The following is a 71,641-nucleotide window of genomic DNA, read 5'->3' on the forward strand; positions in this document are numbered from 1 at the left end:
TAAAAATAACAAATGAGCACAGTTTCTAAGCATGGATGAGAAAACTATTGTGGAGACATTCCTAACAAGGCTGTTTCTGTTTTTCCTAAGAATTAAATTATGATGTATATAATAAAAGGTCCAGTGTATTACGGTTCTAATCGTTGCCAAGCAACATGGGTTCTGTTATATTTTCTGGTTCTGGTCCCTTACTGACCTGTATTTCCTTTGGTGGAGAATATGCATTTACCTTAAAAATTAAAAAACAAAACAAAAACCTACTTATTTTGAGAAAGCCAAATGAATAACTATATTAGATTAACCAATCCTCAGTGATTAGAAATAGAAGAGCTTTATCGATCAAGGGCATACCAGAGGCACTTAATATAGAGTCATCCAAAATTTTGCAGAGGAAGTCCATGGATATGGATTCACAGCACACACCTGGGAAGATACGTATCTCTGAAGGGTCCTTCCTTTCAAGGGCAAAGGCTGTTGAGAATGTAGATTACCCTCACCACCGTGATCTCTTAAGGAAACTGAACATGCCTTTTGTGAAAGGAGTTGAGGACAGACATGACTATGGCAGAATTGAGAAGAAATGCAACCCTGCTTTTCTTAAATTTCACCCTTACCCCCCTTCAGCACTGCCCGACTATCACTTGCACTATCCTTATCCCCCGCCCTATGGACCGGATTATCCGTTATTCCCCCTTCGGGATGATGTACCTTTAGGTGACTCCTGTTCAGGGTTTTTGAGTCCTGGTGGTGATGCCGACTTAAAGCCTGGCCTTGGCAGAGCCATTCCAAGCCTGGTGGATTTCAGTGATGTGAAACCTCAGCATCGAGTTCCCAGGCCAGACACGGGATTTCAGACGACATTAAAAAGGAAGAACCTTTTATTCGAAGAACTAAAACAGGACAGGAGATGGAATTCGAGGGCAGTACCAGACGTTTCCATCAGAGCAAGACTTGGAGGTAAATAAAGTGACAGGGGCTTTGTAATTTTTAAACATTCAAAGGAGGGAGAAGAGCATGGATATAAGATTCAGTATTTAGCAGTTAATTTAACATAAAATTGTAAAGAACCGAATAAGGAATCCTTTCACTTAAATTACAGATTGTAAACAAAAAGTAGTGAGAATGATAAGCCTTTTGTAAACCTATTTGTAAAAAAAAAAAAATAGTTGGTTTGCAAAAAGTGCATTCATTAGTATAAGTGGCAACACAATGTCTATATCAGATAATTTATTCTAAAGGTACAGATAATCTAATTTTGCCTCAATGAAATTTATGTTTAACTCCAATCATTGCATATCATGCCTCCATATCTTTCTCCCTTGAAAAAATAAATCTGCTGATGATTATCAAAGAGTTAGGTTATGGGGGCTGAAATAAAACAGGAAAAGAGTTGAAAGTAAATTGGGGAGTCTAGTAAGAACAGGAGCTGAAGATAGACAACCCCTGCATGAGTAACTCCACCACAGCCCTGGAGGCAGGATTGAAGACCACAAACTGATACATGCCCCCGCATGATTCCTACCTAAGACCTCCCAGAGTGTCCCAGGTGTGCCAGAAGTGATGAGCAGCACTTCCAAAGGAAAGCTGCAGGCAGCTGTTTGGAAATGTGTCTGGCAGGTGGGGAGTGAAGAGAGATTAACAGGTTTGAGCATATGAAAAGGAAAAGGCCAAAGGCTATCGCAAGAGATGCTCCAGAGCTGTAGCCTTACAGCCTGAGGGGGCTCCACCCACTTCACCACTCCTTTTCAGCCCCAGCCACAGACCAGAGACCTAGGGAGGCTTTGTGTGGAGGAACCTTATGTCACCATTTTTTTTGAAGCATTGGTTCTAGCTGCTCCTCCATAAAGAGAGGCCGCAGGCACTTGGAACCAGGAAGAGAGTGAGAAAAAGGCAAAGGTAATGGAAACAAAAAACCCCACGAGACAGTGGTCCCTAACCCCACACTCCAGATACCCACTTTTGAACTAGAAAGAGCAATTTTGTGAGAGATAAGCATAAGGTAAGAGTTACGCTTTTAATGTGCTCTCTCAGTTATGGCCTCAGCAGGTGGGCTTGGGGAAATTTCTTAGTTTGGAAGTTATGTAAATAATAAAAACGTTGAACAACTTATTTTAAGAAGTAATTCTTCTACAGTCCATTGGAAATACCATCTAGACAATAGGTGTAACTGAGAAGCAAATGCATTGCACATTGAGGGACCCATTGATGGGCTCAGGTCATGGTCACAGACAATGTATTTTTCACTGATTCCAAACTTATGTGATTTTCTAATCTGTCAAGAAAGGAGCTTGAGTTTAATCTTTTGCTGATGTTGCAATATATAATGATAGTCACTGTCAAGAACACGTATTTAAAGGAATTGAAACCTTACTGATTGTAGTTCTGTTTTAGACAAGTATGCCACTTTGCTTGTAAGCAGAAAATTCCAGCCATTTTGTTTTCCATAGTGACTGCTCCAATAGTGCGCAATTATAGTTACTTGCATTCAAGAAATAGACCCCAGAGGTCCCGTTGTGATGCAGCAGAAACAAATCCGACTAGTATCCATGAGGACGTGGGTTGGATCCCACGTTGCTGTGGCTGTGGTGTAGGCTGGCAGCTACAGCTCCAATTCGACCCCTAGCCTGGGAACTTCCATACGCTGCTGGTGTGGGCCAAAAAAAAAATATATATATATATATATATAGACCCCATTTGGCCATGGTGTATCATCCTTTCAAGTGTGTGTTAAATTCTGTTTTCTAGTATTTTGAGGATTTTTGTATCAGTATTCATTAGGATGTTCATCTGTAACTTGTAGTGTCTCTGGTATCAGGGTAAGATTGGCCTTAGGGAATGAGTTTGGAAATGTTCACGTTTTTTTGGAAGAGCTTGAAGAGGATTGGTGTTAACTCTTTTCTAAATATTTTGTAGAATTGACCTGTGAAGCCATCTAATCCCAGGCTTTTCTTTGTTGGGAGGTTTAGTTACTGATTCAGTGTCCTTATTAGTTATAGGTTTGTTTATATTTTCTCTTTCTTCATAATTCAATCTTGGAGGTTATGTGTTTTTAGGAACTTGTCCATTTCATGTAGGTTATAGAATTATTTGGTCCACAACTGTCCATAATACTTTCTTCTAATCTTTTTATTTTGTAAAATTGTTGGTTGGAAAAACCTCAGGGCAAAATCTAAAACTGGCACCTGTATTCAGAGGGCAGGGAGAGACTGAAGAAAGAGGCAGACACTCCACATTGGTAGGTGGCAGGTTGAATAAACAACGGAAGTTACTTATGATGCTTGTCTTGGATGGCCACAGGATGAGTAGATCTCCATACCGGCCTGCCACCATCTTAAAAGTTTACCTAGAGGACCTAACAGGGTTCAGTCACGTATCCTGCCCAGATAGAATCAACAATACATTACTCTCTCAAGGCTGTGTCCTTGAGACAGCTCCTACTGTGGAAATTGTGGGCTGAACATACATTCCAAAAAGAGCAGAGGGGGTGAGGAGCCTCTGATTTCCTGAGTTCAGCTCATGGACATCCTCTCAGTGACCTCCTCCAACAAAAATCAGTTGTAATGTCTCCTCTTTCGTTTGTGATTTAGCTATTAGAGCCTTCTTTCTTCTTCTCTGATTCAGCATGGCTAAATGTTTGTCAATTTATTGATCTCTGTAAGAACCAACTGTTGCTTTCATTGATTTTCCCTATTTTTCTGTTCTCTATTTTGTGTATCTCTGGACTGATCTTAATTATTTTCTTTTTTCTGCTGGCTTTGGGTTTAGTTTGTTCTTTTTCAAAATCCTTAAGGTGTAAATTTAGGTTATTGATTTGAGATCTTCTTTAATGTAAACCCTTATGTATATAAGTTTTGCTCTTAGCACTACTTTTGCTAAACCCCTAAATTTATGTTTTTGTTTTCATTTGTCTCAAGATGATTTCTAATTTCCCATGTTATTTATTCTTTGACCTATTGGTTAGAAGTATGCTGTTTAATTTTCCAATATTGATTTTTAGTTTTATTCCATTTTTATCAATTTCTACTTTCATTCTGTTGTGATCAGAAAAAGTATTTTGTCTTTTCAGTCCTTTTAAATTTGCTAAGACTTGCTTTGTGGTCTACAATATAGTCTATTCTAGAGAATGTTCCATGTGCACCTGAGAAAAACGTGTATTCTGCTTGGGTATTCCATTGGTAGGAGGGTTCTGTATATGTCTGTTCAGTGAAATTGTTCAAGTCCTCTATTTCCTTACTGATCTTTGTCTGGTCGTTCTATCCATTATTGAAAGTAGAGTACTAAAATTTCCAACTATTATTGTAGGGCTCTTTCTCTCTTCAATTCTGTCAGTATCTGTATTATATATTTTGAATTTCAGATGTTTGGTTCATATAAATAAAATAGAGAATAGAAAAACAACTAAAAAATAAACTAAACCTAAAGTTCGTTCTTTGAAAATAGCAACATAATTGACCTCCCTTTTTATAGATTGAGGAAAAAAAAAACTGAGGAGAGATTTCTAACAAAGGGTGTTTTAGATATTAAAAAAAGACTCTATCTATAATCATTAGAGGAGAGATAACACATGAATTTATAAAAAATACATCAAATAGTCCTTGAATCTTTTTTTTTTTTGCCTTTTCTAAGGCCACTCCCACAGCATATGGAGGTTCCCAGTCTAGGGGTCTAATTGGAGCTGTAGCCACCAGCCTATGCCAAAGCCACAGCAACACAGGATCCGAGCTGTGTCTGCAACCTACACCACAGCTCACGGCAACACTGGATTCTTAACCCACTGAGCAAGACCAGGGATCAAACCCGCAACCTCATGGTTCCTAGTTGGATTCATTAACCACCAAGCCACAACGGGAACTACAGTCCTTGAATCTTTTGTTTAGTTTTTAGTTCTTTAAAAGCACCATATTTTAGAAATGCTTTATAATAAAAATAATAGGGTCTATGGGAAAATAGTGTTTATAGTAGACCTCTCCAAATTAACACAATTTGATGAATTACACATAAAACCCATTCATGGTAAAAATATGATCACAGTTTTAAACATGTTAAATCTCTAATAAATGAGGAAATGCTACAGTGCTTTCCTTGACCAAAGACTTGATATTTGTTTGGTGGCATGAAACTGCTAAGGTGAGAGTATGAGTTATGAAAGAGAGGTGTGTAATAGCTATTCCCTAAAGTGGCTTTTGGCAGTTCACCCCTTCCTTAATATGCCTGCTCCTTCTCCTATGGTGAACTGAGGTCCGTTTCCTTCTCACTTTGACTGTGGGCTTAAACACAGGAGTGGCTCTGGCAGGTAAGCTATTAGCAAATATGATGCCACTGGAGGCATAGAAATTACTGGCACTTTGGGGTTAGTACTTTTGAGATTATTCCCCTGGAGTTTCAGTCCCTGTTTTCTGAGAGACCCAACCTAGGCCCATAGGAAAAAAATAAATAACAAGGCATTAGGTCATTAAGTCCAGCTAAGCTCCCACATAAGTCAACACCAGCTTGCACCACATGAGTGAGGGGTCATTTTGGACCTTTCTAGCTATCCGAGCTTTGCCATAGGACATAGGGCACTTCATAATACCAGGAGATGATGAGCAGTTGTTTTAAAATACTAGTTTGGGGTTGTGTATTTTGCACCAGTAGATATGGAAACAAGTTTAAAAAAAAAAAAAGAAAAAAAAAAGGACATCATCATACTTAGATGACATATACCTGAGATATTGGTTGTAATTCATTGCCCTGACACTTTCTTCTACTGTAGCTTAAAATCAAGACTTTAGTTTTCTTGTTTTTCTAATTTTTTTTTTCCTAAGCAGCTGCTAGCATGGCTTCAAATCAGTGGGTAGCACAAAGTGCCATATTGCTGCTATTGGCATGAGAGTCTTCTGGAGGGTTTTATTTGGCCAACTAAGTCATAGACATAATTATCCTTCTTAGAATCGAAATGATCATGGAATTCACAGCCACCTCTCTCACTCTGCTTTGGCCTCTCATCTCAGCCTCTGTAACAAACTCCCACCAACCTAGCAGATTTAAACAAAACCCATTTCTTACAAATTTGTGAGTCAGAAGCCTGGACAGGCTTAACTGGGTTTTCTACTCAAGATCCAACAATGTTCTTTGTTCATATCCTCTTTGTTCATCTCTGGAGGATCTGGGGAAAAAAATCTGCTTTTAAGTTCATTCAGATTGTGCGGAATTCAGTTCCTCACATCTGAGGCACTGTCTCCTTGCTCTCTGGCAGCCAGGGGCACAGACTGCTCCTAGTCTTTCCACATGCCCTGCTCCATCTTCAGTCGGTAAGGCGGTGTCAAGGCCTTCTCACACTCTCCTGTTTCTAACTCCCTTCACGGTCCACCGAGGTCCACCGGTTTCCACCCCTCACGTGCCACTTCCCTTTGCAGAGTCTGTCCTGATGTCTGAGTCAACTGTGGACTGACTCGTCATCAACGTTATGAAAATGATGTTACTATATTACTACTATAGATACTAATAATGTTACAACTACTAATCAGTAATAAATGTAAACCACATGCCAGAAATTTGTCAGTTTCTTTAAATACATCAATTGTGGTTTTCACAGCTCTTGACAGTGATCATTAAGGGGGTCAAATAATTCATGAAGTCACACTGGTGCCTGAGCCAGAAAGGATGTCCACTGTTAAGCCAAGATGTGCTGTAGTCTGTTAGGCAGCTCCACCAGCTGGGGTGGCGGCGGGGGGGAGCTCATGGTGACCCTGTGCTCCTGTGTATCTTAGACCCCTCAGGCAATTCACTTTACTTATGTTTAAACATCTCCCAAACTGCAACACTGTGGTTACTTCTTTGAGTTGGATTAACTCGTGAGCCAAATCTAAAAGTAGATGACCAAGTCGGAAGCCCCCATGGGGTAGGAAGCAGATCTCTATGTGCAAGCTTTGTCTTCACCCACATTAATCCCCTGTCCAAACCAGAGTAATTTGCAGAAGTTACCAATCTCTATGATTAAAGCTTTCCAAGGGCAGTCTCTCTGGGTTAGGTTGTTCCTGCCTCATTGTTCATCCTCCCTGGCCACCCTCTCATGGTGGAGCCATACCCGCCATCAGTAATTTCTTATCAACGTTGGCGTTGCTCTCACAGGGTGGGCCGACCATTGCCCATACTGTTCCCTTGCCTGGAATGACTCTTCTTCCACCTCCCTTTGTTATCTGAGCCCTACTCAGTTGTCAAGATGAGAGCTGGCCTTACATCCAGGAGGATGTCGCTGGCTCCCTACAGTCTGGCTGGATTACATGTCCCGCCTGCACTCCCACCACACTCAGAGCTCAACTATTATTATAGTCCCCACGTTGTGTCGAAGATCTGCTTCCACATACGTCTTTCCAATTGTTCACCAGCACCGCAAAACCAGAAAACCTGTCTTCCATCTTTACATATTCATCTGCCCACATTTGCGCTAAGGCAGCTTTTATGTTTGCTAGCCTCCTGTATCATCGGGTGAATTATTTACCTAGTAATTAACACCTTTGTGTCTCCACTATCCCCATCATGTCTGCACCATAGACAGATTCATGGTACCCAAGAGATCTCTTCCAACAATAATAAATAACAATTCTACACTACTGTAATTACTCTAACACGTAAATCCAGAGCTGTTCTGTTTGCACTACTGAGAAAAGCTGTTAGATACCCCACTGAAAAGTAACACCCCACAGTTTAGTTTTCTAATGGGCAATGTTTCTGGTGGTAGAAGAAGTTTCTGTGGCATTTGGTACGTATATTGTTTGTACCCAAAGCACATACATTTTTGCGTTTAGGTTGGACAAGCCCAGTGAAAGTTACTCCTTTACGAACTCATCATGAAGAACATTCAACACATCACCCGTATACATTTGACGAGGAAGCAACAAGTACAGTAAGACTCTCTTGCTTGGTAGTGTTCTATAATATTTGTCATCAATTTATTTCATTGTCTGTGGATTTGATATTTTGTGCCCCGTCAAGAATAGTTACCATGTATAAAGTACTTCTTATGTGCCAGGCACTGTGCAAAGTTTACAGTCATTGTATATTACGCATTATCTTGTACCATCCAAACAAAAACCTCATGGAACAGGGGTGAGTGCTAGATGATTAGTGCCCAACCCAGACCCCCTCTACTGGCAAGCGCACCCTCCCCTGTAGCAGTGACTAATGGCCACTAAATGCCTGGAAGCTACCAGCTGGACATTGCCCCCTCCCACACTGACCCCTCAGACTTTGGCCAATGGTGGGCATCCTTGAAGAAACAGAATAAAGCAAGTCTTCAGCTGACACCACATTCTCATTAGCTTTTTTTCCTTGTCCCATCCTACTCTTCACCCCAAGCACCCCCACCATGTATTAAATGATGAAAAACTGTGTTTCAGCCTTTGCTTCTGGACACGATAGTGTTGTTAGCCCCTATTATGTGAGAAAGCTGAGGTCCAGTGATGTTAAGTAACTGACTTTTGACCACAAGGGTAGTAAATATAAGATCAAACTTTAAACCTAGATATCTTTCTGAATCATTATCCTATGTGGATTTTGTAGGCTCTAAACCCTTGGTATTTGGATTACTTGAAGACTCTTCAAGGGATACCTAGATTCGGCAAGGTTAAAGAAGAAAACAGCTCTATTTAGATACATTTTACACACCATCAAATTTACCCGTTTGAAGTAAATTTTGAATTGAAACAAATCAGTGTTTGTTTTTGTTTTTTCAGGGTATTCACAGAATTGTATACCCATTACCAAAATCTAATTTTAGAAAATGTTTATCACCCCAAAAAGAAACCCCAAGCCTATTAGCAGTAGAGATATGGATACTTTCAAGGAATCAATTTCCATTTCTGTAACTTATATGTACTTCCTAAAGCTGATCTGCTTGATAATTTGTCTGTAGTTAAGAGACTCGGACTGATTTCTTCTTTTCTCTCTTTTCCCACCTCTCCCTTTGCCAATGGCTTTTGTAATCTTACCACAAAGAGGAAGGGAGCATACCTCCCACAAATCGTCGATTGCACTAGGGCCGTGGAACAGAAAGGTCATTCAAAACAAATGTCACCAGGGCCTCCTTTACTCAAGATGCCGTTTGCCCAGGCCAGGGCCTCACGGCTTTCCTTGTTTATGTATTTTTCTCGATAAGAAAATCACGGCATTGGAATGCGGGAGATTTGGCCTGTTTTGAGCTCTTCTAAATTTTGGATAAAATACAGAATTCAGTTACAAGGGAAAAGAAAATCTGAATTTATTGGGTTCACTTACTCCATCTCCAGATTCTTCTAAGAATCCATTGCTCCTCAGCAGTGTCTTGTGAGAGCACATGAAAGGGACCATTGTAAGAAATGGAAGGCATTTATGTCTTTTTTTTCCATCTAAGGCTGTAAATTTAGGGAAAGGCTACATGCTTTCCTTAGCTATCTATTTTAATAGAGTTAGAACTCTGAAGTTGGTGCTTGTCATGCAAAAGCATATAAGCATACTTATTTATATTTTTAAAAAGCTTAGGCTTTTATGACAAAGTAAATCTTAATATTTTACTACCAGTAGTAGAAGGTAACTAAGTTACAGGGGACAACACTGCCAATGGAAAAACAACTGCATTAATATTTTTTTTTAACATCACAAAGCTAATAGGAAGAGTTCCTGTTGTGGCTGAGTGGGTGAAGAACCCAAGGTTGTCTTTGTGAGGATGCGGATTGATCCCTGGCCTCGCTCAGTGGGCGAAAGATCCGATACTGCTGGCAAGCTGCAGTGCGCATCGCAGATGTGGCTTGGGTCTCGTGTTACTGTGATTATGGTGCAGGTCTCAGGTGCAGCTCCAATTCTACCCCTAGTCTGGGAACTTACATATGCCACAGGTGCGGCCATAAAAAGAAAAAAAAATCTAACAAGGTGGAGATGAATTGCTGGGCCAATGAGGATAGGAACTCTAAAATTTAAGCCAGCACTTAGGTCACTTTGGCCTCAGAGGAAGGGGAAATAAACTTTGACTGAACACTTCCTAGTCTCACCAGAATAAAATATCCAAAATTGGAATTGGTCTTTGAAAACCACCCACTACTTTGGGCTAAATTCCTGAAGGCCTTCTCCCAAGAAGTAAGGGTCAATTGATAGTACAAACGCCTTGAACAGACTGCAGCTGGCTTCACAATAAATGGGAGAACTTCCAGTCTTGAACTGGTGCTCCAGTGATCCCAGATTACTATCCTTCCCAGGATCCAGAAGGAGACAAACAAAACTTCTTTGGAGGAAGATAATGTATTAATTGCCAAGTCTCAAATTATTTTTGTCAAAAACTTTTAAGATATCATGTTTAACACACCATCAGCAGTAACCAAACACATAAAGAGAAAGGACACTGTGAATGAGAATGAACAGAAATGAGAGAAAACAAAAAGAGAAACAAATTGTTTCTAGACAGTAGACATATGCATAGAGTATTCAAAAAGGAAAAAAAAAAGATGAGCTCATAATTTTTGTCAATAAGCTATAAATTATAAAATGTGAAATTAGAAAATTGGGGAAAATGTAGTAACAGAACTGAAAAAGAAAATAAGCCAAGAACACGGTAGATGGATGGATTAGCAGAGTAGACACAGTTAGAGTTGGAAAACTCTAGATAATAGAGAGGAAACCACTCCAGATGACACACAAATTTCAAAAAAAAATGGAAAATAGAGAAGTGAGAGTAAGAAACATAGAAGATACAGTGGAAAAGAAGAACATATGTTTACTTGGAATCCCAGATGTGTAGCAGAATAGGATGGAAACAACATGAAGACACAATTATTATACCCACTGCTTTGGTTCTGGGGTTTCCTGAGGCATCCCCCTCACATTTTCTTCTGTACATTAAGGATTAGTTATGGTTACACGCAAGTAATGCAGACATAGCAGAAATAGCAGCAGCTGTCAGTGTCGGCCCAGCACCAACAAAAATGAAAAGGAATACAAAAATACAATACCTTTTAAAATTGCACCCAGAAAAATCAAGTACCTGGGAATACACCTGACCAAGGAGGTAAAAGACTTATATGCCAAGAACTATAAAACGCTAATCAAGGAAATTAAAGAGGATTCAAAGAAATGGAAAGATATTCCATGCTCCTGCATTGGAAAAATTAATATTGTAAAAATGGCCACACTACCCAAAGCAATCTACAGATTCATTGCAATCCCTATCAAATTACCCATGACATTTTTCACAGAACTAGAATAAACAATCCAAACATTTATATGGAACCACAGAAGACCCAGAATTGCCAAAGCAATTCTGAGGAACAAAAACCAAGCAGGAAGCATAACTCTCCCAGACTTCAGGCAATGTTACAAAGCCACAGTCATCAAGACAGTGCGGTACTGATACCAAAACAGACATACAGACCAATGGAACAGACTAGAGAACCAGAAATAAACCCTGACACCTAGGGTCAATTAATCTTTGACAAGGGAGGCAAGAATATAAAATGGGAAAAAGACAGTGTTTTCAGCAAGTATTTCTGGGAAACCTGGACAGCTGCATGCAAATCAACGAAACTAGAACACACCCTCGTGCCATGCACAAAAATAAACTCAAAATGGCTTAAAGACTTAAATATAAGACAAGACACCATCAAATTCCTGGAAGAGAACATAGGCAAAACATTCTCTGACATCAACCCTACAAATGTTTTCTCAGGTCAGTCTCCCAAAGCAACGGAAAGAAAAGCAAAAATAAACCAGTGGACCTAATCAAGCTGACAAGCTTTTCCACAGCAAAGGAAACCATAAAACAAAAAGACAACTTACAGAATGGGAGAAAACAGTTTCAAATGAACCAACTGACAAGGGCTTAATTTCTAAAATACACAAACAACTTCAACAACTCAACAGCAAAAAAGTCACAACTCAATCGAAAAATGAGCAAAAGACCTGACTAGACATTTCTCCAAAGAAGTTATACAGATGGCCAAAAAGCACATGAAAAAATGCTCAACATCACTGATTATTAGAGAAATGCAAATCAAAACTACATGAGGTACCACCTCACACCAGTCAGAATGGCCATTATTAATAAGTCCACAAATAACCAACACTGGAGGGGGTATGGAGAAAAGGGAACCCTCCTGCACTGTTGGTGGGAATGTAAGCTGGTACAACTACTATGGAAAACAGTATGGAGGTACCTCAAAAAACTAAATATAGAACTACCATATGACCCAGCAGTCCCACTCTTGGGCATATATCTGGACAAAACTTTCCTTAAAAAAGACACATGCACCTGTATGTTCATTTCAGCACTATGCACAGTAGCCAAGACATGGAAACAACCTGAATTTCTATTGGCAGATGAATGGTATATATACACAATGGAATACTACTCAGCCATTACAAGATCAAAATAATGTCATTTGCAGCAACATGGATGGAACTAAAGACTCTCATACTAGGGAAGTGTGTCAGAAAGAGAAAGACAAATACCCTATGATATCATTTATATCTGGAATCTAATATATGGCACAAATGAACCTTTCCACGGAAAAGAAAATCATGGACATGGGGAACAGACTTGTGGTTGCCAAGGGGGAGGGGGAGGAAGTGGGATGGATTTGGAGCTTGGCGTTCATAGATGCAGACTATTGCCTTTGGAATGGATTAGCAAAGAGACCCTGCTGTATAGCACAGGGAACTATATCTAGTCACTTATGATGGAGCCAGATGTGAGAAAAAAGAACGTCTATGTGTATGTGTGACTGGGTCTACCTTGCTGTACAGTAGGAAAATGACGGAACACTATAAACCAGCAACAATAGAAAAAAAAAGTCCTTTTAAAAAATAGCTGACCTAGTAGACATACATAAATAAATCTTTCTGCAAGGGTCATTTATAAAAATTACCATGTGCTATGCCATAAACAAGTCTAAATTTCTTTAAATGCTTTAAATTATACAGTCTATATTTTAGATGCAAAACAATTATGACAGAGCAAATCACTCTAGAAAATCATATATTTGGAAAGATAATGAATATATTATGAATGAGTTATGGGCCAAAGACATCATAAAGGAACCTAGGAAATATCTTGAACAATAATAAAATAATATACAACACACAGAATGTAGCCAATATTTTATAACAATAAATGGAATATGACTTTTAAAATTATAAATCACTATAGTGTTCACCTGTAACATATAATATTGTACATCAATTATATTTCAATTAAAAATATTGTAGCAACATGTGTAAGAATGTGACTATAATAATACCTGGAGGAAAATATATAATCTTAGCATATTTTAACAGAAAAATAATACTGAAAATTTAAGAACTAAGCAGGCCTCCACCTCAAAAAGTAAGAAAAAAAACACATTTTTTAAGTTGAAGGGAAAATATAATAAAGATAAAATAAAAAATTAAGGAAATAAAAAATACATATATACTTTTTTCATTTTTGGCCACCCTGTGGCTTATGTAGCTCCCAGGTCAGGGATCAAGAACAGTGCAGAACAAGATAAATGATGGTATACAGAAACTTTATCATCAACATAATCAGAGGATAGAAATTCTGAACTTCAAATTACTGCAAGTTAAAAAGAAAAGACACAAAATCCTAACAAGTCATGTCTCAAGCTCTCAACAAAAATCCTTCTTTGGTAAATGAAGACACTCTTGGAGAAATTACATGGTAGGCAGAAGTCAGCCTAAAATTGGTAAAAAACAACAAAAAACAACACTAATAAGTAGACTAAATTAAGACTTAAATACACAATCTAAGTTTGCAAAGGAATTGGAAGGACAGGTGATTTGGGATGGCCGTCTCGGAAAGGAATTGATTGTGTACGAGAAAATCAAAATAAGCACAGTGACCTTTTAGAGGCTGGCTAGTAATGGGAAAAAAGAAGAAAATTTACGATCCCGAAAGTCAAAAAGAGTTAATTAGTTGGAGATTATACATCTCCTCCAGTAACAGTGAATTAAGGTAAGAAAAAAAAATCTTTATTAAAGAAACTGTACTTTGATACCACTGAACTACAAAGATTGCAAACCATCCAAAATTCACAAAAGGAGTTCAGGAAAACTGACTATCCATTCACAGAAACTCTAATAAAACCAAAAACCAAGAAACTCTAATAAAACCAAAAACCAAGAATCAGAATACTTTAGTGAAGAAAATCCCTCCCTAAATCAACTATAATACTGAAAATTATAATACTCTGAAGTAAATTATTTATTTTCGAACAAGCATTTGAGAATATGAAAAACTGCCTTCATACAGAAATTTAGAAATTAACTACAATAAAATTGTAGGTGAAATGAATGAAATAAAATTCATTCATAAATTAATACCTAATTATATCATGACCAAGGAAAAGGAAGTTAAGATAAAAATTTACTGAGGGACATAGAAGAAAGCAGGAAAACACGCAAGGAAATAAAAAGATGTTGAAGAATTAGTTAAAAATAACTAAGTGAAAATGATTGAAAAGGAAGATAGGCAAAGAAAAAACAATATATGTATAATTGGGGTCCCTGAACAAGAATTAAGCAATTAATGGAAAAAGAATGAAAAGACTACATTAAACCAGGAGTTCTCAGCCTTGGTACAGTTGACGTTTGGGGCTGAATAGTTCTTTGCTGTGGGGGCATTTGTGCAATGAAGGATTGTTATCAGCATTCCTTGCTTCTCCCCGTTAAATGCCAGTAGCAGCCTTCTTGGGGAATGAAAATCCCTTCTCAAAAAGGTAGAAAATGGACAGCAAAGTAACCCCCCCCAAAAAAAAAGTATGAGAGAAAATATAGCAGAAGAAATGAATGCATTCGTGGAGGTAACACCTGCTCAACTTACTGAAGCGCTGAGATCTCTAAGAGCAGGAAAATAACATGACTTCTATCATGAGACCAGCTTACTGCCTGGAGACAGTTTCTCAATCACAGTCCAGGGAAGGGAGTCCATACAAGGCTTTAAGCTCTTACAGACTTGAGGACCCAGAGATTGAAGTTCTGGGTGTGGAATCTGCAGAATAGGATTGCAGAGAGGAGGGAGCTACAGAGAGCTGCCTCTGGAGACATGGGGGAGGGAGTGCACAGGCCTTAGAGGGCTGATCTGTGCATCCCTCGGAGGAAACCGCCAAAGCTGAGGAAAGACCAGCTCTTGCAGAGCTCACATGGGCAGGGGAAACTCACGTCCCTACAAAAGAGAAGGAAGAAACTTTGCAGGATGTAGTGTATTAGACAGACTCTCTGGAAGGCTATCACCTTTGTAGCCGGGCTTACTTAGCCCTCTCCTACCGGCTCCGCTGGACTCTGATGAGCAGAGGTCATAAGCAAAAACCCTCAGAAGCATGCAACCGATTTCAATGACTCAACATTGTGCTGGTTACAGAAACCAACTTGAAGTATAAAACCTGTCCTGGCAACCAACAAATGAAAATCTAAAACAGACACTCAATAAAAAAACATTTTTATGCAAAGAAGAAAAATATTCCTCACAGCCAGGAGAAAAAGTATGTCAATAATACCAGACACAGTCATGAAGGAACAAGCAGACAGGAACGTGTTCAGGCAGCTGTTACAGATGTGGTCCATACATCTGGATGCCAGAGGGGACCATCCCCATGACAAAGTGGAAGATGGATGCCAGAAACAAGACTCAAAAGGACTTCTAGAGAAAGGTACAGTGTCTAAAATGAAAGGTACACAGGTACTTTAGAAGCAGATTAGACACTGCAGGATAAAAGATAAGTGAAATTAAAGACACAGAAGTAGAAACTGTCCAAAAGGAAATACAGGAAGGAAATTAATAAAGCCTCCATCAGCTGTGGGACAATATCAAGCCATCTAACACACGTGTAGTTGAAGTCCCGGGACAAAAGGAAGATGGGAAAAAATATTTGGGGAAATAATAGCCAAAACTATTCCCAAGTGATGACAATTATAAATCTCCAGTCCTGAGAAATTCAGCACATGCCAAGCTGAATACTAAATAAAACTATGCACAGTAATCACATTGCTGAAAAACAGTAATAAAGAGGAAAACCTCAACATAGAGAGAAAAAGAGAACATTACGTATAGAGGCGCCTGTAAGAATGGCAGCAGGCTTCTTATCAGAATCTGTGCCAGAAGGAAATGGAGACACATTTTACATTTAAAAAAAAAAAAAAAACTAAGAATACTTTAACCAGTAGTAACAATTTTCAAAAACAAAGGCAAAACACACAGGGACATTTTCAGAAAAACAAAGCTGAGACAATGCATTGCTAGCAGATGTAATGGAAGTTTGTTAGAAGAAAATAAAGGGTGTGGAAATTCGAATCTCCACAATGAAAGGGAGGTGAGGTCAACAGAAAGGGTAAATATGTGGGTAAAAATAAAATACCATTTTATTTTTAAGTTATTTAAAATATTCTTCTAAAGAAACAATAACAGGTATTTAAGGGTTATAGCATAAGTAGAAGTAAACTGTATAGCAGCAGCACAGGGAGTGTCAGGAGGAAAATGAGGCTATGCTGTTGTAATTTTTACAATGTTTATGAACTGGTATAATGTTCTACTGTAAACTCTAGAATTAAAGATGCATATTGTAAATCCTAGAGTGACAATGATAGAAGAAAAGAAAGAAGGGAGGGAGGGAGGAAAGGAGGAAGGAAGAGCGGGGAGGGAGGGGAGGAGGAAGAGAGAAAAAATTCAATAAGCCAATAGACATAAATAAAATCAAGTTGTAAAAAGGAAAAAATGCCTCAACTAATCCAAAAGAAAGTAATTCAAAAAGAATAAAGAGCAGATGAAGCAAACAGTAAATAAAGCTAGATTTAAGCCAAACTGTGTTAATTGTTATATTGAATCTAACTATATATAATTAAAAGTCAGAAATTGTTACCTTGGATAAAATATCGGTACCCAATTATATTCTGACTGCAAGAAAACCATGTAACCTAGAAATAGATAAAATTTAAGATGGGACAACGTATACTCCACAAAAAGTAGTTTAAGAAAACAGAAGGAGCAGTAGTGATACCAAACAAAGGAGATATCAGAACAAGAAGGTTTAACAGAGATAGGTCATGAGGGTAAAGGAGGTCGTTTTATAAAATGTACCTGCACCTAATGCCAACTCACACGCGAAGCAAAAACTGATGAAACTGACGTCGGAGCCACAGTTATTCTCAGAGATTTAAGTATTCCATTCTTGGTAATTGAGAGAAAGATAGACAAGAAAAAAGTGAAGATAAAGAAGATTTGGGGATTGCCATATATGTACATTGTGGTCTGTGGAATTACTGGCCTACAGGGACCTGCTGCATAGCATGGGGAGCTCTACCCAACATTCTGTGCTCATCTATGTGCAAAAAGAATCTGAAAGAGAATGTGTGTGTGTGTGTATATATATGCACAGACACATCTGTATCACTTGGTTGTGCAGCAGAAATTATCACAACATTGTATCACTTGGTTGTATAGCAGAAATCATCACAACATTGTAAATCAATCGTACTTCAATAAAAGTGTAAAAATAAAAAAGAAGGTATAATAACATTACTGACTAACCTGACCTACTTGGTCTAATGCATAAAACGATAGCAGAATAGGAATTCTTTTCAATTCACACAGAGGGTTCGCCAGGGTAAATTATCTTCTGGGACATAAATAAATTAAAATAATAGAAATTATACCGAGAGTATGCTCTGATCAAAACTGAATTAAACTAGAAATTAGTAATGATAGGTATCAGGTAGAGACCGAGGATAAATGCACGTGTTTAGGATCTAGCAATATAGCACATGCTTAATACATTGTGATACATTTGAGTCTATTCCAGAAATGTAAGATTTGCTTAACTTTAGGAAATCAGTGAACATAATTGTGTCAAAGCAGACAAGTCATGTACTCATCATGACATTGGCAAAAAAAAATTGATGGAAAGAATTGAAAGTTATCCTCAATTCACATCAGATATATATGAAAAGGTAAATCAGAGTTAATAATGAACAACGAAATAGTTGTAACCTTTGTAACCTGCGTGAAGCAATAACGTCTTCCTTTACCTCATCCACACCCTGGCGTTCCTAGCTCTCGCCCAATCAAAGAAGCATAAAAATAGTATCGAATTTGAAAGAATTACACAAAACTATTATTCTTTTTTTTAAAAAAAAATAGTATAGTCAGTTTACAGTGTTCTGTCAATTTCTGCTGTACAGCAAAGTAACCCAGTGATAAATAAATATATATATATGTATAATTCTTTTTGTCATATTATTCTCCGTCATGTTCCATCACAAGCGACTAGACATAGTTCCCTGTGCTATGCAGCCGGACCTCATTTCTTATCCACTCCACATGAAATAGTTTGCATCTATTCATCCCAGTCCATCCCACTCCCTCCCCCTGTCCCTTGGCAACCACAAGTCTCTTCTCTATGTCAGTGAGTTTGTTTCTACTCTATAGATAGATTCATTTGGGCCATATTTTAGATCCCACATGTAAGGATATCATGTGGTATTTGTCTTTCTTTCTGGCTTACTTCACTTGGTATGAGAGTCTCTAGTTCCATCCATGTTGGCTCAAATGGCGTTATTTTGTTCTTTTATGGCTGAGTAGTATTCCATTGTGTGTATATACCACATCTTCTTAATCCATTTATCTGTCGATGGACATTTAGGTCGTTTCCATATTTTGGCTACTGTGAATAGTGTTGCAGTGAACGTAGGGGTGCACGTATATTTCGGGATGAAAATTTTGTCCAGGTATAGGCCCAGGAGTGGGGTTGCTGGGTCATATGGTGGTTCTATGTATAGTTGTCTAAGGTACTTCCATACTGTTTTCCATGGTGATTGTACCAAGTTACATTCCCACCAACAGTGCAGGAGGGTTCCCTTTCTCCACACCCTCTCCAGCATTTGTTATCTGTGGACTTGCTAATGATGGCCATTCTGACGGGTGTGAGGTGGTACCTCACTGCAGTTTTGATTTGGACTTCTCTAATAATTAATGATGTTGAGCATTTTTCCATATGCCTGTTGGCCATCCGTATGTCTTCTTTGGAGAAATGTCTATTTAGGTCTTCTGCCCATTTTTCATTTGAGTTGTTTGCTTTTTTGCTGTTGAATTGTATGAGCTGTTTGTATATTTTGAAGATTCAGCCCTATCGGTTTCATCATTTGCAACTATTTTCTCCCATTCTGTAGGTTGTCTTTTTTGTTTGTTTGTTTGTTTCCTTTGCTGTGCAAAAGCTTGTCAGTTTGGTTAAGTCCCACTGTTTTTATTTCTAATGCCTTGGGAGACTGATCTAAGAAGATATTTGTATGGCTGACGCCAGAGGATCTTCTTTTGAGGACAAAAGAATCCTGTCACCAGAATACGAAAAAAAATTACAACAAAAATTCCAATCTAACATATCCATAAACAGACCAAAAAAGTCTTTAGCAACAGTTTACTAACTTGAATTTGACAATAGATAAAAAAGATAATGGGAGTTCCCATCGTGTGCAGCAGAAACGAATCTGACTAGTATCCATGAGGACGCAGGTTTGATCCCTGGCCTCACTCAGTGGGTTAAGGATCTGGCTTTGCTGTGGCCGTGGTCCAGGCCAGCAGCTACAGCGACAGTTCAGCCCCTAGGCCTGGGAACGTCCATGTGCCTCGGGTGTAGCCCTGAAAAGACAAAGAAAAAAAAGATAATGAATCATGAGTAAGTGGGGATATTCCAGGATTGCACAATTGGTTTGCATTCAACACCAATGACTATAATTTACTATATATGTCCTCTAACCACCACAGGGTTAAATTAAAAATAAATAATAGCTGTAACATGTCTAGGAAAACATCAAATATTTTTAAATTAAACACTACAAATCTAAATAACCCATGAATCAAAGAGAAAATCACAGGAGAAATCAGAAAATACTTTAAACTGAATGATGAAAATAAAACAACAAATTTGGTATAAAGGAGTTAAACCTCTACTAGGAAGGAAAAGGTCGTCTTTTGTGTGTTTATTAGGAAACAAGAAAGGTCTAAAATTAATTACATAAATTTCAATCTTAAGAAACTAAAAACAAGCCAAAAATAAGAGAGGGGAAGATTAAAAAGATGAGTAAATAATATCTAATTATTAAATTTTAATTTAATCACTAAGAGACTATATACACAGAATGTAAATTTCCAAGGCAATAGAGGGAAATAGGAAACCATTTAAATCTGTTTCATCCAAGAGGTGCTTTGAAAGAAGAAAAAAAGCTGAAAGGGAAAAAATAAAGCATGGCAAATAGAAAACATTACAGTTCTCATTTATATCTGCTCTTTTAAACTTCTTATTTACCCTTTCTAGGATGATGGAGACACACTCGTGCAACCGAACAAGAAATACAGTGCAAAAGACTCATTTTACAAGTCCTCCACGCAAAAGTAAGCATTTTTCCCAATAGAACTTAATTTTACTATATATTTCTTTTATCTTTAATAATATGTCCCCTTCATGCTCAGAATATCCTGAATCCTGTGAGGAATTCAAAGAGCACAGCACACACATCAGAGCTCAGCACACACATCAGAACACAGCACACACATCAGGACGACTCTTTACCTTGATTGAGAAAACAAACAGCTAAAGGAAGAAGACCTATATTTAACAGAAAAGTAAAACCAAAACAGAAAGGAAATGATCAGAGGAGGAGGAGAAGAGGATACAGCATCATAGGGGGGCAGAGAAGCTTTTTACTCAGTCGAAAACCATACAGAGTGTCTGTTATGTGTCCATGTCCCAGACTGTGAGATTTACCGGAGAATAAAAGGCCCCCTTTCGGAGTTCCCATCTTGGCTCAGTGGTTAATGAATCCAATTAGGAACCATGAGGTTGCAGGTTTGATCCCTGGCCGTGCTCAGTGGGTTCAGGATCAGGCGTTACTGTGAGCTGTGGTGTAGGTCGCAGATGTGGCTCGGATCCCGCGTTGCTGTGGCTGTGGTGTAAGCTGGCAGCTACAGCTCCCATTCGACCCTAGCCTGGGAACCTCTACGAAGCAGCTCACTGGGCACCCATGTGGATGTGTCAAGTAGGCAGCGGGGCCTGTGGATCTGCAGCTTTGGAGGGGCCAGGCTGCAGGAGGAAGAGGGGTGCTGTGGCTTACCGGCAGGTGCGTCAAGCCGCAGCTCTGCATGAGCCAAAGGAGAAGAGCAGCGAGAGGGGCAGCGGGCCTGAAAGCGGAGGCAGTACAGGGGGTGGTGCTGGAGGGATGGGAGGTGGGTGCCTGCAAGGGAGACCCACAGGAAGCAGCCAATAGGGGAGGAGAAAAATGAAGAGATCTGGTGCCCAGGTGGGGGTAGGAGGATGGACTGTTTACATCTGTGAATGGAGCGGGTGAGACGAGGCCCAGAATGGAGGTTGGCACTGAGCAGTGGTTTTGGAAGTGGTGGCGAGTGGAGAGGGAGGTGGACAGGAAGTGGCCGCAGTGAGACTTGCAGGTAACAGGGTGCGCGTGTGGCAAAGCCCTCCCCTTCTGCCCAGGAGCCCCGTCCTCTCGTGCTGAAGGAACGTGGCAGACACACCTCACACTTGAGCCTTAGGTCACCAAATCCAGTTTTATAAAAGGCATCTGTGAATAAATATTATCCCTGAGGCTTATAAGGACATAAGAAATATGTGATAGGGAGTTGGAGTTCAGAATCTTAGAACAATTTGAGAAAGATTGCCAACAGCACTAAGACATCAGCTGTTTGCATTCCGGATATATTTTGCTAAGGATTTTTTTGTCTGTTCACAGGTATATTAGGCTGTAATTTTCATTATAATATCTTCTTCATATATTTTGATGACAGGATTCTTTTGTCCTCAAATATATTTTTGGGGTAAGATGATGTTTCTTCCTTAAATTTTACTTTGGCATCCTTCAATAATTTTGACTTTCAATTTTCTCATCTCATCTTAAACATGAGGAATTATTACTAAAAGACCTTGAAATTCCTGCCACATTTTTTTTGTTGTTGTTGTTCATTCTCTATTGTATTCTTATCTGGGTTTTTTATCAGGAAAAAAACATTCCAGTGGTCATCTTAGAAACAGTTAATGTTTTGGTTGAATTCATGATACTTTATTCACAATAGAGCAGTTTTTTACAAAACCACGTATCAAATTATATGACTTAGTAGTCTATTTTTTTTTAATTTTGTAAGTTTTCTTAAGGAAGAATCTTTGTAACTGCTATGGAAAAAATCCATAAAATATTCATGAAATATGAGAGGCTCAGACAGGGATGTGTCTGTCAAGCTTTGATTTTCCTAAGGCAATATTCCTCAGATATTATTCAGAAAAGTGCACCGTTAAAGTCTTCACTAAAATTGAAAATGTTTTATTAGATCTTGCTTTCCTTGAGGATAAAGTAACCTCAGAGTGAGGGAATTCAAACAGTGTTCACGACAGTGAAAATAATGGGACCTGTGACTGTGCCTTTTAACTTTATCAGTACATCAGTAAATAATTTTGAGGCAATAAGGATTGCTGGTACTTATCTGTTTGCAAACAGACTTTGGCTAACAGTGGAGTTATTTGGAAGGATGTGGCTTGATTGGAAGGTTAGCTCTGACCCTGCGTTTGGCCGGGACAGGAGCAGGGTCCTGGCCCCCAGGCGGCAGGACCACAGACCTTCGGTCCTCTGACCTGTGAGAGCACAGGCACTGATTCGTTCAGAATCAAATTAGAGTCTGTTTCACTGAATCTGTCACATACGTCTGTCAAAAAGAATGACTTTCAAAACTCTGGGCAAAGGAGGACACCTGAAGGTTCAAGTCCTTACAAAGAGAATGATTGTATTTACGGAGGTGGCTGGAGCCCTTGGCCGGGGTGAACTCCTGATGCTCACGATTTGGCGGCTCTGCTGTGGAACAGCGGGAGCGCTGCTGATGCTTCAGAGGCAGAGCTTCGAGACCTGAATTCTTGCTTCTTTAAAGGCACTTCCATTTTATTTATTTATTTTGTCTTTTGGTCTTTTTAGGGCCGCACCTGCAGCATATGGAGGTTCCCGGGTTAGGGGTCTAATCGGAGCTACAGCTGCCTGCCTACACCACAGCCACCACAACGCAGGATCCGAGCTGCATCTGCGACCTACACCACAGCTCAAGGCAACGCTGGATTCTTGGGATTCTTGACCTGCCGAGTGAGGCCACGGACCGAACCCACAACCTCATGGTTCCTCGTGGGATTTATTTCTGCTGCGCCACGACAGGAACTCCTAACACCTGAGTTCTAACTTCCACCATCAGTGACCGACTGACCTTAAGCAGACAAACTCAACTTTCTACGCTGTAGTTTATTTCTTGGTAAACGAGTGGTCTTCCTGTTGCTGAAACTCCGCCTCTGTACATGGGCACTGAGTTGAACCACAGAGACAGAGTTTTGGGCGAAGTAGAAAAGAAGAGCTTGGCCGCTTTGCCAGGCAAAGGGGGCCGCAGCAGACTGGTGCCCTCAAAACTGTGCCCTGCCCTGGAGCAGGTACTGAGGAGACGCACGTGTCCAAGGGGCAGGGCGTGACCGGCTCACGGACATTCTTCTGATTGGCTGCTGATGAGGTAATTGAGAGTCGGCATCATAAACCTTCTGCTTCCAGTCCGTCTGGGCTCTGCTTGCTGGTGGGCAGCAGAGCTGCTTCCACCTGCTAGGGGTTTCAGTCGCTGCAAAACAGCTCAAAACCCATGGCCCAGAGTGTTATCTGTAGTCCTTGGAGAAGACCTGAAGAGCCTTGCTGTTGTTTAATGGCTAAAGTGTTGGCTTTTGTCTTGTTTGACTGTCTTCCTTTCTCTCTGCATTTTCTTACTTTTCTGATTAAATTTATTCTAAAGTTTTTCGGTTCCCGTGGCAGCTCAGCGGAAACGAATCTGACTAGTATCCATGAGGACGCAGGTTTGATCCCTGGCCTCACTCAGCGGGTTAAAGATCCAGCATTTCTGTGAGCTGTGGTGTAGGTCGCAGATTCGGCTGGGATCCCCAGTTGTGTGGCTGTGGCGTAGGGCAGCAGCTACAGCTCCGGTTTTACCCCTAGCCTGGGAACCTCCATGTGCTGCAGATGCAGCCCTAAGAAAAAAAGAAAAAAGACAAAAAATGAAACAAAGTTTTATTTTACAGACAAAAAGCAGGGCAGAGAGCATGGGTGGGGGTCTGTATTGGGAAGGCTTCATAGGGTCCTGCTTAGTCAAATAATTTGCCACAGAGTTCACATAATTTTTTTTGGAGGGGGGCAGTGTAAGATAAGTGCATACATTGCAGTGTAGCAGATTTTACCATAAATATGGCAGCTTTAAATCACGCCTGTTTATTGCCTCACATGTGCATAAGACGGAAGTGCAGGCCTGTCCCTGCTGAGTTCAGTGCTCGGAGTTTCTCAGGCTGGAATCGAGATGCCAGCCATGCTGAGTCCCCACCCCCCAGCATCAGCACCCTGTGGGCAGCACTCAGCTCAGTGCAGCTGTGGGATCACGGGACGTGTTTAAGGAGAGCTGAAGAGTGTCGGCTGCCTTTTTGCCTCTTTTTAGGAATCATCTCTTTAGACTCGATGATCATCCATTTAGGATAATCTGCCTTCTGAGTAACTCAGATTCAACCGATTAGGGACCTTAATTACTTGTGCACAATCTCTTTTGCCAGATCAAGTTGCCATATAAACTATCCTGAGAGTGCTCTGGTACCGTATCTGTTTGCTCTGCCCACACCTGAGGGAGGGCATTTATATGTGGTGTGTACACCAGGGCCAGGAGTCTTAGGGGGCCTTGAGGAATTCCGCCACCACAGAATATGACACTGTTACAAACTGTACCAATTAAGAACTGTGCCAAATGTGTATTTTTCACAAAATGTCATCCATCATTTCATAGGGCTTATGAAGCAGTTCCTTGGGACAAGATGCTGCCACCAAAAGTTGATCCGGAAGAAACAACTGTGGAAAGAGCTGCTGACCCCATCTCACAGTGTTTTACCCTGAAAAGATATGAACGGTTGCCAGCAATCACTCAGGTCAGCAAATTAGGGACATTAATTGCATTTCACAGTCCCTTCTGCCTTATAAAGTTGAATTTTTTTGCAGTAATGCGTTTATTACTGAACTGACCTCCAAACTTTAAGTCACGGTAATATTTATTGTATTGTTAAGAATTATGGGAAGAACACAGTGAATACACACATTATGGACGTGAAAGCGCCGTAATTGTAAAAATCTTCAGTGACTCAAATGTGTTAATATCTATATTGAAATTTTTTAAATTTCATTTAAGATGACCTCTTTCTCAAGTCATTTGCTGACACTGTGTTTATTTTAAGATAGCAAAAGAAGGAGTCAATAACGAAGACAGAGAAAGGATGAGGATTCCATCAGAGAACCTCTGCTGAGAACAGTCCTTGAAATTGAATCCAGGACCTAACTGCACTTTTTGAGGCAGAATGGGAAAATCCTTGGCTCAAAGAGCTTTTGTGGTCTAATAAAGCAGGGCATGCCCAGTGGTCAGTAGTGATGACCATGGCTGTCCCTTCTGAACATGAAGAACCCATCCTGTGCATATGCTTATATTCAGACCACATCCAGGGGACTTTCCCTAAAGGGGGGTCTCCCCGTGTCCCTCCATGGTCAAAATCCATCACTCTCTATGAGACCCGCAGTCCTTGATGCGACATGTACCCAAGTCTCCACTCTTCCCCACAGCCTCCTCCTCGTCTCTTCCTGTCTTTCCCTCTTGCTTCCACGCTGCCACCCACACAGCACCCCCCACACTGCACCTGTCACATCACATTCTACGCTCAGCTTCTCTCAAATCCTCAACACTGCCAGGCTCTTCCTCTGGCCACATCTTTTGCAAAGAGTGTCCCACTGCCTTTCCCACTCTGGGTTTTCCAGGCGGAATCTCAGGTATCCTTCAGGCTTTATCTTAGACCTCCTCATACTGCAGTAGATGCTGCTGCTCTGTGCTTGCGCAGCACCTGCTCTTTCCCTTGATTGTCTCATCCTTTGGGGAGAGTCTGACAAGCTCTGGGACCACCTTTCATAATGAAGTTTTCAATATATAAAATTCACAGGACTAACAGGGAAAGCAATTATATTGAAACACAGTTGTAAACATGGCCTCTAAGAGGTTCACGAACTACAGGTGAAGAAACCCACATTGTCCTGAAAAATGTCAGCTTTTACAGAGAAAAATAATCATAAAGGAGCAAAAATATAGCTTTCATATAAAATCTCAGTGTAGGATTTGTGCATAGAAATTAAATAGAAATTAAATTTGTGCATAGAAATTAAACCCAATTAAAGGGCAAAAAAAAAAAAACATGTCTGGATTCCTATAACTAATTTTTTAAGGATGACTACTACTTTAAAATATCCTTATTCCCTATGAAAGGTGGTCTTTCATTACATATTCTTCAGTGTTGAATTATATCTGTATCCACAGTCCTTCCCAGCAAGATGAAGTTCAAACTCAGGGGCTGGCCTGGGGGGACTAGCCTGGGGCTGCGGAGGACGGGCTGAGGTGGAGCCAGGACAGCCTGGTCTTGGGGTGAAAACCCAAGCCAGACCTTGCACAAGGGAGTGGAGGAGCGATGAGAAAACAAACCGAGCGTCTGAGAGCAGAGCAGACACCAGGACTGGCTCAGGAGCAACCCACTGGGTTGATAAGGATGCTTGGGGGGTGTCTTCCGTTGGGCGGCTGGGGGTCTTGCTTGTGATGGGGAGCGGACTGAGAAGAGGATTGAAGCTTATATACGAGAAGTAATTATAGCAACTCGGAAGGTTGTGTGCTAGAAATAATTACAGCAACTTGGAATTCCCGCACCAGAAATAATCACAGTAATTTGTAACTCATGTACTAGAAATAATTACAGCAACTTGAAACTTGTACACTAGAAGTAATTAAAGTAACTTTGTTAAATACTTGGCAGTCATTGTCGCTGTGATTTTAGATGGTTGGTGGACTCTGGGACAGATTTCAAACAAGATCTTTCTTGGCACCGGTCAAGCCAGTCAACTTGTAAGTTTTATCTCCTCCTGTTCTCATCGCTGGATTTTTTTTTTTTTTTTGCTGTCATATAGTTGTCATTAAGGATTTGGCGCTCTAGGCCATGAGTGGTAGAGAGGGAACAGGTGTATCATCTGCACAGCATCCTGAAGGCCCTCCGACTTGATCCCTGTGGCTGGAAAGAGAACACCAGATCATCACTCGGTGTTGCCACCTTTCTCTGTTACCACTCCACCCTTCTTAAAATATAGACTATTAAATATATCACAACCATTTAAAACTAAGGAGTGACATGAAGAATTATAATGGCATAAACTGCATGGACTTCAAATGATTATAAATGATTTTCTAGGAGTTCCCGTCATGGCTCAGCAGAAACAAATCCGACTAGGGACCATGAGGTTATGGGTTCAATCCCTGGCCTTGCTCAGTGGGTTGAGGATCTGGGCATTGCCGTGAGCTGTGGTGTGGGTCACAGACGCAGCTCGGATCCTGCGTTGCTGTGGCTGGGGCGTAGGCTGGCAGCAGCAGCTCTTATAAGACCCCTGGCCTGGGACCCTCCATGTGCCACGGGTGCAGCCCCGAAAAGAGAAAAGACAAAAAATCAAATAAATAAATAAATAAATTATTTTCTATCCACTTTTGTATTATACAGTGTTTTGTGTTCTATTAAGGCATGACTTTATTACCAGTCTTTCCACATATGTAAATTTCCAGTTAGTCTAAAAAACTTGGTGTTTTTTCTGTCTTTGAAAATGTCACCAGTTTGTCTCTTTTTTGTTGTTCTCTTTTATTCATTTATTTAGTTAGTTAGTTAGTTTTCCATTGTACAGCATGGGGACCCAGGTACACATACGTGTATACATACTTTTTCCTCCCATTGTTGTGTTACGATGTAAGTATCTAGACATAGTTCTCGATGCTACACAGCAGGATCTCATTGTAAATCCATTCCAAGAGCAATACTTTGCATCCCTTAGCCCCAAGCTCCCGATCCCTCCCACTCCCTCCGCCTCCCCCTCCCTCGACCTCCCCCTTGGCAGCCACAAGTCTGTTCTCCAAGTCTATGATTTTCTTTTCTGTGGAAACATTCATTTGTGCCATATATTAGATTCAGATACAAGTGATATGGTATTTGTCTTTCTCTTTCTGACTTACTTCACTCAGTAGGAGAGTCTCTAGTTCCATCCATGTTGCTGCAAATGGCATTATTTTGTTCTTTTTTATGGCTGATGTTCTCTTTTTTAACCCACAATCCAGCCATCATCTCTGCTTTTATTTTGAGAGCTCCCTGGTCCTCAGCGGATTAAGATCTGGTGGTGTCCCTGCTGTGGTGCCAGTTTGATCCTTGGAACAAACTGATGATGATTCCTGATGGCCTAGGAACTTACGCATATGCTGTAAGCGTGGCCCCCCAAACTTTGTTTTTGAAATTCCCTATGTAAAATGTATACATAGGAAAATGAGGTCGTCTGTGTATCTGCTTCCCAACTATGAAAACAAACCAATCCCAACCCTGTAGATGCCCCGTGTCCTTCTCTCGAAGCCCATTAACCACCGAGGGGTCACCGTTATTCCGGATTTGCTGTTGCACATTTTCATGCACCCCTTTAATCCTTAAGACGTGTTACGCTTTCTGTTGACTTTTTGTCTGGTTTTTAAATGTAGTTTTCAGATTCTGTTCCATTGTGGTTTTTAATCACAAGATAGCGAATATGCAGTAGGACCTTGTCGCTTCTCCATTCTGTACATAATAGTCTGTATCTGCTGATCCCAAACTCCCAACTTTCTCTCCCCCTTGGCAACCACAAGCCTGTCCTCTGTGTCTGTGAGTCTGTTTCATACAACTTAATATTTGCGTTCAGTATTGTGTTTATGATACTCATACATGCTGGCATTTCTAAGTGTTCATTTCCCCTGATGCGTGATTTTCCATTGAGTGAACATACTGTCATTTGATATTTTGTCTCATTTCTATTGAATTTGGAAGCAACGCCCATTTTTTATGTTCCCAAGTGTAAAAAAAGACATTTCTGGGTTGTATATGTGCATCCTTCTGTCTGCCGTTGGTGCATCAAGAGGTGTGCACGTCTTTGTGTATAAATATTGCAACACTGTTTCTAGTGAGTTTTACCAGTGGACCAACCATTGGCAATGCTTGAGTTTCCACTACTGTGCCTTGTGGCCAGCATTTCGAATTTTCAAATTAAAAAAATTTACTTTTAGAAGTATGAAATTGTACTTTGTTATAACTTTAGCTTACATTTACCTGGCTTCTAAAAGCCATTGTTTGTAAGTTATGCCTTCCTTGGCTGTTCGGATGTGTAACTCACCTGTTGCAGTTGGGTTGTTTGTCTTTTACTGATTGATTGTAGTCATTTTATGTCTGTTATTCTGGATAAAAATCCTGTATTGCTAATATGCATCAAAATATCTCCTGGTCTGCGATGTCTCTATTTTGCAGTGTGCCTTGCTGAACCGAAGTTTTGAATTTTGATGTAACTGAACGCATCAGTGTTTTCCTATCTCGTTACTTTTGTGAAAATTTTAATAGCTCTTTCTCCACCAGAAGTAATAAGTAATGATTAATAATTTTTACTTTTTTCTTAAAAAAATTGAAATTTTGCTATTCACATTTATCTCTAAACCACTTGAAGTTGCATCTTGATGTGAGCAAGGGATCCACCGCCCAGCATGACCGGGCGGTTATCACGGCCCTGTTTGATGAGGAGGCTCTTCTTGGTAGTTTAATGGGTAGTTTGTTGCCTGTTGGTTGCAGCCCATTAGTGAAGAGTCACAACCAGCATTTTGTGAAAATTCAATAGGATACAAAATGTAAAAATGCACTTTAAATAGATATGTGTATTTTGCAAAATATACCTTGGCTAATTACGAAGAATAGTGTGAGACAGACAGATAATGCCTAAGAAAAATGCATGTGTCCGCAGCTAGATTATTCTCTGGGGTTTCATTTGATTTTCTGGTTTGATTTTGATCAGTTTGATTATCACATCAATGAGAGGGTTTTTAATCTTACACGTTTAATTTCTTATTTGCCTAACCCATGATTAACTGCAAAGCAAAGTATGGGAGACTTTTAGCCTTAGTCAGCAAAATTAATGTTAAATTTCAGTTCTGGAAAAATAAAAAAATCAAAGGTGACATTTTTGAAATCTTTAACAGTTGTATGTATCACTTTAATAAAGCCAGCATAAATTGCCCTTTAAAGAAGACTTTTATTACTAGAAGAAGAAAGAATAATGAAGTGGAAATATGCAAAATCATAATCAGGTTTAAATGCTGAATCTGGATTTGCAACTAGTAACAGTATTGAGAAAAATATTGTCTTGTTAAGAAACAGATTGTATTGATCCATATTCTAAAAATACTATGTAAAATTTGTATAAAGATTATTTAAAAGATAGTTTTATACCCCAATATAAATAATAGATTTCTGGGTGTTCCCAACGTGGCTCAGTGGTAACAAGCCTGACTAGGATCCATGAGGATGCAGATTCGATCCCTGGCCTTGCTCAGTGGGTTAAGGATCCGGTGTTGCCATGAGCTGTGTAGGTCGCAGATGCAGCTAGGACCTGGTGTTGCTGTGGCTGTGGTGTAGGCTGGCAGCTGTAGATCCAATTAGACCCCTAGCCTGGGAACTTCCATATGCCTCAAGTGAAACCCTAAAAAAAAAAGAGTAAAAAAAATCGTCTTTAATAGATTCTATATATATATAAAGTGAATGGTAATAATTTAAGTAAAAGATCCTTGTAAACACAGCCAGCTGAAATTGTTGATAATCCTATTTAAGTTGTTTGTTTTTTACAAATTGAAGGGCCGTGACAACCCTGTGTCAAGCAACTCTTTGTGCTTTTTTTTTCCCAACAGCATCTGCTCACTTTGTGTCTCTGTGCCACATTTTGGCCATTCTTGTACTATCTCAAGCTCTTTCATCGTTACTATAGTTCTAATTGTGATCAGTGAGCTTTAACGTGACTCTGCAACAAGATTACGACCCGCTGAAGGCTTACATTCTCCTTAGCATTCTTTAGCAATAACATATTTTTTAATTTAGGTATGTCCATTTTTTAGACACAGTGCTGTTGCACACTAAGGAGTCTACAGTGTGGGACAAACACAACTTTAATGTGCCCTGGGAAATCAAAAAGTGTGTGTGACTCGCTTTCCTGTGGCATTCACTTTATTGCCATGATCTGGACTCAAGCCCAGATACTCACTTGAGGTATATGCCTTTATATATATGCAGAAAGTAAATACAGAACTATATGTACATGTGTGGGCACACAGAGGTTCATATAAACCCATGTGTTCCTTCCCCTGGGAGGGCCTGGAAGCAGGACATCCCAGCAGCCAGAAGCAGGTCCAGCTCCAAGACGTTGAATTAAAATGCCACTCTCCATAAAAGGCAGTGTGAGATCCTTGAAGACAGGGCTGATTCTGGGGCCAGAGCAGGGAAACTACAAAATAGACCTAAAGGTCCTCGAAGCGCCCTAAGTGACCGCAATCTCGCCTAACTTACGGCTGCTTCTCCTCCACCGTGGAGGCCTCCACCCTCTGGTCACTGAGAGCCACTCAGACTGAGGATCTGAGAAAGCGAGAGCTCAGCTTTGCCAAATAGGGCCTATCCAGTCATTGAGGAGGCTCCCAGCAGGGAGAACTCGGGGGAGAAGAAGCTCTGAAATAGGACTAGATCACAGGCGTCTCAGTCGAGGACGTGCGTGCCTTCGGCTGCTTGGAGTCAATTTATTCTGTGTTTGCTTTTCACCACGTAAAACTGTACCTTTAAATCGTTTCTGTTTAAAATTACTAACTTTTGGAAGCCCATTCCTATGAGACATCTCTGAAGATTTTTTTTTTAAGAAGGGGAAATACCGTCATCATTTGATTTGTAATAATTTGACATTATTAACTTAAATGTCGGTTACTCAGCTGCCCTTTTTTTCTCATTTTCTAAGTGTGAGTCCCAGTTCCAGAAGCAAATACCCTCCTCTCTATACGTAAGTAATGTTTCTTAATGTTTTAAAAATGACTAGATTTACATCTAAATTGTAGTTTCTTTCAGCTCACTCGTGTTTGTGAGGCACTTGTAAACACAACTTACACTTTCTAGCCAATGTCTGTTCTCCTAGCTCCGTGCCTGACGGGAGTGTCATCAAAGATGAGTTATAGAGTTTGATAAAAGAAAGAGGGAGCAGTATTTTCAGTTTTCCCAAATTGCTTATTTTATGAAATAAAACACCCTGGATGCTTCTAATAATGGGTGTTGTCAACCAGAAAGACTTTTCCACTTAAGGTGGAAGCTGTGATTTGCTCACTAATGCTGAAGGGCAGGAAATGTGACCTCCTGCTTTTTGAAATTGAAACCTGGCATTCTGTAGACAGCGAGGGTGTGGCCATCCGCTGTCAGGGGTCTTCTCTCTTTATGCTGGAGAAAACCTCTGTATCTTAGCCTGCCTGGGCTGCTGTGACAAAATACCACAGACTGGGTGGCTTATGAACAACAGACATTTATTTCTCACAGCTCTGAACGCTGGAAGTCAGAGCTGGCCTCTTCTGGGTCTCAGACTTCCTGCCGTGCCCACACACAAGCGCAGGGGGCTGGGAGCACTAACGACTTAAGTACCTCCCACCTCCTGATACCGTTGCCTTTGGGTGTTAGGATTTCAGCCTGTGGATTTGGTGGGGAGAGTTCCCTGGTGGCCTAGCAGTTAAGGATCCACTGTTGTCACTGCTGTGGCATGGGTTCAGTCCCTGGCCTGGGGTACTGCCACCTGCCAAGGGCGTGGCCAGAAAAAAATTGGGGGTGGGGGGCATAAACCTTCAGATTGCGGTAGCTTAGAACATAGTAAATCCCAGAAAGTGGAGGAATCCGGGCCTCTGCACTGCCCTCCCCCATTACTCCTGCCTCTTCTGCTTCACAGTAGAGTTGACTCATCTTTCCACTGGTGGCCCCAGAAATGCCACCAGGACCCTCTCTCAGGCCTGAAGGCACATTGCCAGTTGCCCAGAACCCCAGGCACCTGCCCCATTTCCATCTCCACGGGCGCCCTCTTAGCTCTGGGACCCTCTCTGCCGGGCCCCCCAACGCCTCCCAGGCTCCAGGGAAGGAGGCGCAGGGCTGCAGAAACAGCCCCCTTCTTTGCTCCCAATCACAAACCAGCAGTTACTCTCCCTCTGGCCCAAACCGCAGATCACCCCTTATTCTTCACATGAGAGACTCGCCTTACTTTATGTTTTTAAGGCAAGCCATTCCATCATCATAGTTGGTTTTTTGCATTTTGAGTTTTGATCCATTTTGGCCAGCTTTCCTTTGAGAGCTGGCTTACATTCCCCTGTTTTCTCTGGGTGTCTCATAAAGAAACGCAGTTGTCGGAGTTCCCGTCGTGGCGCAGGAACCATGAGGTTGCCGGTTCGATCCCTGCCCTAGCTCAGTGGGTTAACGATCCGGCGTTGCCGTGAGCTGTGGTGTAGGTCACAGACGCGGCTCGGATCCCGAGTTGCTGTGGCTCTGGCGTAGGCCAGTGGCTGCAGCTCCGATTGGACCCCTAGCCTGGGAACCTCCATATGCCATGGGAGTGGCCCAAGAAATGGCAAAAAGACAAAAAAAAAAAAAAAGAAAAGAAAGAAACGCAGTTGTCTTTTCTTTCTGCCCCAGCAGTGGTTGCGTGCAGTCGACGAACGCAGAGGACATTGACAACCCCCACGGAGACACCGCCTCTCTCGCCAGGACTCGGAGCTCTGAAGTTCTTTCTGCAAACACAAGCCGGTGAGTCCCGCTTCCGACCATTCCCCGCACTTCCTTACTGAGGGGACGCGTGGCAGTGGGCTTTGTGAAGAATGAAGGACTACAACACGGCCGTGGAGGAGCCACTCGGTCCCCCCTAGAGCACGGGGACCTGTATCCAATATCCTGTGATAAACCACAGCGGACAAGGACATGAAAAGGAACGCGTATGTATATGTGGCGGAGTCACTTCGCTGTAGAGCAGAAATCAACACCACGTGGCAAATCAACTTCCATTAAAACAGTAGAAACTGACACAGCATTGGAAATAAACTTTAATTTTTTTTAAAAGAAAGGCCTAGGTTTAAGCACAGCTTAGGAAGAAAGACCAAACTAAAAGATGTTTCACAACTTTGATTTTAAAATATATCTCTGTAACTTAGTGCATTGGAGAATTAAGGGAGCTGTTTCCTGAAGGAACTGTGGTTTCTCACACAGGAAATTAGTTTTGAGCCCTGACTAACCTGTGCAGCTACATATATACTATATATTATGTGTGCACACGCACATGTAAAACGCAGACTATAAAGATGTGTGTGTGCACACACACAAAACAGAATGTAAAAATATATGTAATGTGTGCACACACACACAACAAGAATGTAAAGGTAGATATATATTTGCTTTCACCGATGGCAACAGCGAGACTCAGAAATGACTTCCCTGGCACTCTCAAGACACGCTACAGGAAGCCGAGGTGCTATGTCTTTTCATTAGGCCACTGAGCTGCCGAGCATGGCTGCTACACCATCCGTTTCTGTGATGACTGCAGAGCTTGCAGGAGAGGTCGTGCCAGGCTATAGTGTGAATCACAACAGGTTTTTAAATGTTAATGGATTTCCACTTAAAAAAAAAAATCGCTTATGCCCATATGACAAACCAGCTAAATTTCACATTATCTGTCCTTCAGACCTATTTAAATCCCATAAAATAATTTTGGATTTTCCTATGCTACGTATTCTGACTCTCTAATTCCCTTGACTACTTGGCCAAACTAAAGTACGTTTCACAACTTTGATTTTAAAATATATCTCTGTAACTTAGTGCACTGAAGAATTAAGGGAGCTGATCTATTTCAACCTAAAGAAAGAAAAGGAAGGGGGGGAGGGAAGGGAAGGGGGAGGGGAAGGAGGGGGAGGGGAAGGAGGGGGAGGGGAAGCCTCCCTCAGAGTTAACTCCTTGCTTTTGATCTCAGTTGGACTGAGGGGTCACTCTCACCCACAAGACTCAAGGCTGTGATGTTTTAGCTGAGTCCTGAGGAAGGGTTCATTGATATGATTCTTCCTTAATTTCTGCAAGGAAATTATGGCTATTAAACGCAGGAATTCTAACAATTCTAAGAAAGCATATGAGGACAAAACCAACTGCAAATATTCTATGGGCATAAAAATGTAGTACTGTTTCTCCTTTGAAATGTCCATTTGAATTTTGAAGTGTTTTATGAAACATTCTTTCTGAAGAATCAAAGCAGATTCTTTGGGGTCATTCTTCAAAGACAGTAAAGATCAGTCTGGCAGCATTTTTAAAATTTGATGAAGAACATACCCTTCAGCTTGAATACATCTGGGAGCATATGCCGTTTGCCCTCATCTCGCTGTTAATTTCTGTTTTTAAGGAAAAGAAATTATGATCATGTAAAAGAATTGAAGACATTTAACTGCACTTACCCAAATTGGGCACTAGAGGGCCTCTGAGGTCGCGAAGTTTCTCAATGAAGGAGGTTTCGTGTTTAAATAGAATTTTAACCTTTGAACACAAAGAAATGTTTTCCATTTTTACTTTAAGGTACTGATACCAAATCTATGTATATGGTGTCCTATGTAACATACAAAGTAAAGGAACGAGGAAATGCCTCTGCGTCCCCCACCTAGCCAAGGAAATAGCATTTTATTCAAGTCTTCTAAGCCAGCCGTGTCCTCCTCCCAGCCTCATTTCTGGGGTCTCCCTCCCCCACCCAGAAGGCATCACTGTCAGACTCCGTGCTTCTCCTTTTCTTGCTTTGCTTTATGGTGTTTCTATACGTACTTGAGTCTCTAAACAAAAACGGGGCCTCGTCGCCACAAGATCACCTTGAGCCCAGCGCGGAAGCATCCACACGACGCGATGCCACTGCGTGGGGTCCCGGCCGGAAGCGCATCTGCTCTGCGCCCAGCGGAGAGCACCATCCTCTTCGAGGGCGAAGAGGACTCTCCCTCTGTCTTCTCATCGAAACTTTCAGAAATCGCTTTGATACTGTCCTTAAGATGCTCGTCGTCCGTGTGCTTGCTCACGGCAGGGAGCCCTGCCCAGCGCCCACTCCCGCGCTGGGAGCCGCGCTTCAGACAGTCAAGGCTACTGACTCCTGAGTTCAGGCGGCTCCACTGTGGGAATCACTAGCTTCCCCAAAGCGTAAATGCTTTCAAATTTTTCTCATTCATTGATTTTGTAGTCTGGCCACCAAATTGCCTGACATGCCTGCTGTATTGGTGGTGATAGACGAACAGTTTTAAGAATAACTTTTAAGGATCCCGCGTTGCTGCAGCTGTGCCATAGGTCACAGCAGAGCCTTGCATTCGATTCCTGGCCCCAGAACTTCACGTGCCATGGGTGCTGCGAAGAAGGGAAGGGAGGAAGGAAGGGAGAAATTTTTAATTAAAGTAAGTCTAAAACTGAACCTGATAATTAGAGAAAAAGTGCAGAAACAAAACTCTAAAAATACACCAAACTTTCGCACATAAACATAAAATTTTGGCGCCTTTCCATCAGTCATGTGCCTCTTTCATCTTGCTTGTGTGTATTTATGGAGCTGCGATAACACTACCTAAAGAATTTTCACTACTTTCCCATGATGACGTCATCGTGGGCGCACGAGCTCATCGTCGTTTTCATGTGTGTAGATACACTGTCACTGACTAGTTCGTTTCGGCTCCACGTGTAAATTCTTCCCATTTGTGGCTGTGCTAAATAATGCTCTCAGACATTTTTTAAGTGAGCTTTTTCTGTGATTTGGAATTTCCCGCTTCACGGAGACTCCTTGCAGTGGATAATGGGGTCAAAATACGTAGACACTCTTAAGCAAGTCGCCGAATCCTTCCCTGGCTGTGTGAGGTAAGTGTACAGTGGAACCAGATTTTACGGCCAGTGTGTATCTGCGCCCCTCACGTCAGTGCCGGCATCCAAGCTCACCAGACAGCATCTTTCTTTCTTGTTCATATAAAAACAAGTCCAACATGTTTGTGAGAATAAAATTCCTCTCTCATTTTCTGTCCTGATATTGAGAATGGTACGTCTTCAACTGCTCCCTCAAGCCTGCCTGCTGTCTGCAGTGTGCAGGCGCCTGCGCTTCACGGTGTGTGCCCGCGTGTTGGGCGCGGGTGCAGGGTTGATGTATGCCCAGCCGTCTTCCCTGGCACTACGCGGGGCTATTAGGGTCTTCTCTCAAGGCTGCATGGCGTCCCCCTGTGAGCTGCATCGTGGTTTACAGAGGCCAAGCTGTTCCAAACGTTTCCCTGTTGTTAAACACGGAGCAGTAAAAACCTCTGCATGGATCTTTGCCTGGTTATGCACACATTTCTGTAGCGTAAATCCCTAGACGGGGAATTGTCGCATGCATTTTCTCATTAAAAGTAAACTATTTTCTGATTTGGTAGGCATGCCCCGCTATTAAAAGGTATTTGAGGGAAGGAACCCGAGGCCATACTTCAGTTTCCACTGAGGTTCCCAGCATCTCACTTGGGACTAGTTTAGGAACTGGAACCCACAATATCCACTGCATTCAGCGTGGATAAAAACATTTTTTTATTAAAGTGTTTTTGATTTACAATGTTGTGCCAATTTCTGCAGCCCAGCAAAGTGACCCAGTCACACAGATACCTACATTCCCTTCTTATCTTCCAGCATGTTCTCTCCCAGGAGATTGGACGTAGTTCCCTGCACTCTACGGCAGGACCTCATTGCTTCTCCATTCTAAATGTCAGTTTGCATCTACCGACCCCACACTCCCGCCCATCCCCCTCCCTCCCCCCTCCCGCTGGCAAGTCTCAGCAGGAGTTCTTGAAGCTTAGGGAGGAGTAGGAATTACATCCCCCCCCCCAAAAAAATGGTGCGGAGTCACTCATCACTTATAATCTGTGTCAAGCAAACAAGATGAACATAAGGATCCCCCCCCCCCGAATCTTGTTTTCTTTCCAAATCTTGTTTTGTTTTGCTTTTTAATTCTTCTCTTAAATACTAGAGTCATATTCTTTGCAAGAGCGTAATGAGCAGGGCTGAAGAGAAATTTGTTTCCTTTTAGTAATGAGTGTGCAGTTCCATGTAGCTTCAAAATGCTTTGCGTTCGGGTGTCCTGAGTGCAAAGCACCCGCCAGCAGAAGGATGTGTAAAGGCAGATCGGGGCACAGGCGGCATCCAGAAGCCTCGGCCTTACCCTTTCCAAGGACATGGAGGGCCGGCCGCTGGTGCTCCACCTGCCTCTCAGCTGGTCCCGCCTTCCCGCCTCCCCCTTGTTTTCCCCCCGGGACCCTGGGGCTCCGAGCAGGAGGGGTGCACCCTCTGACCCCACGCCGGTGCTTTCCAGACGCCGTTGGCTGTTGGTCTCCCACATCCACCCAGCCCCTCACCGTGCTGTCTTCCACTGAACTGCAGGCTCTTATTTCAGGACCTCACGGGGTTTCGTGTTCCCTCTGCTTTACCTCAGTCATTTCAGGGGTGATGCATCTTCGAATAAGGAGGAACTGTCCAGAGTGGACCCCTGGGCAGGACCGAGCTGAGCTGGAAGTGGGCCACCCTGCCTGTTCCCGCGGGCGCTGCACTTTTAAAGGGCTCTCACCGCAGCCCAGGTTGAAGACAGGCTATGAATAGCAGTTCCTTCGACCCGCCAACACTTCTGCCTTTTCAGAGAACTTTCACATCTGCTCTCTCATTTGCTTTTCAAAGTAGGGTGATGAGGCCAGAGGTGCGGGAAGGGGTGCTCGCCCCACTTTGCAGATGAGGAGGCCAAGGCAGAGGAGATGGTGCCCCAGATGCCTCATTTCAGGAGGGTTAGGAGAGCCGCCTGCCAGGCCTCTGGGCGGAGCCTCCAGCCACTGAGCGCTTCCTGAGCCTCAGCCCTGCTCCGGAGGTCAGCTGCTGGGTCATTTCTATGTCCCCTTCCAGGTGGAAGCTGCGAGGCTTCTAGGAAAGGGGCAGAAAAAACATCCACTAGAGGATAAGGAGTAAAACTCATTTCTGAACCGATCGGGGGCCACAGCATCTTATTGCATTCAGAGAAACACAGCCCAGGACCAAACCGGTTCTGGTCTGACTGGGATTTCTCACTGAACGACAAGCACGTCAGTCCAAGCTCCACAGCCCTCTTCCATTTTCCCCTCTGCTGCCCCCCACCCTCAGCCTTCCCTGTGCACCCCCTTCGCTCAAGGTTCCCTGAAGCCTGGATCCTCCCATTTTTCCCCAGGCCTGCCTCCCCTCCCCCCACATCTGCACGGGTAACCTCCCCCCCCCCCCCCCCCCCCCCCGCCAGGAAGCTGCAGATGTCCCCAATGTGGGCGGAGGTGGCTCAGAAAGCTCTGACTCTGTGCTCCCAGGGTCACAGGGCTGGTGGGGGCAGCCTGGAGGCAAACACCAGCTGCTGGGACCCTGAGCCCACACCCCTCTCTATAGCCCTCCCATCCCCCCCCACCCCCCACCCCCACTGCCGCTCTTAGAGGCATCCAAGGTCTTTTGCCCGCTTGGGTTGGCTGAGCATTTAAAACACGTGCTCCTCTCAGGAGCCAGGCCCGGCTGACTTCGGCTGGATCTGCACCTCCCACAGAATAGCTCTCGATAACTGAGCGTCCAAGTGGCTAGAACCCGTGCCACAGCCGCACCTGGAATAAGGACAATCTGCTCCACGCCAGCACAGCTCTCCTGGCTCGGCCGGGAGCCTGGGCGTCAGGCCTTCTGGGTTGGGTCGATTCTGCCACCTGCCAGCTCCGTTGTCTCTGGGCACCCGACTTAGACTTTTTGCCTCTGTGCCCTCATCTCTAAAATGGGCGTGATCCCAGGTCCTGTGACACAGGGTGCTGTGAGAGTAAATAAGTGGTCTCACGTAAGGTCCTCGGGGTGCCTGGGCGGCAGTGGGCGCTCCAGGAGGATGACCAGGGTTGTGGTTCAGAGACCACGGTGTGCAGAATGGGGTTCTAATCCACCTCCGCGAGGCCCGCATCCCGCATGTAACTTGGCTTTGCTCCGTTGCCTCTCTTTTGTGTGATCACACACCGTCTGGGCTCCCTTTTTCTGACTGGTTTACACTCTTCCTTGTAGTTCGCAAGTTATTTCATGTCTATTTTGTTGTGCTCTGGTGAGCAGAGCCCACGTGGTTGTACAGAGGCAGGAATTGATTCATGTTACCCACCAGTGGGCCAACTCTAGACTTATTTGGGGACGTGGGTACCAAAGAAGGAGTTCAAAAGACCAGCAGCTGTGGAGCAAAGATGAAAATGAAGACTTCTCTTATTTTCAGGCGGTGCCCACTTCTCCTGGCTTTCCTTAGAGGAGGCCTGGGTTTGAACCCACCCCTGAGCTGGAAGTTCTCCCCGCGCCCATCCGCTTCAGTGTCTTTAATACTTTTGTGTCTTCCGTCTGAAAAACCGTGTCACCTATCAGCCACGCGTCTGCAGAGTGCCTCCCAGAGACCATTCTCTTCTGGATTGAAGGTCAACATGTTGCACTGAAGGGGAAAAACGTCCCCTTGCACTGTCCTTGCAAACGGGTTAAAAGGAATAGGTCGTAGAAGCGACGTGGGTGAGGACTTTCGTTTTCACACACTTGGCAGTTTATTATGCAACTGAATTCGCTTCTCAAACCCAAGCAGCCTGTCTTTGATTCGGTCTGCTGTTATTTTTAGCTATGAAGTCATAGGATACTCTTCCAGTGTGATGGACGATGCGTGGGACATCAGTGACCTGCACGCCACGAGCCACCTGTCGCCGTCGCATGGTGTTCTGTATCAAGCCCTTCTCCTGATTGACAAATCACTCCCTCCCATCTTTGGCTTCTTAACTGCTCTGATGGGAGGCTGTGACTTCAGAGGCATTTTCATGCTGCAGGTGTCCGGGGCCGGTGGAAAAAACCTCTCACACAGAGGAGGGGATTTCCTCTGTAACATGCATGGAAGCTTGAATGTTTGGGGGAGGGACATATGCATGAATGACTTTGCCCCATTTTTTTAAACCTCTCTCACATACAGCCGCAATTCTTCAAGAAAATTCCGAGAAATCCTAAAGGGCACTGCCTAGAATTTGGCAGCGGTGGTTCACTCACCCAGGTACCTCCAACAAACCTGAAACAGAGACTTCTGAACTTGGCTGCATGCTAGAATTACCTGGAGAGATTTAAAAAAACCCCAATTCCCGGGTCACACCCCTTACCAATTCAATCTGACTATCTGGGGGGTGGGAGTCAGGCATCAGTACCTTTTAAAAATCCCCGGGAGTTTTCCCAGCAACGTTTGGAATCCACTGTCTTAATGTCTCTCCAGCATCCTGCGCTGGATAAACTGCGCCCTTCACCTACCAGGCTCCTGTTTTGCACATTTCTTATTTCTTTAAAAATCTTATATTTCAATGAGAATTAGGTGAGTACCTACCAAGTGCTAAAGACTTGCCAGCTGCCTTCACCTTCGTTGACAGCCTCCAACCCCCAGCACCCTGGGAGGTAGCCTGGCTGAGCCGGCCCGGGGCCACGTGGGCTCGGAAGGGAGGCCTGGCCCTGATTCCCCTCGTCTCACAAGCTCCATGACCTTGCACGGCTCATTCTGCTGCTGCCCTCGGTGGGATTTCTCTTCGCCTCGTCTGCCCCAGTGTCCCCTGTTTTATCGCCCTTGAGCTGGGCAGTGGTTCTTCCAGACACAGGGGACATTGACCAGTGCAGGGCCTGTCTGGTACGTCATGTCCACCCAGCATCGTGATGCCAGCACCTGGTCCATGCATGGAAGGGTACAGAAAGGACCTTGAGCCCGTGTCCTTGAGCTTGGTCTTATCACCCCTTCTAGCCGACGCCGCAAGAGGCTTCATCACTGTCCAGGTCTGAGAGCCGCCGAGTGGAGTCACGGGCCCAGATTTGAGCCAGACCCTGAGCGCAGGTTTGTTGCTTGCTCTCAGCTGTCTGCCTGCCACCTGCCACGGCAGGGCAGCCTCCTGAAACTTCAGAGTGAAAATTCCTCCTGGGGTCAGGGGTGCCTGGAGGTGTCCTTGACTTTACTGGATGTGTGGGAAGGACGGGACAAAACCAGGAGACCCACAGAGGGCACACCCCCGCCCCCCGCCCCGGCCTTCTGCAGAGGCTTGGTGGTTGCTGCTCCTGCTGTCGTGTCAGCATGAGGGCCCAGGCCAAGGGCTGTCACGCTCCCAGAAAGGGGCCAGGGATGCAGGCGCTAGCCACCCAGGATGCAGACAAGGCAAGCTGAGCGGGCCTTCTCCCTGCCCCGATGGCAGTGCATCGCTCTGTCCCCAGAGCAGGCCCGGCGGCAAGCGGGACCCTCAGGGCTGAGCTCCAGAGGCGGCGTGTTATCTGGGGGAGCCCCGTGGTTTGCAGGGAGTGGGTTCCTGCTCTTCGAAATACAGTTCCAACCTCACAGGCTCCCTTGCTCCTGAGGGTGAGGCTGCCTGTCTTAAACAGCCCTCGGGCTGGGCCCGTGCAGGGCCCGGCCCCTCCTTTCCCTCAGGAGATAATCTAGGGAAAGGGTGTGAATGCCGTAAAAATGGTAACAAGAGCGGTGACTCTTCGCCTGCTCTGGGCGACCTAAGGAAACATTTGTTTTTGCACGATTGCCTTTGCCTTTATAGAGACGGATTTTCGATGCACTCTGGGGACCCTGCCACACATCCTGTGTTCTCCTCCTCTCTCTCCCCCGGGGGGGAAAGGACCTGGGAGGCAGAGGAGTCGGGGGCCTTGAGCTAAACGCTGCCCTTCCGGAGATGATGCGAAGTCCGTACATTAGTGGGGCGAGCAGGACACGCTTGAACATCCCAGCTGTATGTCCACCGATGTTGGAGTCCGCGTCTCCCAGCTCTGTGCGGGACCACGTCCGCTCTTTGGTAAAGAAAGCGTGTCTGCCTTCATTACGAAACAGCTCAACGGCGAATCATGTGTGTAAAACACACGCCCATCCAAACAGTAGAAAAACATAGTCTTGCAATAAGTTTCCTCGGTCCTGGAGTAGGACTGTTGCCTGCAGCGCTCTGCAGCCCCGCCAGGCCGGCGTGCTCTCCTGTCCGCGATGGATTTCCAGGCCTTACTTGGGACAAAACCCTTAGACGGCGTCCTTCTCGACGTCTTCCTATTTGGGCGCTGGAGGCCGTGACTCTTGCAGAAATTGCTATTGTCATTTCCTGTCTCCCCCTCTTTGCTGTCTCTCCTTTAGCTCTGCCAATATTCCAGGATACACCGGAAAGGTTCATTTCACGGCCACCCATCCAGCAAATTCTAATATTCCATCTACAACCCCCTCGCCAGATTCGGAAGTGCACCGGTAAGTTATGAGTCCCCGTGTACCCAGCTATGGGGGAGGGGCACCCCAATTGTGATCCTGCCATTAAAGAACAATTAAGGGCCCATTGTTTAAAACATTGGGTGTCAGGTCTGAAAAGACGGAAGAGTGCATTTTCGCCCTCTTGTTGCTGAAAGGAGCACATCGAGATACTTAAAGCGTCTTAGGGGAACAGTGTCTCTGCCTCTGGGACCCAGCTCTGCACACGTATCCCCCTTCGGCGTTGTCAGCCAAACACGCGTGGAACGTGCTGTGTGAGGCGCGTATTTACTCCCTTTGAATAACCACCTCCACCTCATTCTTCATAAAAGACAAGTTTCTGTGGAAAGCCACCTGTATTTTTAAACACCATTTTGCAAGTTGAGAACAGGAGGGATTCGATGGGGGGTTGTCTCCCGCTCCGAGCTTGGAAGCTGCCAGAGAAGAGGCGGGTCAGTGCGTGTCATATGTCATATTTGAAAGTGTTTGAGGGGAGTCTGCCCTTGCGAATAAGATGACACAGTTCAGAAAATGCAAATGCGTCTTAGCCGGGGCCAGAGGCCCTGTGTGATAAATAAGCTCTCCCATGTCAGAAGAGGGAGGGAGGCAGCCCCCTCCCCCGACCACCAAAGGGTGACTTTTCTCCTTTTCGGTGGAAAATCCATCCTTTTATCCAACCCTCAGGGGCACCCACCCTGGGCCAGGCCCTGTTCAAGGCACTGAGCACACAGGATGAGCAGGACAGATCCTGGCTCTGGGGACCTTACTTTCTGGTGTGTAAGACGGCCGAGGCCAAGAGGCACACAGGTAACTGAAAAAATGATGGAGGGAGGCCGAGTGCACAGGTAACTGCAGAAGCAGTGATGCTGGAGAGGCGTGTGCTGTGCAGAAGGCAGGACAGGTGCTGTGCTCAAGGGGGCCCTGGGGGGGCCCGGGGACTCTGCAGCCAGGTTGGGCTAGGGGGTGGTGACCGTCAGGCAGTGACCAGACGTGACCTCCTGCCCGATGGGCTTCCTGAGGGCCCCGAAGGGCGGGGCCGTGGAGGGCCTCTTGGATCCCGGCCCTCGGCTCATCCAGCTCTCCCCTCTCCTTCGCTGGTCACTTCATGGGTTCTTTCCTTGAGTCAACAAATGTTCACGGTGTTCCAGGAATTCCTGCTGTTTCTGAGATGCCCTCTGCGCAGGGCGTGCCCTGGACACTGCCGAGCACCAGCCTCTGATGCGCCCCTTGCTGCTCTGGGGGATGAGGCCCCTCCTGCTGAAAGCCTGTCCTATCCCCGAAGTGGCCACATGCACATGTCTTTGTGCCCACAGCCCTGCCCTCGGGGGACTCACCCTCTCCCAGGAGCGGCCACACTGCCCCAGGGCCCCATCTCTCCCCTCTCAATCAGAATCTTTTCCCACCACTGCTTCCACTGCCTTTCCTCAGAAAGACATGCTCTCACTTTTCTAAAAGGTCCATCCTCCCTGGAGCTCTGGCTCCCCTTCAGCCTGGGTTCCTCCCTGGGCCTCTCCCTTGTTCCTTCCCTTTCTAAGCATCCTTGAGCAGCAGACGGCCACCCACTCCCCCCGCAGCCCCCAGCCCTCTCCCTCCTCCAGCTCTTGTGTCCAATGGAAGCTGACCCCCCAAGGCGGGAACTGCACACTTGAGGTGGGTTTTGTGGTTGGTGGGCTGCAGAGGGGGCTTGGGGTTGAGCGGCTTAGGCCTTGAACGTCCACGCCGAGGGGTGGAGGGCCACGAGGTCCCCGAGACACATGTTGAGCAAGTTGTGCAGGACACCAGCCGGGCCTAGGATGGGTGTTGTGAGGAGGTGTGGGCAAGCAGGCAGAGGGACTGAGGGGCCACATTCAAGAGGAGGAGGTGGGGGCGAGGGGCGCCGTGGGTCTCGGGATCCGCGGGTGAGGCCGGCTCCTCTCCACTCCAGCTGGCACGCCCAGTGTTTCCTGTGCCTGCCTCACCCCAGAAGGCAACCTTCACAGAAGCTGGAGTTGTCACCTCCGCCACCTTGTTCCACAACATAAAAAATGGTTACTTCGTGACAATCGCAGCATAAAAACAGGCCCCTTTTGATTCAGTTGCCATGTACTTTGTGACTTCTGCCGCACGGGAGCATCGCAGTGTGTGTGTATGTGTGTGTTTTGAAAAACAGCAGATTTGCAGCAGAAGTGCTACAGGCTGCATGCTGCTATCAACGAGAGGTCGCCTGATGCGTCCTGAGGCTGGGACGGACACCTCCGGGCACAGGTGGGGTTCGGAAGGCGTCATTTGCTTTGCATTCTACTTTTTCACGTTTTTTTTTTCTTTCTTTTAATTCTCACAAGAAATTTGTCAAGGCCTGCTTTCTTTTTCTTTCTTTTTTGCTTTTTAGGGCTGCACCCGCAGCATGTGGAGGTTCCCAGGCTAGTGGTCGAATTGGAGCTGCAGCCTCCAGCCTCCACCGCAGCCACAGCAGCGGGGGATCCGAGCCGCATCTGTGACCTACACCACAGCTCATGGCAAGGCCAGATCCTTGACTCACTGAGTGAGGCCACAGATCGAACTGGCATCTTCATGGATGCTAGTTGAGTTTCTTTCCGTTGTGCCACAATGGGAACTCCAGGGCTTTGTTTCCACCGGGGAATGAGCAGACTAAGACTTGTGGAGGCAGAGCGCATCTAGAGCTCAGTTCCCCCACCTGCAGGGTGGAGCCAGCTCTGGGCCCCACACCGCCCCTCCCACCCCCACCTTCCTCTCCCCCACCAGCCCCACCCACGTGGTCCGTGCCCTCCCACCTTCCTGTCTCAGGGAACTCTGACCTTTGCCTGCCCCAGGTTGACTTCCCCGACCCCCCTAAGTCCTCGCTGTCATAGATTCTGGGTGACCATCCTTCCTCAACCCAGAAAGGTGACCCTTCCTCCGTCAGGCCCAGAGCCCACCCCTGCAGAACTCTTGGTTGTTCAGCTGCTTCTCTGCATATCCTCATCTGCTTTGGGCTGTATTTTCTGTACTCCTGGCGTCTACGGTTATTCTAGGCACAAAGTAGATTTTCAGTCAGCTAAACTGTTTGCACTTCTGTGCATAGAAGACAATTAATGAACTGAGGGCAAAAAAATGAAATAAAGGAAGCAACACACACAAGGACCGACCACCCCCAGTCTCTGTCCTGGGCTTCTGCTCTCTCGCCCCCATCTGTGTACACCCTTAATTGGAGAGTGTATGGAGTTGTGTATTTTTATTTTATTTTATGTGTCTTTTTTTCCTCCGTTCTTTTATAGCGTCTTATGGAAAGAAATGGCAGTTGACATCTTCCGTCACCAGGGGCCGCTGTCTCAAATGGTCACGACTGTGAAGCCCCACAACCCTTTCGAGAAGAAGGAAAAGGAAACTGTAGGCTCCTGAAAAGGACCTGCCCTCTGACGAGGCCTGAGCCTTGGGGCGGCAGTGTGCACCCTGCGATGGGAAATAAAAGAAGTAAGGTGAAAGCCTGTGCCCAGCGTGTGTGTGTGTGTGTGTGTGTGTGTGTGTGTGTAGAAGGTGGACAAGGTTTGGTGCCCCCCAGCCTCAGTCATTCAGCTGGCACTGCCCTGCAATGCCACCATGCCATGGTGGCAGCCTGCGGTTTCTGGAAGCCACCAGTGGCAGTGGTTTTATTTTAGAAGGTTCCTCTTTAGAGCTGGAATGCCAGGCTCCCTAGAGGTTTCACGTCACTGTAGGGATTGTAACAGAAGAGCCTAGATCACAGAGTCTGTGATCACAGATTAGCCATCAAAGCCCCTGTGTCGTGGATGAGAAAAGAGAGCGGCGTTCTTCTTTTCACCCAGGGCGTGTCGCGTGGGGACGGCCTCTGTGATCAAGAGGACAAGAGCCTTCCTTCGCTGGCACCATGGCTTCTCTTTCAGAGAGACAGGCATGCGCCAGGCTCCATGAGGATCAGAGGCCACACATGTCCCCTGCAGTGTCCGCCTGTGGCCTGTCCGGGGCCTTGACCGCGGGGCGCCCAGCTCCAGCATCACTCAGGCGTGTGTGGGTCCCTCCAGCCTCCCGCGTGGGGTTGTCTTCGTACATGGAGCTGTGGATCGGAGCTTTCATTAACCTCGGCTCATGTGACCCTGCGACCCCACGGCAGGCATTTTATGAATCCTCTGCTGTTCCGTGAAAAGGCAGAGAGACGTGGAGAAGTGAACCGGGACCTAAGGTCACACAGCTCGTACTCAGCCAAGTTAGAACCGGAACCCAGGCTTCCGCACTTTAGCCACTCATTTCTCCGCGGATGGAATAAGCTTCTCCGAGTTATTTACACACAAAAAATCGAATAACCAGAATGCCTTCTCCTTCTCTCAGGAGCTTCGGAATAAGATCAGGATCCCACAGAACTCCAAGCACACGGCCAAGTCCTTGGGGCGGTTTGGCCCGGCTTTTCCCCCTGGAAGAGAGAATCGGTGCTGTTCCCTGAGCACCGTCTGTTGCCTGGGTGGACACCCCCGCGGCTTGGACGGCAGCTCCGGGCCTTCTTGGGGCTGCCTTCCTACCTGGACACGGACACGCAGCCGCCCTCCAGCCAGCCTGCGGGGCCGATTCGCCCTCCTAGAAAAGAAATGGCCTCCACTGAACCTGATCTTGTGGTCTGATTGTTTCTAGAAAGAGCTACTCTGTCAAAAAAAAAATCAGGCCAAAACAAGAATCTTCACCTCCGGACGATTCTCACCCAAAGCCAGATGGCAAGGATGCGCCCTGACCAGGTGGCAGAGGAACGCGCGTAGAGGAACGTGTTTTTGTGGTGAACATTCCTGGAGGCCGCTTTGTCAGGCGGCATCGCTGCTCAAAATCCAGGCACCCCTTTGTCCTTCTGGGCCTTTCTACCACAGGGCGCCTGCAGTCCCGGAGCCTGACGCCCTGCAGCCTGTGATAAAGGTTTCCATGCTCCACGGTGCAGGTCAGCGGGCATCTGTCAGAGCACTGGGCACCTCCAAAGCTGCTTCTAGAAGGAGGTGGGCCTTGTCCACAGCGTCCCTGGACCACGTCCAGGAGAAGAGAGACGGCAGCCATCTTCACCCCAAGACTTCTCAGCTGCCACGGTACAACGCCCATCCTGCTCACCCATCCAGAATCCAAGGCTGGCACAGCGATACCGCTGTCCCTGGCCCTCCCCTCGGAGGGGAAGGTGGGGTTTCCATGGTCAGCAGCTCAGGTGAGAACCATCAGGGTCCAGGAAGGTGGCTTCAGGGACTTGCCTGTGCTCGTCAGGTTCTGACTCCTATAGCCCTGGATGGTCCTGGTGCGCCGGGGCCGACACACCCGCCCCTCTTTAGACGAGCCCTTGCCCTCCGCCCACCTCCTCCCCAAGGCTCCGGCTTCCCTGCAGTGCTACCCTCTCAGCGCTTCTGTAGCCTCAGCGGCCGAACCAACACAGCAAAGCTCGCGGGTTTGTACAACGTTGGTGGAAGGCAGTGTCGGAAATGATTAAAGAGTTCACCTGGAAGAGAAAATGCGCGCTAATAAGCTCATCCCAGCAAACAAGGATTTACAATGTGATGATATAAAAATGCACGTACAACACTGAACAACATGACCCCGCCGGGAGAGAGGAAGAGAAAAATCTAGAAATGGACGGATAGAGCAATCATTTTAAACTCCAGCATCCAGGAGAGATTTTTCTCCGTAGATGATATGGGGACAACTATTTGGAGACAAAAGGGAAGGGCAGATCTGAGTGTGAGCCGTAAAACCCGAGACAGCTCTTCCTGGAATAGCGCTTTGCCGGGTAAAAGGCACAGCCTCAGAGGTGACCTCGAACTTCCGGAGACTTGGTTTATATCATGCGGGTAGGGGAAATTTTCCAAAGAAGCCACTAAAGCCAGAAATCATGGGGGGTAAAAAAAAAAAAAAAAAAAAAACCTGCTTCTTACATGAAAACATACCACCAACATTTTTAAAAGATTTTTAAAAAGCTGAAGTAGCATTAATTTAAAAATGCCACCAAAGCTTTTTTAGACAAATCTGTTGGGAAAATATCAGACAATAGATTCTGACGTTATACCAATAGAAATAAGACAAAGGGTATTAACAGATATATTCCAAAACTAAGACATACAAATGGCGAATAAATAAAATCTTTACATCCCAGGAGTATTCGAGGCATAACTGTATTTTTTTTTTTTTTTCTTTTCACCCACGGTCCACGGTCATGGGAAGGGATCTGTGTGTTTAACTTCCAACCTCAGGTCGTGACATTGGAAACTTCTCTCCAGAGGGTATTTGGCAAAGATGTTTCAAGAGCTTTTCCAGATTCGCCATTTCACTTTTAGGCCTTTGTCCCTGGTCCTTTCCCCCGTGAGGAAAGACATTTTTTTACAAAGAAGTTGAGGGTTCAGTATTTCATCACTGAGAGAAATTCAAAAAAACTGAAGGCCCAGTGAGAGAAACTTTAATAAACTGTCCATGAATATACTGAAATATATGCCTTAAAAGATGAGGGAACCCTTTATGTGGGAGTTTCCCCGTGGTTCAGCAGGTTAAGGATCCAGCATTTGTCACTGCTGCTGTGGCTCAGGTTTGATCCCTAGCCCAGGATCTTACATGTGCCACAGATGCAGTCCCCCCACCCCCGCCAAAAAAAAAAAGACAATGGAACACTCTATGTATTTATTATCATGGAAAGATATATGTGCAACTGTTGGTAAGTGCAAAAAAGCAGAATTTACAACAGTATGTATTTAATTATCCCATTTTAACTTTATACATGAATATACGCATTGAATAACGTGGGGAAATATTTTTTAAAGTTAATAGTTTTAATTCTAGGTTTTATACTCTTACTACAGTAGACACGTATCTCCTTAAAGCTGGAAAACTTGAAAATTTATAAAAAGGCAATCTGTTTAAAACTCTTCCAAAACCCTTATAAAATAAACTACCCTCAAAATTTCTTGTAAAACTTGAGAGCCAGGAAAACCTTTACCCTTTTGAAGAACCAGTACCTGAGTCTCAGAATTATATAAGACATCTGCCTCAATCTTTTCTAAAATTTGATGATTCATAATATAGACAGGGTGAAATTATAATTACCCTAAGTGGAAAATACTAAAATGGGAAGTGCTTCCATTTCCCCATGCCTGCCAGGAAGCTCAAGCCATATTAAGTAAAGAGATGAGTTAAGAGACCCTGACAGACACTGGACAGGCCTCTGGAGTCATTCTGGAGATGCCTCAGCCCTCAGGGACACTGAGAGGATCCAGATGACATTAAAAGTTTGATGCTTCCCTATTAGTGTTTCGCACACAGGACAGAGCACCGGCTGAAGAAGGAAAACGCTGAGCCAGGCGAGGTGGTAAAAGGCAAAAGGCAGCCCCGCTGCCTTTGTCCAGGGCCGCCTCTGGCCCCGATGGTCCCGCTGGAAGCCGGCCGGCTGCAGGAGCGGGACAGAGGACCAGCCGTGGGATGACCAGTGGCCAGGGCTGTTTTCTGATAAACGAGAATATTCTACAGTGAACCCATCCATCCCGCTTAGCCTAGGCTAAGACTGAATGATCTTCATCTCCGGGAATCGAAGAGCCTTGCTTTGTGATCTGTCAACCGCTAAGATATAAAAGGCGAAGAAGAACGTGTGAAATAACAACAATTAACTAAAGAGCAGGCGCGTTTCTCTGCCAAACACCTTTTCAGAATTGACTTTGAAAATACCTGCTTTGAAGATGGTGTTTTCTCATCACCGTCCTCATGTAAAGCCAGGAAGGAAGGGGGCATTGTGCCTGCAGGCATGGGTCCTTTTTCTTTCTTTTTCTTTTTAAACATTTTAAAAATTGTATTAACTTGTTTCTTTTTACAGCTGCCCCTGCAGCACATGGAAGTTCCTGGGTTAGGCGTTGAATCGGAGCTACCGCTGCAGGCCTACGCCACAGCCACAGCAACACTGGATCCGAGCTGCCTCTGTAGCCTACACCACAGTTACGGCAATGCAAGATCCTTAACCCACTGCGAGGCCAGGGATCGAACCCACAGCCTCACGGACACTGTATCTTAACCCACTGAGCCACCAAGGGAACTCCAGTGGCGGACGTTCATCTTTCAGCAAATATCCGGAGAATGAACACAAGAGAGATGCCTTTTGTTCAGGGACTGCAGGTCCTCGCTCAGCAAGCGCAGGCACAGTGGAGAACGTGGTGGGGCCTTTGTGCTAAAGAGGCTGCAGTCTATGGTGAGGCGCTCACCTCGGCGAAGTACACAGATCACATCCCGAGTGCTGCAAACGGAGCAGTTTTTCTTCAAAACCTGCTGCCTGTATTTTTTGGCCATGCCTGCCACATGTGGAAGTTCCTGGGCCAGGGACCCAGTGCCCACCGCGGCGGTGACCCAAGCCACTACAGGCATAACACCAGCTCCTTTACCACTAGGCCACCAGGGAACTCCTGCATTTTTAAAAGTAAAAATATTTCCTAGTGTAGTACAGGCGCACTTGTACCCATATACACGGAAGTACTTAAGGGATACTTCAGTGTAAGAAATCATGCATCTCTGCTGTAAGAGACCTTGGGGTACCCCAAGTAATGCTCTTCCTGAAAAGGGAAATAAATTACACTGGCTTTAGGGAGGGGGCAGCGACTGCTAATTCTGCTAAGGGTACTGGGCATCCAGTAGGTGCCCAATAATTTCTCTGTAAACGTTCATGAAAAGGCAGTATCTGGGTGCCCCGGTTCTCAGTGTTTTGCCTTGACTTTGAGTCCCAGTAAATCTTTGTGTGTTCTCTCCAGATGGTTCACGCACACCGTGCTGTGGTTTTGTTTGATGCACTTCGATTTCCTCATTATGGTTGGTTTTGAAGAGCCTCCCAGTGGCTGTCATCACAGCAGTCCCCATCGCAGCCTCTGCAGACGTGGGTTCCTCACACCCTGGTGGAAAGTGACCTGAAAGGTCACTCCCGCCCTGCGCGGCGTACCTGCTGCTGACAGGTGCACAGGAAGAGGGCTGGTTTCCTGTGTGCCACCCCCGCAGGGCAGTCACCCAGAGTGGGTTTCCAGGGCAAACCCCACTGCTTCAACCTCGGAAACTGTACATGAAAACAGCTCTACGTCTTCGCATTCCCACTTTGGAAATAAAGCGCTAACGTATCATAGAAATCTGTATGTTTCCAGTGCTGGCTGACCACGTCTATGTGTCTTCTGTAGGCAGGGCCAGGAGACACAAGACAGGGCAGACGTGGCAGTGTGCCCCGGGCTGGGCGAGGGTGGTGTTGAGGAGGAGGGCGCGGGATCCCCAGGGTTGCTGGGTGCTCGGTCGGGAGAGCCCTGGGGATCGGTGCAGAGGATGGGGTGGGTGGGGACTGCCCAGGGCCAGGTGCGGGGCTGTGGGCATCCGGGCAGGTCTGGCAGAGCAGAGTAGGGGAGACGCCCAGTCATAGGGTCTCAGTGGGGAGACGGAACACTGACCTCGTGGAGCGATATCTGTGGATCAGAGATGTCAAACGCATATGCCCGCAGGCTGCGTGAATGTCCCTAGCATTTAATGGGTGGGGGTCACTCTCTCTGTTCCCAACCAGTCACCTAAGAAGCCCAATGCAACAAGTCTCCCCCCAAGAGGGTCGCTGAAAGTCACAGCGTTTTAAACAAGATGGGTCCTTACTGAGATGTCCACAAAGCCGAAGCAGACCCTAGGTCAACAGAGAAGCTAGGCCAAGACCCCACTGTGGACGCTTCAGGAGACACTGTAGCCCTCAGGTCCCCTCTGGCCCTGTGACTTGGTCCCACGTACAGGGCTCCACGGCCCCTCAGCCGAGCTCTGCTGCCAGTGTGACCACCGCCTGGACCCACCCGGGAGGAGGCCATGCCAAATCAATCCAGGACTCAGGGCAGGTTCGGTCCTAGGAGGGCTGGCAGCCGCGGCCGACCTTGACACAGACGGAGGCTCACTCGGACCAGAGCCGGCGAGGTGCTCGGGGCTGTGGCTGTGCCCTGGCCCATAGATGCTGGGCACTCTGACCCACGGCTTTCCCACCTATTCTGCCATCCAGGTACTGCCTAAAAGTGTAAGACTTCACAAACTCAAGTCAATTACCTAAAATATACCACGGAGCTGGTGTGTAAAGTGCTACGGCACATCAGAAGATGGGTCTGAAGCCTTGGAATCTATCATCTCTCTCTCTCTCTCTCTCTCTCTCTCTCTCTCTCTATCTCTATCTCTCTCTCTCTCCCTCTCTCTATTATCTACTGTATTTCTATATATCCGTCTGTCTATTTATCTCTCTTTTAAAATACTGGAATCTATCATCTATCATCTCTATCTCTCTATCTCTGTATCATCTGTCTATAAGCTTCATTCTATTTGAACTTTACAAGAACCCTCTACCCCCCTGAGTTTCTCTTTCCTTTGGGAGAAGAGTTCTCTCTCCTAATTTGTTTATCAAACTAAGGTCAGTAATATGCACTTTAGGTTATTGGTTCTTGGTTTTGCTATTTAAAAGACTGTGTCTCAACTGCCATCTCATAAAGGTCACAGAAATCTTAATATACTTCTAAAACAAGAGGACCAAAAGGCTCGGCTTTCAAGAGAAGTTAAAATGTGGTGATGCAAATTGCATAAAATCAGTGGCCTGTGTCTCTCTAAGAATTATTTAATGTTGAACTTACCAGTTAAAAAATCAAAGGATCTCTCTGGGGTCAGCAGTGAAATACACACGGGGTTTGCAAAGAGCTCTTCTGAGAAGAGCAGGAGGACAGGAGAGGAAGGTCCACACGCCCTGGAGGGACCTGGTGCAGGGCACTGGGGGACAGAGCAAACTGGCTTCCTGAAGAGGCATGTGTGTGTGTGTCTGTGTGTGTGTGTCTCTGTGTGTGTCTCTGTGTCTCTGAGCTCCCTGAAGGAGTCACAGCTGCCCTCCCAGGGTGGCTGGACCGCATGCCCTCATGCTGGGGGCTCCCCATGGCTCGGGCTAGAGACCACCGTACCGTGGAGGTGACAGCGCCTAATATTTCTCCAAAGCGCAGGAACCTTCACAAAAGCTTTCTGCTTAAAAGGTGAGGTTAGCCAAGGCGGGGGAGTGATGTTGTTTACGTCAGCTGTGGTTTGATCACAGTTCCTTCGAGTTCTTTATGGGTCGTCCTTTGGGGCGCCTAGGGCAGGCGGGGGGGGGGGGTCCAAAAGGAAGAGCCCTTCTTAGGAAAAATCTTCATTCCTCTTAAATCCCGGGGACTGCACCTCTCCTTTCTCGAAGCCCACAGACAGGTAACCCTTTCTTTCCATCGGAGGCTCACATCTGCCCGAGGAGAACGCGGTGGATTCTGAAGCGGGGGCTGGGAGGGGTGGGAGCACGGGGGCTTGGGCGGGGGCCTGAGCTGAGACGCCCCTCGGCGTTTGGAGGGACCCAGACTTCCCGCTCTGCTCCCCCCCGGGCCTGGCCTCCGAACGTGAGCACAGGCCTCCGTTTACCCAAGGTCCGAGTTTTCTCCTTATTCTTCATGCTTATTGCTCCAGCCTTCTAAACCCACGTGGTGATCCCATGACGACAATGCCCCATCGCCTTGGGGGGGGGCGGCGGTGCACCCCACGAGGGCCTCCCCCGCAGCTGGCTCCCCCGGCCCAGGTCGGAGTCAGTCCTGCCCCGGCGCCACCGGCAGGGGACCAGCTGCGGCACCTTCTTTGACCCATGGCAGGGAGCTTAAGTCTTCAACCCCCAGATTTTCACGGGGAAAAGCTGGGTTGTTGAGGCGCTCAGAGTAGAAAACCCACGTGAGTAACAGGTGCCTTAGAGACATTAACTGTAAGAGTTATTGCTACTAAAGATAATATTCCTTTGAAGCAGACTCTGGCTTCCTCTCTTGGCTCAGACAGAGGGGTCACATAAAAATCGGCCCTCCCTCACGGCTGACCGTGGCCTTCAGCCCCCACTGTCCCGCCGAGCCTGTGGACCATGACCCACCCCACACGGAAGCCAGGGGCTGGCAGTCGTCCTCCACCTGCTTTGGATCCCATTTCTTTTCTCCTTTGGCAGCTGGTGCTCGCAGCGGATGCTCGCAGATGAGCCCTCACTTCTGTGGCCGCTCACATCGCCTTCCTCAGGTTTCGAATGGAGCGTAGCAGCTCTCTCGTGGTCATGGAAAGGTCTGTTTTACGAGTTTTCCTCTTCTGCTCCTCGACGTCTGGAACTGCGTTTTACTTGTCTAGGTATCCAGCAGGTCCTATGCCTCACCAGGCACGTATTAGGTCCTTAAAAATGCCTGTGTCACAGGGAATGGATGGATGGGTGTGTGGACAGGTGACGCTTCGCCCACGACTCTGAGCAGTGCCCTTCGAGAAGAGGAATTTGAGCACGTGACTCGTAAAACGAAAAACCAGGAATCCCTATACTTTATCTTCTCTCTTCCTTTCCACGCTCACTTACCTTCCTTTGGCCCCCCGTGTGTCCTCCCTCAGACCACTTTCCTTCTTCTTGGTGCTCAGGCCAACGTCCCTTCTAGTCTTGTCTTCTGATTCCCATTGGCCAGGGCACAAGGAGCATCTAATCTCTGCCGTGCGCTGAAAAGAGGTATCATTTCTCCCTCCCCAGGGAGCTGGTGTGTGTGTACCTCTGCACACTTGCTACTGGGAGAACATCTGGGAGACAGAGCACTTTAAGTGCTTCTATTTTAGATCAAGAATCTTGATTAACAAACCATATATCGCTAAGGGTGAAATTATATGGTACAAATTATACACATGTTGGAGCCTCAGAGAAAAAAAAACTTTCAGGTGAGGGAACTTGAGAATGCCCTCGTAAGATGGGGGAATGGAGTTGAAACTTGAATGAAAATAGAAAAGGGTCTTGAAAGTTAACTTTTAAAGAATTTTTTAATCCAGTACTATTTCACTATTTTGGACCCAATTATCAGGATTCTTAAGTAAGTTTATCACGTGTTCTCCGAATGGGTCCAGGGGAGAAGTGATTGACAGGACAGAAGGACGACTGAATCCACAGTGGAGACCTCGCCGCCTAAGGAAGGAGGGAGGAGCACACAGGTGAAGGGAGAAAAGAAGTGAAACGCTTTCAGCACCCACGTTTCAGGTCAAAGTGACATTTTATTTCTTCGCCCCCACTGCCAAACAGGGTAGGGATTATTTCTCGCATGTTACAGATGAGGAACTGAATTCAGGCAGGTGCCCAAGGCTACACGGTGCTTCCTGGTGGAATGAGGAATCTAGCTGGGGTCTGGCTTCCTCAAAACCCCTGGCCCCTGTAAACCTGCTGCCTCCAGCCCAGCTCAGATCATTGATATTCTGATTGCAGCTCATCATAAACGGTATTTACTCAAGTCCCACTGCTAAGGATTATTGAAGGAGAGGAAAAGATCTTTTGAAAATACCCTGTAATTCACATTTTACCTGCCAGATGGAACAGCCACATTCCTGCAAAAAGGCAAGGTCTTACTCTCTGTGTATGTTTCATTCCAGGAAAAGGGAAGGTCCCCAGCCCGCTTCTCTGGGCGTGAAATCCATCCGTGGATGTAGAGACACACACCATCTCTCTTTTGCACCAAGCTCCAAGGCGAGGCCAGGTCCCAGGTGCTGTAGGTGTAACCAACGAGCACTCAGAGAGGAATGGAGACTAAACAGTGCTGCTGGGGTCTATGACCCTAGGAGATGAGCCAAGGGAGTCCTTCCCGAGACCCTTCTAAGCCAGAGCAGGGGAGGAAGGTGCTTGCCAGCAGGGGAGAGACCTGAGCTGACTTCCCCCTTCCTGCAGGCTGGCAGTTCTCAAACACTCCACTCTCAGCGCTCCACTCTTAAAAAGGATGAAAGCCACCATTGCTCACCTGGGCGATGTCACTGGTATTTACTTCATTAGAAGTGAAAACTGATACATTGAAACATTTTATTTATTCATTTAAAAACCACAAGAAGAAAGCCATTACATGTTAACACCAATAAATGACCTTTGATGAAAAATAATCGTAGTTTGCAAAACAGCAACAAATTAAATGAGTCTCCTTGTTTTAATTTTTGAAGATCTCTTTGGTGGCTGGCTAACTACAACACCATTGGATTCTGGCATCGGATTCTGCCTTGCAAATTTCTGGCAACAGGTGTTTTGGTTGAAGTATATACTAAAAAAAACTGAAGCCTCACATAGATCGTTAGTAGGGAGAGGCATGTTTTTAGCAGGCTTTGTAGGCAATTGGGGCTATTCTTCTTTGATTCTTTTTTGGGGGGGTATATTTCTTAGGATGTTGACTTCAGAACAGATTGGGTGTTTATAACTGCGCCATTAACACATAAATATTAATCATGTAAAATGCCATTACGGCGAATAAAACCACAGTCATGATTGCTCGCTCAAGTCTTAACAATACTTGGTGCTCAAAAAACAAACTAACAGTAACGACTTAGGCATTCCTTCTGATTTCACCATGTGAGCATTATGAATAAAGGATCATATTGGAAAAAAGAGTTCCCTTGTGGTGCAGGGGGTTAAGTATCTGGCACTGAGACTTACTCTTCTTTGATTCTATACTAAAAATCTGGAGTTCCTGTCATGGCTCAGCGGTAACGAACCCGACTAGTATCCATGAGGACGTGGGTTCAATCCCTGGCCTTGCTCAGTGAGTTAAGGATCTGGCATTGACATGAGCTATGGCGTAGGTTGCAGATGCAGCTCGGCTCTGGTGCTGCTGTGGCTGTGGTGTAGGCCAGCAGCCATAGCTCCAATGTGACTCCTAACCTGGGAACTTCCTTATGCTGAGGGCACGGACCTAAAAAAAAAAGGAAGACAGACAAAAATCTACGAGAGGCCGTTTCTTCGAGTTTAGCTGCAATGTGGACATTGACGGGTCCATTAGATTGGTCCATCTCCCCCTTTGCGATGGCCCAAGCTGAGCCCACTCCCCAGAATTCCTGTTCTAGTACATTCCCGGTTAGGACGGGCAATGGGGGGTTTTCCCCAGGGTTAGTTGACTAACATCCTTTGTTGACGGATGTGGCAGCAACGTCTTGCACACACAGGTTGAACTTTTCCTCCGGGTGCACCCTCCCTGCCGGGCTTTTATGTCACAGCTTCTGAGGCGTGTTGGATAGGCCGAGAGTCCCCAGAGGGCTCCCTGAGAACCACTGGCTCAGGGGCCCTGGGAGGAATAAGAGGAGTCAGGCTAGGGCCGAGTTGTACAGGATTCTCAAAGGCCAGCAGAAGAAGTTAGGGTTAGGAGATTAAATAAAGATTTATGAAAAGTTGTGTTTTAAGATGACTTTGATTGGGGTGTAGGACATGGGTTTGCACACGGAAATACCACGCAGGGAGTGTGGTGCAACCTGCTCTCCACACATGCCCTCATCTGCCTGCCCTTCGCCAGCGACCACATCCAGGTGTTGAGATGCAGTCCCAGGATCCACTCCCCTACTGTGTTGCAGGGAGGGGACCCCTTCCAGGGCCCAAGCCTGCGCTCTTGTCTAACACTTGGGAATGAGTTGTCCGGGGAGACACACGTGCTGACAAAGCCAGAGACTTTCTCGGGAAGGGGCACCGGGCAGAGAGCAGGAGGTGAGGGAGCCCAGCAGATCTGTGCTGCCACGTGGCTCCCAGCCTCAGGTTTTAGGGGCAGGGGATCAGTTTCCAGGTGTCTTTGGCCAGTCGTCTTGCTTGACCCGGGCCTGGTCTGGCACAGGGTCCTTTCTGGTGGCCCTCAACCTCCCAGCCAGGATGGATTACAGCACCAAGGATCCTAGAAAGTTGGCCGTCCCCTCCCTCTAATGGCCTCTCCCAACCTTCCCAGGCTTCAGGGCAGCTCCTGTTCCTTATCAGGGCTTCCTCTGGGAGACAAGTCATGCGCACGGCTAGGACTGTGCCTGGCCAAGGTGCGCGGTTTCAGTCAATGGTGCCCGAAGAGTCGGGACCCAGAGCTCTCTCCCGAGCTGGGTTGGACAGCTCCCCTTGGCTGCCCTTCATGCCGCTCACCTCTGCAGATTTCAATCGGAACTTCTCGCTCCTCCTTCTTCCCAGGTTGCCCCTTTCCCTGTTTCCACTTTCGTGATGTTTGTTCCTCCAGGCACTGGTCACCTAAGCCTGTTACCTGAGAGCCATCTTCACTCCACCAATGAGCGGGTCACCAAGCTCGGCTGAATAGTCTGCCTGGTGAGTTTAGTTTGTCTCCCATCCGTCCTTCTTGCCCAGTAGCCTTCAATCGAGGTCTCTGTCATCCCGTGTCTGATGTTTCTGTAACAGCTCTTCCAGGGCTTTCTCCCTCCCTCCCTCCTTTATTCTGTCCTGTCGGCTCCACCTCCCTCAGTGTTGTTCTAGGATGGCTCTAAAACACAAACCTGTTTACTTAACTTTGGGCTGCAAAGTCTTCTATCTTCAGAACAAATCCCAGCAAATCCCAGGACGAATCCTCAGCCCTGAGCAGGGACGTCAGGTCTCACACCATGTGGTCCCCGCCTTTCTTTCCAGGCTTATCTTCTGCCTGCCACTCACCAGCCCCATGTCAGCACCACGCAGGTGGCCAGTTTTCTTTTACAACTTGGTTGACTCAAAAAGATGCGCAACCTAAAAGTTGAGAGTCATGTGTTTATTCAGTGGACAAAACTGAAGCCTTAAACCCAGGAGGCAACATCTCAAGTAACCCCAAAAAGCTGCTCTGAGGAGGCGAGAGGGAGCTAGGGTGTACAGGGAAGACAGTGGGAACAGAAGATCACTGTTAATAGAAGAAAACCAGATATCTCAAGTTAAGGAATTTAGTGATTTTCTCTAAATGGGAAGATGCAAAGTTCTGGGCTCACTGAGATCTTTCCTTTGCTGTGCACCTCAGGTCTCTGGGGCCTGGGTCCTGTGTTCTCACATCCTGGGGAGTGGCTGCAGTCTGATGGCTGCTGGACAGCAGGTGTCTATGCTTCCTTCCTGCCTCCCCTCAGGGCTCACCTTGGAGGTGGCTGCCATCGCTGATGACTGAGACATCCTTTGTTTACGGATGAGGCAGGCGGTATTTTATGTCTCAGGTACCAAGTGGGACCATGAAGTCTGGCTAACCCTCGCTTCACGTGTTCTCAGGGTGTGGGTTACAATCTTACGGGTCTTGGGTGTGTAAGCCTCACCCAATAGCATCACAGGGTGGAGCGTTGCGGAGGGGATGGCGGAGAGAAAAGGGACCAAGGAACATTCCATCAGCTTCCACCTGTGCTGCACTCAAACTCTTCTCGAGACTCCCTGGCTGGGCCTGGAGCCCAGTGTGGTCAAGCCTGTCCAGTTAGAGCGTGGTGTTTGCTGGACTTCACAGCACCGTTACTCCAGGTCCACCTGCCCTCAGTGCAGACCAGACCTCTGATGCCAGCGCGTTCCCCGCCATCCTTCCTGGGGACCAAGCTGGTCCAAGGACTGGTCAGGGATGGTGCAGGTTTTGCAGGGTTCGCAGAGGTCCCTGCTGGGCCCCACCGCCTGTTCTGACCGGCTCCACTCTCAGGCTTCTTCCTGTTCATCATCCTACTCGTGCTTTGAGCTATAGCGCTTTGTGTTAATTCTCTTCCGTCTCAAGAAGCTCGGCTTGGATTCACTGCATCTAATCACCCTTTTCCAAACTCCCGGGAGAGGCGATGGTCCCTCATGACCCAACCCCCCAGGGGTTGAAACACCCGCGAAGGAGTGAGAGTGTGGTCTAAATGCAAGACGTTCACGCAGAATAGACTGAGGTTCAAAGGCAAGGCGCACGGTCCCTGCATAGGTTTGTGCTCAGCGACAAACATTCGAGAGGCCTTGGTGGGTGCAAATACAGCTGGTGGAGGTTGTCTCTGTCCCTCAGGATGGTCTTTTCAGCTTTCATCTCCCCTCCCCCGCTGTTTCTTTTCATTTTTTTTTCTTTTTCTTTTTAGTGCTGCACCTGCATCATATGGAAGTTCCCAGGCTAGAGCTCAAATCAGAGCTGCAGCTGAGGCCTACACCACAGCCACAGCACCACCAGATCCGAGCCTCAACTGCAACCTATGCTGCAGCGCATGGCGATGCCAGATCCTTAACCCACTGACAGAGGCCAGGGATGGAACCTGCATCCTCATAGATACTAGTCAGGTTCTCAACCCACTGAGCCACAACGGAAACTGCCCCCTTCTGTTAAAACAAAACAAAACAAAACAAACAAAAAAATCCCACTAGGACTTGTTAGCATAAAACTTACACTATGATAGAAGCTGGGTCCTGGCTTTACATTATATCAAAAAATTACTTCAAAGGAGTTCACTGGTGGCACAGACGGTTAAGGATCCAGCGCTGTCGCTGCAGTCGCCCAGGTCACTGCTGTGGTAGGTTTGATCCCTGGCCCAGGAAATTCCATATGCCCTGGGTGTGGGGAAAAAAAAAAAAAGAAGAAGCTCAAAATGGATCAAATATCTAAATATAAAATCTAAAAATAGAAAACTGTGAGCAGAAAACATGGAGGAAATGTTTTTTAACTTTGGATTCAGTAATGATTTTTGGATTTAACACCAAAATCATAGTCAACAAGAATAACAATGGTAAGTTGAACTATGACAAATCCTAAAAGCTTTTATGCATCAAAAAAAAAAAAAAATGACCAACAGACTGAAAAGGCAAACTTAGTATAAGAAAAAATATTTGCAAATGACAAATCTCATGAGGAGTTAATATCCAGAATGTATAAATAACTCGGAGCTTAATAACAACAAAAAAAAACCTCGGAGATGAAGAAACGACTTGAGTATCTCCAAATTAGATACATATACAGAAAACAGCACGGAAATAGGCTCAAGGTCACCGACCTTCAGGGAAATACAGATCAAAACCACAACGAGCTGTTACCACACACCCGCTTGGCTGACTGCTGTCAAAAAAAAAAAAGAAAGAAAAAGAAAATAGCGAGTGTTGGTGAGGATGTTGAGAAATTAGAAACTCTTGTGCACTTTTGGTAGGAATGTAAAATGGTGCAGCCACAATGGAAAACTGTATGGAAGTTCCTCAAAAAATTAGAAATGTGATTTAGCAATTGCACTTCTGGCATATCTCAAAAAAAGAGAAAGAAAGAAGATGGGTCTCAGATGTTTTTACACCCACATTCGTGTCAAGATTATTCACAACAACCAAAATGTGGAAGCAACCCGAGTGCCCACAACAAGGATGAATGGACAACAGGTCATGGTCTGTACATAGAATTAAACAGTGTTCAGCCTTGAGAAGGAAGCACATTCTGACACAGGCTGCGACATGGAGGAACCTTGAGGACGTGGTATTAAGCGAACTGAGCCAGCCATATGTGCTTCAGAGCGTGCACACACACACACACACACACACACACACACACACACAGTAGTGTGTGATTCCATCACCTGAGCTGTATGGAGAAGTGGATTCCTAGAGTCGCAAAGTCGAATGACGGTTGTCAGGAGCTGGGGTGTCGCAGGGCAGGGGAGTGGTGGTTTCATGGGAACAGAGTATCACTTTTGCAAGATGAAAAAGTTCTGGAGATTGCCCAATAATGCGGGTGTTCTTTTTTTGTTTTGTTTTTTTTTTGCACCCGTGGCATGTGGAGGTTCCCAGGCTAGGGGTTGAACTGGAGCTGTAGCCACTGGCCTACGCCACAGCCACAGCAACGCCAGATCCGAGCCGCATCTGTGACCTACACTACAGCTCACCCAGATCCTTAACCCACTGAGCGAGGCCAGGGATCCAACCTGCAACCTCACGGTTCCTAATCAGATTCATCTCTGCTGCGCCAGGACAGGAACTCCAATGTGAACATCCTTAACCAAAACTGCAAGCTTGCAAATGGTTACGAGGGTAAATTCTGATGTGTGTGTTCTGACACAATAAAAAAAAAAAAAAAAAACCTTATTCTGTGAGAAACAATCAACGTCAGTAACAGAGAGAAGGAAGACTGAGAGAGGGATCAGCAGGTGCTCAAAGGGGCCGGGTTTGCTGGGAAAGCGGCTTTGCTCCATCCAACGCCTGGTTCCCTGAGAGTAAGCCGAAGTTCTCCTGGGGGCTGATTTACACAGGACAGGCTTGCAGACCACTGTGGGCATAAAAAGAGAACAAAGATATGCACGACTTTGTAAATCAACTAAAGGTTCTCTCTTTCCGTTCTCAGGGCTGTACCTGTGGCATATGGAAGTTAGGCTAGGGGTCGAATCAGAGCTGCAGCTGCTGGCCTCGACCACAACCACAGCAATGCAGGCTCCGAGCCCCATCTGTAACCTATGCCGCAGCTTGCAGCAATGCCATATCCTTACCCCCTGTGCGAGGCCAGGAGTCAAACCCGCATCCTCATGGATATTAGTCAGGTACTTAATCCACTGAGCCACAATGGGAACTCTGTAAATCCACTAAACTTTAATAAAAAGAAAAAAAAAAACGAAAAAAATATATCCGGTGCCTTTCGGTAGACACACAGGCATCTGATGAGCGGAAGCCATAGTTTCATCAGTGCTCTTAGGGAAATAGCAACAAAGCTTCATGAAAGCATCTCCTTTTCCCTGAGCACATCAGAGAAGGCCTCCTAGGGAAAGCTGCCTTCAGAAGGAGCAGAGAGTTTTCAGAGGAAGGAATGGGCCGAGCCCATGCGGGTTTCAGGTGACATCGCAGCGATGCTGAACGAAGCACCCCAAGTGGCTGGAGCAGGCTCTGGAGACCCAGCCTCAAGGAGTCTCAAACAGGACAGGGGCTGCAGGACAGGCCTGGCCTCCTGCCTGACAGTATCACCACCACTGGCCGCCCAGAGAAAGCTGCCCTGTTCCCAGGTCCCGGGTCCCCAGGGGAAACCCCACGCACATCCCTGAGAAATGAGCTGATGCTCCTGCCGTGGTCACTGGGCCAGATGCCTCTGCCTGCGGGGCACGGACGCACCTCACTCGCAGGCAGGGGGAGGCTGCTGTTTTCTTCCCAGCCTAGCGGCCGAGAGCCTGTGTATCCCCCACAAACTCTTTGCTGCAGTTGGTGCCAGAGATTCAAGAAAGGCGTAAACCAGATTCTAGAGGGTGTTCACGTGGAGGAAAACTGAGGTTTCAAAGTGAGAATCCATTGCCCCCAGTTCCCACTCAAGACTGAGAAATTCCCATTCGCCACATGGGTCAATCAGCCATCATTTTAAAGCACATACTGTCACTCAGCATTTGTACTAGTTTCCGGGAATATGGTGAAATACCAAACACGGTCCCTGCCCTCACCGATAGCAGGAGAGAACAGGGCAGGCAGGGTTGGCCACGAAGCCAGACAAAGCCGTGCCTGGCCACCACACACCTGCTCAGGGGTCCCTTGATGGCCCCGTGTACCAGACAGGTCATGCTGCCATGGGAAATCCCATTTTACGGATCAGAACACCGAGGCCTAGAAAAGTTCAGTGACTTGTAGGACATGGTGAAAGCCCGCCGCAGAGCAGGAGGCGGAATCAGCGGTGGGTGACTGCAAAGGAGCGAGGGCATCCCTTGAAACGACCCGGCTGAAGGATATCCCTGGGCTGGCAGAGACGGCACCGAGAAGAGGCCGGGAGGGGACGGTACGGTCCAGGGCCTCGAACACCAAGTCATGCGTTTTTCATGAGGCCCCGAGATGGGGCTGCTTTCCTCAGGAGTCAAAGGGGATTTTGCTTTTTCTTTAGCCTTAGAGTGAATTAAACTAATGTGTGGGCAGTGATAGCCGAGCAATTACATTCCCTGAGTGCTTTCACACTCGGCTGGTGTAACGCTGCAGGTGAAGCATCTGGTGGCCGCAGAGCTGTCGGGTCCAGCCTAGACCCTCGGACTATCTCCGTCCCAATCGGCTTCCAGGGAACCTAGACCTGTGGTCACAGGTGGAAGGCCGATGTGAGCCCAGGAGGCACCCAGGAGGCACCCTGGAGCCTGCAGATCCTGCCCCACCATAGGACCCCAGTTCATGCCTAGCTTTTTTTTTTTTTTTTGGCTGCCCTGTGGCCTGTGGAGTTCCTGGGCCAGGTATCTGTCAGATCTGAGCCAAAGTAGTGAACTATGCCACAGCCACGACAATGTCGGCTCCTTAACCCACTGTGCTGAGCCGGGGATGGAACCTGTGTCCTGGCGCTGCAGACATACCACCGATCCAGTTGTGCCACATCGGGAACTTGCTCTAGCTTAGAAGAGCCACCTGACACCCCCCCCCCTCCCCAGGGAGGCTGAGGGCCCAGACAAAGGCTGCACGCTGGGCCTGGCAAGGCCATGTTTGCCAAACTTCCCAGGAAAGAAATCCTGTCAACTTTCCCAGGCCCCTCCTCTCTTCAGACACTTTGGTCAGAAATGCGTTTTTGTGTATAATAAATTGCTTCGACTTGGCGGAAAATCATTTCTCACTGTTATATCTCTGTGATCGGTTACTTCTGCGGTCGTTTAATGGACTTCCCCTGATTATACGGCTAGTCATTAAAAGCTTAGTCCCCGGCACAATGGTATCTTGTGTAGAGTGATCCATGGGAGCTTTCGAGAGGCTTACCAGCCGCGGCCTTAATTTTACTCATTCGTCTTAATTTTTTGTAATCATTTTTTGCAAAGAGGGTATAATGTCAGGCTTGCTCCCCTGCCTCTGACAGATCCAATCTAGCAGATAATTACCATAAGGAAATTGATGCTTTAGTGTGCGGGAGAGAATTTAATTTACTCAGACATCCTACAGCACAATGCATTCCAGAAGATAGGAGGATTTAAGTTCTTAAGAAATTAAATTTTACTATTTAACATGATTACTTATGTTGAACATCATTAACTAGCTTTTTTAAATGTTTGAAATAATTACCAGCGCACTTGCTGTGTCTCAGATCCAGAGTCTGCATTAAATATGGGTTAAGGATCCATGAAATGAAAAGAAAATCCCATCCTTTTTTTTTCGCTGCAGTCTTCCAAAGTCTGCTCTTTCAAGCCCATGGAGAGGGCTGAGAAGATGTCCTCTTTGAAACATATGCATTCTTTTCTGCATGACGTTTTAATGCATACCTTAATAGACGTATTAGAGTAACGGGTCTGGCCTGGGGCAAGGTCATTGGCGGAAAGGGTTGGAAGAAACAGGAGAGGCTTTGGGGATGGAGTGACCCTGGTTAGTCATGCACTTTGCAAAGCAAGACTGTGCTGCAGACGGGAACCACTTCCAGTATTTCCTGTTCTTCTTCTTTTTTCTTTTCTTTTCTTTTTTTTTTTTTTTGAGACCTGGGGCGGGGGGCGGGGGGGAGGTGACAGTGCCAAGTGCACGCTCAGGGCCACCAGAAAGTCGAGACACAAAGACAAGGTGCAAACCCACGTCCACCTCCCAAAGCCAGGCATCCACTGTGAAGCGCGTTGTTCCAGGCCCCCCCCAGAGAGATCTGGGTGGAGAACCTCTTTTCACTGAGTCGCAACCTTTGTTAACTAGATTCCCAAGAGTTCCTCAATCCTTCCCTAAACGTGAAGTGAAACACTCAACAGGAAATTTCTGGACAAAGCCAGCCCAGAAGTTCCCTTTATCCAGCAACTCTAGCCTGTCACATTTCCTCTCAGGAGAAACTTTCAGAGAAGCGCTCCCAGCGCTGTGTCCGAGACAGACCCTGTGACCGTTTGGGTGACAGCGGGGGATTGCCCAAAGGGTCCTGGCCGGAAAATCCCCCTCTCCCTGGGCTGAGGAAGCTGGGGGCAAGCTGGCCTCTGTGGTGGTCCCGCTGCGGGGTGTCTGGGATGCGGGCAGCAGCGCACGCTGGCATCCGAGGCCGCTGCCTCCCTTCCAGGGCTTCAGGGCAGACAGCTAGGTTTCAGATGCCTCCCTTCTTGGCAAAGCGATGTTTTGTTAAGGCAGTCGAGGCCACAGGAGGGAGGGCCAGTCCACAAACTGCAAACTAAAGGCCAGGATTAGAAAGCTCTATCCCTCAGATAGGTGAAGAGTGCCTTCTCTCCTTACCAAAGAGTCCCCTCTCTTGGGTAATTGCTCCATTATTCGAAACCTTAAGCATCACATTTATTTGGGAACGTATTTGTGGTTGGTGCATGTATTTTTAAGCTCTAAGGGGCAAAAAGGGAAGCAACAAATGCAGGCAACACACAACTGTAGCTAGGTGGTCTGTCTAAAATAGCCAAGTTTGAGGCTGGGTCCTCTCAGCCCCGTGACCCTAGTTGTCCTTTACAGCCATGCCACGAAGGAGACACGCCTATACATACACATACGCGAGCACACTGGGACTCAGCTGACATAAGTGTCCAAACAAACGCCATTGCAATGAGTAATCCTGGCTCACAATTGTGTTGCAGGAAGGGGACCCCTTCCAGGGCCCAAGCGTGGGCTCTTGTCTAACACTTGGGAATGAGTTGTCCGGGGAGACACACATGCTGACAAAGCCAGAGACTTTCTCAGGCAGAGGCACCGGGCAGAGAACAGCAGGTAAGGGAGCGCAGGAGACCTGCTCTGCCACGTGGCCTCCAGCCTCAGGCTTTATGGGAAAGGGGTCCGTTTCCGGGTTGTCTCTGGCCAATCGTGTTACTCATTCCATATTTGATTTGGCTCAGGGTCCTTCCCGGTGGCGTGGGCATCTGTCAGCCAAGACGGATTCCAGCACCAAGGATCCTGGGAGGCTGGTTGCCTCCTCCCTGCTACTGGCCCTTCCCAAATCCTCCTGGTTAGTCTTCAGGGCAGCACCTGTTCCTTTGTGGGGCCTCCTGCTGTGAGACAGCGTATGCAAGTGGCGATGACTGTGCCCGGCCAAGGCGGGCAGTTTCAGTCAATGTTCCCTAATGAGTTTAGACACCTAACCCATGCCAGGCATGGTTGTGGGAGTCTCACACATACTGACTCCCTTGACACGCACACATGCACACACACAGGGCACTAGTACTATGCCATTTCAGGTGGTGACGCCTGCGTACAGAGAGTTAGGCAACACTCACGGCCTTGCAGTTAACCAGTGGCTGAGCTGGGATTTGAACCGGCAACGGCTAATCAGCGTCCATGATTTTAACTGCGAGGCCATGCTGACCGGAACGCAAGGTTGCTCAGGAGCCTAGCTCTATCCCCATGGTAACAAAGGCAACTGGGGCAGACAGCATCGCTGTCACAACCGAGATTCTACCACTTCTTCCATCACCCCATCCGTCAGGCATTTATTCACAGACATTTCTTGACACCTGCTGCCTGCCAGCCGCCAGGGCCGTAAGGGAGGCCGGATAAAAGCAATCGCTCCGTACACTTTCATCCATGTGTATCTGCACAGAGACACGCGTAGCGCGTGAACCTGCCTGGAGACGTTTAGCCCATCGGGCCTGTTTTCCAGTGAGAACAGGACTGAGTCCCCGAGCCCGGGCTGCTCCTGGTCCAGCTCGCCCTGCCTCGCCCTCCCCCACCCTGACCGCACAGCTCCAGCAGAGCTTCCTCTTTCCACCATGGCAAGCGCTTCCCAGAACGGGGCTCCTGACTTCTGCCCCATGGAAATGGAAATGCACAGCGCTGGGCAGTGCAGGTTAACCACTTTGCCCCTGGATTCAGTCTGGAGTCTGGGCTCTGCCCTCAAGTTCCCTCATTGTCTGGAAAAGCTCCGTTCTATGCTCTAAATCAGCACCGCACTCAGAGAGCGCAGCCAGCCACTGCTCTAGCTACAGCAGCACAACTGTCTTGTGGCCTGGCTGGCGGGCAGCCTGGCGCTGATAAACACTGCTCTGCTCAGGATCCCCTCTGAGGACGGGCTGGGCCCGTGAGGGGGTGACAGTGATGCCCTGGGCATCGACCAGCTGCCACAGACTTGCATTTCTGCTTAGAAAAATGCCATGCGGCAGGGCAAAGGTCAGCCTGATGATGTAATGGGCATATCAAAGGCAACCGAGGGCTTGGGGACAGGGCTCAGTTTCAGGCCCAGGTTTGCCCACCGGTCTCCAGGCCTTCTGAAATGCTCCATCACGGGATGCCAAAGGTGAACACGGCTGCTAATTCCCTTGCCACTGAAGTCCGCTGGGAGACGCAAATGCAAACCATCTCGAAGTCCAGAATCGCCAAGAAAAGGTTTCAGGAATTTAGGAGCTCAGGAGACTCCAGAAGGCTTCCAGCAGGTGATCGAGGATGGCCAGCCCTGGACTGATACGATAGCACTTCCTTCTCTGATCAGGCTTATTTACCGATGGTTTACTGCTTTCACGACTCCAAGTTCCACGAGGCATCCATCGCTGCCGTCCTAGTGCCTGGCACAGACAGAGCCTACACCCGGGGGAGCTGAGTGAATGCATGAGCGGCTGCAAAGAGGGTGCTTCGGGGTTTCCCGCCGGTGGCTCTTCCACTGTTAGTGCTCATCGTAGCGCCTGTGGAACGTTTTTTAATTGGACTACAGTTGATGAGGAATATTGCTAGTTTCAGGTGTCAGCAGAGAGATTGTTTTATAGATCTACACGCAGATGCATGTGTACATCTACACGCGTATCTATACCCATGGCGGCATTTCCATCTTTCCACTTTGCGTGGGTGTGCATGTGTGTGTGTATGCTGTATATAGATATGTATACACACACACACGACATGTTTATATATATAAATATATAATATATTTAAAGGTATATGTAATTTATATATTATATATATTATATTTTATATAATATATATAAATTTATATATAATGTATGACTGCATTATATCTGTAACTTCTTATATGTATATAAAAAAGAACATATATATATTATTTTTCAGACCCTTTTTCCGTATAGGTTATCACGAGATATTGAGTAGTGTTCTCTGTCCTTGTGGCCGCCTATTTTATAAAGAAGAGTGTGTATCTACTTATCCCAACTCCTACTTTACCCCTCCCCGACTTTCCCCTTTGGTAACCACAAGTTCGTTTTCTATGTCTGTCAGTCTATTTCTGTTTTGTAAATAAATTTATACTTTGTGCTATTTTTTAGATGCCGCACATAAGGGATATCATCTGATGTGTGTCTTTCTCTCGGTGACTTACGCCACTTAGGATGAGAATCTCCAGGTCCATCCATGTTGCCTCGAATGGCATCATTTCACTCTTTTTTAAGGCCGAGTAATATTCTATTGTGTGGAACTGGAGGTGCCACGTCTGCATCCGTGCACCTGGCAGTGGACATTAGGTGATTTCCAGGTCTGGGCTGTTGTAAACAGAGCAGCTGTGGACACAGGGGTGCACGTATCTTTTCAAACGGTCGTTTTGTCTGGATAGATGCCCAGACGTGGGATTGCAGGATCATGTGGCAACTCTGTTTCGTTTTTTGAGGAACGTCTGTCCTGTGTGCATTTTCCACGGCATCGAGTCCCTTCAAGTGTTGTGCAAGCATGGCCACCATCACCTCCAGGACTTTCCTCCCCAACGAAGGCTCTGTCCCCATTAAACACTCACGCCCCTTCCCTTATCCGTCCCCCAGCCCCTGGCATGCCCCGTTCTACTTTCTGCCCCTACGACCTTGACCACTCTAAGTGCCTCCTATGATGCAATCACACAGTATTTGTCTCCAGCATTTATTATTTGTGGGCTTCTTGGTGATGGCCATTCTGACTGGTCTGGGCTGATACCTCATAGTAGTTCTGGACCTATGGCAATTTTGAGAACTCAGCTTACTGAAGCAGAAGATAAGGAGGTGTGGATTAGAACACATTTTGCTGAAATTTCTGAAGAAACTAATACTCACAAGCTTTTGACTTAAAGCCCCCAGCTGGTAGCTGCCAGGCTGGTCTACAATCCCAGGTTGGTCACCTCTGGGCTTTGCTCTGTGCGCATCCCCAGGCCACTCCTCCCCTCAAACACCTGACTCCACTTAGCCCTCAGTCCTCAAACTCTGACAGATACCGGGGCAGGGCCCTCTGTCCTGGGTGAGCTGGTCCCCAGGTTGACACACATCTCAACAAACCGAAAACTCCTATCCTAGATGAACTTCCTTTTCAATTGTGGGGAGTTCGTTCTTAGACTTGGCTTGTATTTTACAGTCAGTGACACTATCCTTGCCCTGTAAATCTCTATCTTGTTCGCTCATGAAAAAATAGACTCTCTTTGAGGCTCATCTTGCCCTCTTCTGGAGAGGCTGGATGGCAACCTTGGGAGCACTTGACCAAATGCCACCCCATCGTCTCCCAAGCCCAACTGAACAAGGGTGCCCCCTCCTCCACCTCCCGTGGACGTGCGTCTGGTCTGTCCTAAAACACGTGGTCACATTTGGAGTCAAGGAGACCAGATGAAATGGAGTTGACACCACGTGCTTTTACTCAGCAAGACTGGAACAGAGGGCCTTTCAGCTGCTCTGGGCTGGCCCCGCAAAGGTGAGGGTTTCGACTCTTTGTATCTCCGAGCTATGCTGACTTCCTTCAGACAAAGTCCTTTCTTGCTTAAGCTGGTCCATTTCTGCTGCTTGCTGTGTAGACCATAACAGCGTAGTTATCACCCCCACTGCAGGCACTGGGCACTTTTTCACCAAGTAGCGATGATTCTGCCCTTGAAATAGGCCTTCAGAGTCCACCCTTTCCTTGCCGTGCTCCCCACCTGGACCATCACAGCAACCACATGATTGG

At 46.1% G+C, this 71,641-nt stretch overlaps 1 protein-coding gene and 1 long non-coding RNA gene across 3 annotated transcripts; one reads left to right on the top strand and one right to left on the bottom strand.

The window, feature by feature from the left end:
- The first annotated feature begins 318 nt into the window (after window positions 1-318).
- SPATA48 (spermatogenesis associated 48) lies at window positions 319-46,747 on the top strand. The gene is made up of 9 exons (XM_047753831.1): window positions 319-957; window positions 7,788-7,885; window positions 20,301-20,377; window positions 24,830-24,968; window positions 26,901-26,968; window positions 31,933-31,974; window positions 33,636-33,743; window positions 43,141-43,248; window positions 46,500-46,747. The coding sequence occupies exons 1-9, from the start codon at window positions 399-401 to the stop codon at window positions 46,621-46,623; spliced, it is 1,323 nt and encodes a 440-aa protein (XP_047609787.1). The 5' UTR covers window positions 319-398; the 3' UTR covers window positions 46,624-46,747.
- On the bottom strand, window positions 33,966-38,913 carry LOC125111761 (uncharacterized). 2 transcript variants are annotated; one of them, XR_007130931.1, is made up of 3 exons: window positions 38,360-38,913; window positions 35,787-36,350; window positions 33,966-35,507 (listed from the first exon to the last, which is right to left on the bottom strand). It is a non-coding gene; the product is annotated as an uncharacterized LOC125111761 (long non-coding RNA). The 2 variants fall into 2 exon arrangements; XR_007130930.1 differs by having other exon boundaries at window positions 33,979-34,558; window positions 35,429-36,350.
- Window positions 46,748-71,641: the final 24,894 nt, after the last annotated feature.

This window comes from Phacochoerus africanus, chromosome 11 (assembly GCF_016906955.1).
Source record: "Phacochoerus africanus isolate WHEZ1 chromosome 11, ROS_Pafr_v1, whole genome shotgun sequence".
Lineage (NCBI taxonomy): Eukaryota > Metazoa > Chordata > Mammalia > Artiodactyla > Suidae > Phacochoerus > Phacochoerus africanus.

What these genes read in the sequence shown, in the direction of transcription:
- SPATA48 (XM_047753831.1), top strand. Translation starts at nt 399, where the DNA reads ATGGATATGGATTCACAGCACACACCTGGGAAGATACGTATCTCTGAA. An exon ending in TACAAGTCCTCCACGCAAAA is followed by an intron (nt 20,378 to 24,829) that starts GTAAGCATTTTT and finishes ATCATTTCATAG; the next exon opens with GGCTTATGAAGCAGTTCCTT. An exon ending in CCAGATTCGGAAGTGCACCG is followed by an intron (nt 43,249 to 46,499) that starts GTAAGTTATGAG and finishes GTTCTTTTATAG; the next exon opens with CGTCTTATGGAAAGAAATGG.